This window comes from Sturnus vulgaris, chromosome 4, assembly GCF_052056855.1.
Source record: "Sturnus vulgaris isolate bStuVul1 chromosome 4, bStuVul1.hap1, whole genome shotgun sequence".
NCBI lineage: Eukaryota > Metazoa > Chordata > Aves > Passeriformes > Sturnidae > Sturnus > Sturnus vulgaris.
The window spans coordinates 35,749,599-35,821,687 of record NC_142246.1 but is presented as its reverse complement, the minus strand read 5'-3'; the positions used below and the strand labels follow the sequence as shown (position 1 = coordinate 35,821,687).

At 37.0% G+C, this 72,089-nt stretch overlaps 2 long non-coding RNA genes across 2 annotated transcripts; one reads left to right on the top strand and one right to left on the bottom strand.

The window, feature by feature from the left end:
* Positions 1 to 15,434: 15,434 nt before the first annotated feature.
* LOC106857721 (uncharacterized) lies at positions 15,435 to 19,727 on the bottom strand. The gene is made up of 2 exons (XR_015803150.1): positions 19,514 to 19,727; positions 15,435 to 17,401 (listed from the first exon to the last, which is right to left on the bottom strand). It is a non-coding gene; the product is annotated as an uncharacterized LOC106857721 (long non-coding RNA).
* Positions 19,728 to 19,912: 185 nt separating this feature from the next.
* Positions 19,913 to 52,255, top strand: LOC148223944 (uncharacterized). The gene is made up of 5 exons (XR_015803554.1): positions 19,913 to 20,283; positions 39,269 to 39,345; positions 39,719 to 39,908; positions 51,591 to 51,668; positions 51,789 to 52,255. It is a non-coding gene; the product is annotated as an uncharacterized LOC148223944 (long non-coding RNA).
* Positions 52,256 to 72,089: the final 19,834 nt, after the last annotated feature.

Genomic DNA, 72,089 nt, shown 5'->3' with positions numbered 1-72,089 from the left:
CCCTGGAGAGTTAGTTACGGCTTCTTGGTTTCAGGTTGGAAGAAGCAGCAATTTTTTGGGGGGCAGTGTGATTACTTCTGATCTATGCAAAGGGCACAGAGCAGGGAGGTGGCAAGTCTCTGGTGTGTTTCGTGACAGGCTCCCTGTCAAAGGAGAGATGATTATTTCAAAGTTGCTCTTGATACATTATTGCTGCTTGTCAGACTAGGATAGCACATTATTTTCTCATTGCTCGGTGTCATGCAATGACCAACATAGGCCAATGTAAAGCTGTAGATGCAATTACCACCAGAAAAATGTTAAATGGCTGAATTTGTTGAAATATGGTGTTTCTTATTGTCACAAACGTTTTATCTGCTTTTATTGAGTTTCAATTTCTATCGAGTGAGTGAGAGAGCTAAATAGTTGTGTTATCCTATACAGTGTTTCCATTGCCATGAGGTGGGAAAGCATGAAGGTTAAATATCAAATGTGTTTCTTGAAGCTCTAATTTGAAATCCCATCAGGGTCACTTGTTTACTAGCACTAATAGTTAACTAGTGCACAGCCTTTAAATTACTGCTTATTACAGAGGTGCTGTTCACACCACTGTGCTTAAGGACCTGTCAGCATTTCCAGTGGAAAACTCTGTTAACAAAGGCTTATGACTTTCTCATGAATATTTGCTCTGAAACTTGCCAAATGTCATCTCAAGTTAGAAACAGATTATTTCCTTTATTGGAGACTGCTTGACAGGAGTGGGGAATAAATTAGTTTTAAAATTATTTTGACCTCTAGAAGAACTGAAATGTTTCCCCACTACCATACTCTACTGTATTGAAAATCATGTAATTGAGGAGGATTCTGGGGCACTGGGGTAAGGAAAGCATAATACAATGAAAAGAACAACTTACAAGTTGTTGTAGCTTTGCAATGGATTTGGGGGTGGTAACAAGGCACATTGACAAAATTTTCTAGCTTTTGTAAAATATTGTTGAAGCTTTGACTGTTAGACTTTCAGTGTTTTGATACTTCAATTTACTTCTTTATATTGATCTTTTTAATCTCATTTATTTAACCTAGCAACTGACGTGACTTGTGTTTGATTCTTAGCTGTCCATCAATATTTTTGTAGCCTCAGACCTGTAATATAGACAAACTTGGGTCTCATTGTCCCATCAGAAATGGCTTCCCTCCACTGCCTACCAATATCTAGGGTCTGGTCAGATGCTGAGGATGTGAGAGCCATTCTAAGACCTCAGTTTCAGTGCTGTAAATGACACTCAGAATTCTCAGATTCACTGTTATTTTTGGGGAATTTCCTCTTGCTTTTCAGAAAATAGCTGCTTTCTTATGCTTTTCTATGCCACTGATCTATATCCAAGGAATACTTTATTTCTCAAGAGCACAACTCAGAGCTTTTAATGGTGCACTGTTTTATGAAGGAATGACTTTCATTTTACTGTTGATACACTGGGGGATGTTTCTTTCCTTTATTTTTGCATTTCTTTATAAATTTTCCTTGAACAGTAAATGTACCTAGATTCCAATGTTTTAAACTTGCTTAAATTTTTTTTACTTTTTCGAGTTTGACTTACCTGAATACTTCATTAATCAAATTAGTGTCTTCCTTGATGCCATGTGTTATATTGCACTAAAACTGGGCAGATAACAGTTTCAAACTTTCACAGGTATTTAATTTCTTTTTTCTTTTTCTTTTTCTTTTTCTTTTTCTTTTTCTTTTTCTTTTTCTTTTTCTTTTTCTTTTTCTTTTTCTTTTTCTTTTTCTTTTTCTTTTTCTTTTTCTTTTTCTTTTTCTTTTTCTTTTTCTTTTTCTTTCTTTTCTTTCTCTTTTTTTCTTTCTTTTATATTTTCAGAACTCACATTGTGCTCAAGCATACATAAAAAGATTACTGTTGGAGATTTCAATGCACATTTTTGAGAAATCTGTAAATCTGCATTTTGAGAAATAGTTGAGTATGCAGCAGTTCCATATGGTTATCTTCAGCTCCACATTTTGTGATGCATTTTTTTTTTGCTGGAACATATTCAGGTTTTGAGGTACAATATTTCCATAGCACTATTATTCATGCTTTCTTGCTCACAGCTACACTGTGTCTTATTCAGCAGGCCTATGTCTCTTGCTGTCTGCTTGTAGGTGTTAGCCAGGAAAAAAGATGCACATGCTAATAGATTTTTTTTCCTGGAAGAAAATATACAAGCATAAATTTCACCAAATTATTTTTTCTTTATGGAGGGGGAGCATCTATTACAAGTAAATGTAATTTTATCTCTGTATTTTGCAAAGTATTGAAAGAAATTTATGGAATAAATATGTATGCAAATTCACCAAATAATTACTCAGAAATCTGAGTGAAACATCAGTGTGAAAACAAGGTCCAAAGGAAAGTAAATATGACAGCTTTAAAATTAGATTTGATATCTGATAGGAATTGGTATGTAAGCTGGGGAAAGGCAAGGTCATATTCAAAATTAGGGAGTAAAAAATACTGAACTATCAGGCCCATAGCCCTGCATATATTGGGGGTTTTTGACATTAGAATTATTGCAGGGGCAGGAAGATAAGAAAGAAAATTTCAAGAGTTATTTATTATTTTTTATGTACTAAGATATGCAAGAAAAAGAAAGAAAGTTGGAAAAGCGCAATTATTCCTCCACATTATGCATTTGTTAAACTGAACAGGAATGCTCCATGCTTATAGTAAAACAAGTTGATTGTGGATCAAATGAAGATTATAAAAGCTAAAAAGCAGAATAAAAATGAACTGCAGGATGTTGCAATGGAGGCTTAAAAGGCAATGGAAGACCAATCTAAGGTAAAGATGCTCTGAAACATCAGGGCTCTTGGTGAAGAACCTCATTGTTCATCAATATTATGATCTACAATTAGGGGAATATTATTTTAACCCCTTTCCTTCACCATGCACATCTGTGTAGAATTCCTTCACTGGGCTTCTGAACACATCATGCACACTCATGTTGCCCCTGGTCTGAGTGCAAAGCTAACAATGTTGATTCATTGTTGTGCTGATAATGCTCAATTCAGAAAAAAAAATTAACCTTGAAAACTAGTAAATTTATTTTCCTTCGAAATCTTTGTACCACATGCAGATGTTAATTATTTCCTATACGATTTCTGTCATTTAGGTGAAGAATCCATGTGTGCCTTCCATGACCCCAAGTAAGTTGTTAGCTGCAGCAGAGAAACAGGACTTCAGAGGGAGTTGCTAACCTTCACTGACTGGCCTGTCAGCCAGAGAATGATACAGAGCACCTTCAAAAGGTCCCCTAAGTAATGAGCACTAAGGAGGGTTATAATGGGCCCATCATTAGCTCCAGCTAATATTTTGACCTAATGCCCACATATACTACAGGTGTCATGCAGGGCCACCATAGGATTAATCTGCAGGATATTTTGTGGCTATATGATGACAACACATTTCTTCAGCATGTTTCCTGACTTGTAAACATTTATATATGTATTTTATAAAATGCAGGAAAATTATGACCTCTTGTATATATTTTTTAATTCTTTGCTCAACCATAGTCGCCTACAGTTACCAGCAAAAGCAGGTAAATAGCCATATAAAAACCAAAATAAATGGCAAGACATTAAAAGCTTACCTTCTAACAAGGTTGTAACAAAATATAAATACAGCTACTAGAAAAACTCACCTTTTCTCCTGTCTTGTGTTCTTCGTTTAAACTGTTTTTTTGATTGCTTGTTTTGACTCTTTTTTGTGTGTGTGTTTTGTTTTTTTTCTCTCCCATATCCTCTTACTACTTGCAATTTTGAGGAGGATGAAGATATGTGACGTGAAGATGAAGAGGGTGAAGACGTGAAGACTGCTTCTGCAAGTATTTTTGCTGGTCTCCTTTACACTTATTCCCTGCCTTCCATGGGGAGTTCATTTTCATGATAAATAACTTCTTTTACACCTTTCTAGAATGTATTTGGTTTTTATTTCATCAAACTTATTCACTTGGTCCTTCAAAGTGTTGGATATTCTTGCCTTCTTACTTGGTAGTTAAGGAGCCTACTCATTGTGTTTGCTAAGGATCTACCTTCTCAGAAGTTACAGCTCTGCTCCTTCTGTTTTGGTAGTTTCTTTACATCATTTCCTAAGGAATAGCAGTCACTTTATAAGATGAACTGAGTGAACACTTATATCACTTTTATTCTCAACAGATTTAGGCACAAATTCATCCATTTGCTTGCACTCCTATCAGCATTGCATAGACAGTTACAATTCATTAATCTGTGCAAACTGCTGAGTGAATTTCATGTGGCTGTATTTTGAAAGTCATATTGTAGAATACATATATACATATATACAAATATAAAAAGAGAATTCATAGAGTTTTTGCCCAATACTACCAAAAACACATTGAAATTTTATGAACAGCTCATTTTGTAATAGGAAATTTATTATAAGAAAGGACAATATTTGACTGATAAGTACTTATTTTTAAATTCTTTCCACAAACACCTCCACCCTTTTCCCACCCCCACCCACCCCCCTTTCTCCTGACAGCTCCATAATTTTGTATTCTTGTATCACTTCTATCAAAAACAATCACATACAAAATGCCGGGTGTTATTTAAACTTGATAAAGGAACAAATATTATCAGCATTCATGCTGAAACACCAGTTAATTAAAGCAAAAATGTCAAATAAGATGGCAAAATCATAAGTTCTTTAAAAATGACACAAATTGGTAAAAAATTTAACTTATGTTAGTAAGTGGAAAGCCTATTCCCAGATTCACTGAAATACAGAGTGCAGGCTGTATATTTGTGTGTGTGCCCATACGGATTTTTTTTCTTTAAATTATATAACTGTAGATGAACCCAAGTTCCTTTTTTCTCTGGGCTGGAACTTGTTAAAAGACAACACAGACTTCATTAAGAAATGTAAGATGTCAGTTTAAAATTGAAGATCTAAAGCTTACTGTATTTATTACTATCTTTATAATAATTTAACTATGCACATTTGATGCTGAAATCTTGCTAGAAATGAATTCTACATCATTATGGCAATTTAGATAACTTATTAAAGGCGCTATTATTTTGGGGACTTGGACAATGTTAAACTCTAAAAGGCCATTGCAAATAATTTCATTCATTGAGAAACAGCACTTAGTAGAAAAGGGAAGAGAAAAGAAAGTATTTTGGATGACATTTAACTTGACTTCATTTGGGCATGAGACCTTAAAATTCTCATTTGAGCTTACTGAATACAAATCAATGTTTTGTTAGGGTTTTATTTATTTTTTTCTGTTCTTAATGGGTTCTTTTCAGGGACATTCAAGCAATTCAGTGCAGTCATTTTTTTTTAAAGAAAAAAATGAAAACTTTCCTTGAGACAATGATATTCAGTCCTTAAAATGATAAAGTCTGGTCAATCTATGTTTGTTGTTTCTTTCTCTATTGCCACTAAAAATAAATCCTTCAGAAGAACATTTCTTTAGCTCACTTTTTCATTATTTCCAGAGGCAAGAGCTGGCAAGGCAATTTATAATTCAATTTTTGCTAAATCCACAACACCTAATATATATGTCAGGCATTTCAACGGCAGGGTACTTTGGGGATAGGTGATAAATTGTGCTGATTATAAGTGCAAGCTGTTCCTCTAAAATATCATATCCAAAAGAAGGCAAGTATTATTAGGAGAATGTAATGTATCTTTAGAATGTCCAGAAACATAAGAGATAATCACTTCATGTGAATATATTTTCCCTTGAGTTTTACAGCTCAATATTAAGGTTTTACCATGGTTTTGATAGCACTCATCTGAATGGAGGGACCATCATAGGCTGGTAGTCTTTCAGCAGTCACACAGCTCTTAGGCCTGCAATAATTCATTTCTCCCCCAAAAAAACTTTACTATGAAACCCGAAACATGGTCATAATAATTTTCTGATTATGTTGGGGAATGCGAAAAGTCTAAATATTATTCTTTGGTATAATCTCTCCTGATCTTTTAAACAGCTTTTCAATGTTTCCATGTATTTTCCTGTGGGATACACGTGGTTGTTTATTGATATTGTTTATCAATACTGCTGAGCAAAACCAAAAACATTCTTCACAATAATCTTGGTTGTTAAGACAATCTGAAAAAAAGAAAAAAGATATTATGTCTTGGGAACTTTCCTGTTGGTTTCTGCTTTTTAAACCAAAAATCTGTTAGTATTAGAAAGATGAGATCAACGTATCAGCTACAAACAGTTAGAACAAAAAATAGGTAAATTATTGAGATGTGGGGAGTGATGGAAACCTTTTCAATTTTATGTTGTTGGTCTTAATTTAGCTTGGCTGATTTTGACTTAGCTGCTCAGCAGATGCTCCTTGTTTATCTTGCCAACCATAATTTGTATCCTGATCAGACTCTCCGAGGAACAGACCGATTTTGTGACTTTTTTTTTTTAAATCAATTTAGTACTCATCTATACTATCATCCTGTTTTAGGCATATTTCCTTCTCTTTAATTTTTCAGGAAATTGTTTTCTTGCTTTAAAGGCAGGCACTCTTATATTTATTCCTAAAACAAGAAAACATCTTAAAGGAAAGAAAATAAAATTATAAATTTTATGTGCATCTAAGATTAAATAAAGTGTCAGTAATAAAACCAATAAGACATAGAGTAGAAAAAGACAGCTTAAAAAGCTCCTGTTCTTTCTATTTGTCTGCTACTTTTATTTCTCAGTTTCTTTCAAATTGTGTCCTAAATCTTTTCTAGAAGTTCTCCTTATTTTGTATAATATCAGCAACCTTTTGTAGACTCAAGTGCTTCCTCCTTGCCCTCAAACTCTAGTTTTTGTATCATCCAAACTCATTTAATGAAGAAGATGAACAAAATTGGAAAACAAATGATCACTCATGAACCAGACCAGCTTAGCATGCACACTTGTCTGAAAGACTGATGAGATAATACCTGCAAAAGAATGGTCTGCTCTGACAGGAAAAGGAGAACCAATGTATCCAGAACACCCAATAGCTCATCTGGCAGTAAACGAGAGGTCAAAATGTCACTCTTCCAGGCCTGCCCCTTGTGGTGTTAGAAATCTACGAAAGAAGTCCTAATATCTACTCAACAGTATTATAGACATTCTTATAGCATGGATGGGAAATTAAAAGTGGGGGAAAGTATGGATAGAAAAGATACATTCTCAAAGGAAAAATGAAACATTGGAGGAAGATTGAAAAATACCTTGCCAGGAAGTCAGTAAGAAATGGGTACTCTTTAGCAAGAGGCAGGGAGAGGTGCTTCAAAATATTTGAAGAAATAGCAAAGAATAAAATGAGGAAGATTCATGAAAGTGTTTGCCCTCTTATTTTAGTTTTTCCCTTTGAGATTCAAAAATAATTCCTTAAAAAGGGGGATAAGTGTAATTGAGAATTGATTGCTCATGATTGATGATACCAGGCAGGCGTGGTTTCTGTTTGGCTCCTTTTCTTGGGCAGAGAAGGACACTGTGTTATAATACCCTTCTAGATAAAGACATGCTGAAATTTGTAAGGCTGTTAGTTGAACCTAATCTCACACTGGTAAAAGCTGTTACTACAGCAAGTCAGATTGAATCAGCTATTAATAATGCCAAGATGTCATTACTTCCCAAAAGTGATTCTTAGCACAGCTTGTAGGAGAGAATAATATTTTTCATGTTATTAGAAGCATGCGTAGAAGGGAACATTGTCTACTGTATGAGTAGCAAAGTTTTTGTTTTGTTTCTGAAGAGGGTTTTAAAGGGCAAAGAAAAGATACAGACTAGAGAAGTCATCCATTTTCTCATAATTTTCCATTAGGTAAATTAAAATTTGGGCTTCCATTAGTGTAAAATTCCCATTACAGATGTATTCTTGGCCTTGAAGAGCATGGTATAGAAGAAGGTAGGGGCAATGTTTATTTTTGAACATATTTTCCTATGCCCTGACAACACATGAAAGGACTTGTTAGAGTCCTTATGACTTTAATGGGAAAGAATTGAGGCTGGCCTGTAAATATCCTCAAGCCAGTGTAAAAAGTGTAGCTCTCAACCCTCTGGAATAAGAGCAAACCTTTGCTATAGATGCAGCCTTTTTACTATTTTTCTCATTCTTGGGATTTTTTGTGGGTTTTGTGGTTTTTTTTCCTTTTTTTCTGGTGGGGAAGGACATTAATTAGTTGGTGGATTTTGGGGAATGTTTATCACATCTTTTGTGTATGAATTTAAACACAAAAATTTAGAATTTGAATCACTGATGTAGTATTTCTAAAATTTCTCTTCCTTAGAGGGTTGAAGAAGACAGAAAAGTTGTATGCTTTTGTGAGTTTCAGGGACCTTGAATATAGGTAAAGCATATATTTTGATAATGAAATATAGATAACTATTTTCAAAATAAATACAAATACAGGTCCTCCTGAATATTATACTTGGTAAGTGAAGTGCTAAAATTATTGCCAATTTCTATGTGAGATTAGGAAAGACAATTTCAGACTTCACACAGGGGCCAGACTTCCCTAATTACAAGAGTCTGTTTCTATACACTCCCTAAAATAAGAATAATTGAATAAAGATCCAGTTAATTTCTTTCTTTTTCATAGCAATCCAGATAGTTTAGTTTGACTTTCAAAGGATTTTGCAGAACCATCCTATTGGTGCTCTTTAAGAGATGGTAATATAGTCTAGGAAGCAATGGGTGAAGAAGACAAGACCAGCATCTGAGCAGTGTGATGGAAATGCCAAGGTGCCCCTAAAGTAATCCTTTGGCCTTTACATACTTTTCTGGTAGAAAGGAATGTACATAGAGTCTGGATCCACCTTGTTTTCTCTAAATATGGGCAGATGTAAATCTCATCTCAAAAAATGCAATGAGATTTTTTATGAAAGAAAGGTCTTCAGCTGATGTCATAGGCCTGAAAACATATGGTAGGATCAAAAAAGTACAATTAATGATATCTTAAATTACTTCAAAGTAAATGTGATTTGTTTTTTTTAAATTAGTTTAAAAGCTTCTGTGAGAGATATTCTTCTTGGGTTCCTATTACAACCAAAAATTGAAGAATAAACTGAAATTGTATCTGAACACAGAAAATCAGGAGCTCGCATAGAAGGTGGCGCCCCTATTTTGTTGCTAAACCAAGGTATTTAGGGTTGAGATTTTTGCAAGAAACATTTCAGAGTCTGCTATCATTAAGAGCGTGCAAAGACGGAAAGATAACAAGACAGTACTTAATTTTATAATTCAGAGGAAATTTTAGCAAAGTTAATATAAATAGGGACCTTGGGCAAATGGAAATCCAGCTTTCAATTACTCTAAAATAGATTCAGGCTCATTCGATCTAGCTGACACTTTGATGTGTTTAAATCCTTGCAGACGGTATGTAAGAGCTGAATCCAGGCCAACTACACCTCCTCTGTCCTTGTGAATGCAGAGGCAGTGCTATCTCAACAATAAGAGAACCAGCTCTTTCAAGAAGGAAATTTGTAGATATAACATGAACAGTGGCTGTCATTAAAAGTCAAATGACTACTTTTAGATGTTGGTGAAGGTTATCAGAAGGGAAATACAGCACATTAGATTATGCAACCTACTTTCAGGATTTTGCTGTGTTTTCTTGTTGGAAACAAAATTCATATTGTAAAGGAAGACAAAAGACAATGAACATAGTATTTATTTTACTATATTTCAACAGTAATTTCATAATGAGAGGTATCTTTAAAAGTATAAATATTTCCCATTCCTACAGTTAATATCCTAAAACTGCATATCTTCAATAAGCAACAAAACAAATAGTTTGCATATCAAAGTATTTACAAGATACCAGTAACAATAAAGTTTGTGCTCTCAACAAATTTTTTTGCTGTGAACTGGACACAAAAAAGTCAGGAAACATGAGGAAACCCGAAGACAGTATAATTCTAGCACTTGGTTTTAATTAAAAACTTTTTCTAGACCTTAAGCCACATGTTACTTGTATATATTATCAGGATACCGGAAAGAAGAGAAATTTCACTGTGGCTTGTTAACCCAATATTCAAGGCAGTTCAGTTAAGAGAAGGAGAACAAACAATAAGTGGGGAAGGTTGTGAAATGCAGGTGAAATTCTTTCAGTGAAATCAGAATGATGGCACTTTGTAGCATGGGATTCTGAAAACTGACCAGAGGCTCTGTAAGGAGAAATTAATCATTTTTTAAATTTTCATAACATATTCTCTTAAATGTCTAAAACATCAGAACCAGCTACTTATTAGATCTAAAAAGTGATCAAACAGTTCAAAATTCAATTTTTCCTGAAGAAATAAAGGTAACTCTTTCCCTGATGAATGAAGGTCCTGTGTAATGTGAGGTTTTTTAGCTTTTTGTTTCTACACAGTCAGTGAAGTTCAGTGTTAGTATGTCAAGTTGAATTTGCTGATTGGAAAAAAAGTAAAAAACGATTTAAAAATTCTGTGATTCATTCAGTGTATCACGGCACTGTAACTTATTCTATAAATATTCCAGTATATAATGCAGGACTGTAGCCAAATAAAGTACTCTCTGATCGAGTTGGAAGTACCTTGGAAGGTGGATCAGCTGAAAAAAATGTTATCTGAAAAAGGATTGACTTCCAAGGCTGCTTGTGAAATAGCTTTAGCAATGAAATATGTGTTAGAACAAGAAAGGAAAACCACCAGATGACAAAATGGGATGGATAAAGTGCATGACACAACAAAACAAAAAGCTTTCCTTAAAACTCCATTGTCATAACATATTCCTTCACTGGGTCCATGAACAAAACACTTCCCAGGAAGTGCAGTGCAGGAGCAGGAGGTCGATGAAAGTTATAGATGGGGAAGCAAATGCAGCTGAGAGGTTCAGAACGGGGTATAGAGCACAGAGCTGTGAGTCAGAGCAGCTCTGAGCACCGTGCTGAGCACAGGACGGGAAAGTGCACAGGAACAAGCATATTCTGGGACTGAGCCGAGCTGAGCACAGCTGAAGTGTTCTTACAGACAAGCTACTTTAAGAAAAAAAATGATGTCACTCTTTTTACATTGCAAAAATGTAGGCCAGCATACCCTCCTGATGGGGAGTGCAGATACAGTGATAGGGCCAGGAGGGCTATGCTTGAGGTTAACTGAATGCCTAACATGTGTGTCCAAGTGGGAGGAAACTGTGGTGAGACAAGAAATGAGAGAAATAATTCATTTAGTGTCTGGCATGATGACTGTGAATTTCTTTAAAGAAAATTTCTTTATATTGTGTAGGTTTGTGGGCTTTTGTGTCTTTCTTTACTGCCGCTGGAAAGAAGTACATCTCCTTGCTAGGACTAAATTATGATCACTTCAGTTGTGTGACTATTAATCAAGAGAAGGCATTTGCAAGCCTTTCCCAGCCACATATCCTTTGAGGGTTTTGAAAGCTATAGAATGCAGTTTGTTATCTGTCACTGTGAGGCTGTGCCAAGTTCCATGATGCAGTGAAAGCAAAGTCATACGCTGCAGCTGACACTTTCCCACTGACCTCAGCTCATTGCACTGCATAAACAGAAGCTATTACAAGTCAATATGGCTCTTTCTATGCTGAAAGGAGTGCAAGAAAGCTTTCCACGTTTCTGCAAGGTTCAAAGCGAACAATGTGCTTTTTCTGTCACATCAGCAGACGAGGCTGTCATATCCTCAGTTCACCTCATAAATAATAGGCATAGAGGACAGTTGTATAAGGCTGCAGTTCAAAAGGGTTGTAATCTGACAGCACACTGCCTTTCCTTGACATGCTCACCTTTAGCCATGCTTAATGGTTGGTGTGTTTCAATTTAATACTGCCTGCTTGGTGAATCGACACCCAGGCTTGTAGGCAAGGCCTTGCAAAGAGAAGCCACTGGGCAAAAGATGGAAAAAAAAATTTTGGGCAAAGTCTGGCAGCACTATGGCAGCTTCTGTGAGAAGACACAAATTTGGGAGCAAGTCACCAGGCTTGGGGATCTGCCACAAACCTTTTCTGAATTGGTGGCAGCTGTCAGGGAAGGGGATTGAAAGGAATTGGCTGTGGCCTCCAGGGAGTCACCACCAATCTGGAGGTGGTGGTGGGCAGAGGGGTTGTTTTGTTTCCTGCCCCATCCCCGGAGGTAAATGTGAAGGACTGGAGAAATAAAGCAGGGATTTATTGGGAGGGAGCAGATTTACTAGGAACTGGTGGGCAGGGAAGCATTAACCTTCTGCTCCCTCTCCAAGCTGATCCGATGGTGGTGGGGCACACAGCTCCTGTCCCTGCCTGTCTCTCTCTCTCAGGGTCCTCAAAGCAGGCCATGAGGCCATGGCACCCTGTATGGGGGCATTTCATTTCCTCCCTTTCCCCCGTCATCTGCCAACGTAAACAACTGACTACTTTCACCTAAACTGAAAACCAGATCTGCCTCTAATCATGTTGGGTGACTGTTGACATGTGTAGAGTTTGATATTTTGATAATATGTCTGTGATAATACTTCATTACAGTTATGTCCTTGGCTGTAATTCTTTCAACACAGTCACTTTTGTACTGCCCTTTGAGTTACGGGAAAGCATTGTAAAGCCACATTTTGCTCTGATGGTCACATTACAATTCAGATGATTTAGAATTAATCAGCATTTGATATACCTTTGAGAAAGAGCAAGCAATGCATTTATTTCTGTTGTTTTTCTTCTAAAGGAAATTGTGATGTGTTTAGAAGAAAGGGGAGAAGACTTTTTTCCCCTGCTCAGATTTGCTTGTAATTTGAAACCATTACTGGTGTGTTGTCATATAATATTTTACTCCTCCATTTTACAGAATCTCTACAGTTATTTCCCTGACTGCTTGCTTGCACAGAGGAGATCATTAAACTATGACTTGAGAATTAGCATGCTGATCAGAAGTTTATACTATGGATTCAAGGGGGTTTATTCTTTGCATATAGAAAGAAGGGTATGTTAGATTGTGCTTTTAGTTTAATCTCTACTAAGTTGTCTTGTGATTTGAACAGTAGAAACTTATTCTTATGTTTTGAGTGAATAAGGTAAACCTTTGCTTACCACTTCTTTCACAGATGGTAGATTCTCTGCGTACATTTTACCAATAGTCTGAAATCCCATAAATGCTCTAGTGGAGACAATATAATATTTCATCACCTGCCAAAATGAAAATGTATGCATTGTTTGAAAATGAATTGAGTGACTTGTAAAATTTTTAAAGAATATTTCCGATACTTCCTTGAAGTAAAATTTTCCTTTGGATCGATAAATTAAAACATTTCATTTATATAAACATGTGTTGTTATTAACCAGTTTTTATTAATCATATTAAGTAAGATTAAATTGGTTCTAGAAGTAGAGCAATCTGTCGCTTGAAAATAGTGACACTATTTTTGATACTAAGTAATTGTATTTGTAAAGTTGCTCAATGTTTTCTAGAATTTTTTTCTGAAAATCATGGGGACAGACTGCTAAATATTTGTGTTTTGTTTCCTAAAAAAAGCAAATTAGACCAATACAAATATATTTCTGCAAGGTAGGTAGGAATCGAATGCTTTTAAAGCAGGTTCTACGCCCAGACTAAAAGGGCATTTTTTGTAGTTGGATATAATTTCCACAAAGTATTCAGGAAGAAGCGCCTGACATATCTCTAGCATCCAGAACATTGAAGAGATTTATATTTTGAGTATGCTAAAGCACACACCTAGTGCATCTTCCTGCCTGTAATCCTGCACTCATAAGATTCTGGACAATATGAAAGTGCCTCTTTTCCTGCTGCTGATAATGGAAGATGGAGATGAACAAACCTCTTCAGGAGCAACTGGGAATGTGCTGACTTAATCCTTAATGAGAATGGTAAGAATGTTTTTCTTGTGCAATCTTATCATTAGACTGTCATCAGTAGTCAAGACAACAATATAATCCTGTTAGAGGTAGTCAAGATTATGGCCTTTCTTGGTTCATTTAGATTCACTTCACTACTGATGTTTGGCCTGAAGGAAGGGTTATTTCAGTGTCTCCAGATGGCAGAGTGTCTGCCAACCTGCAGAACACAAGCTCAAACAACTCCTTGTGCATGGAGTTCAGCTTGACTCTTCATTATGCAAAGAGGAGGCCTCTAAATTACAGTTTCATGGTTCACTTTTCCAGCAGAAAGGTGGGAGCTGTTTCCTGACCACGTGTAAATATGTCTCTGGTGAAGGTCTGCATCTGGATTCCCACTGTGGTTGATATGAAGGTATTCATCTCAGATCTAAAGAAGGTCTGAACATGCATGCCCAAACATTACTCACAATTGCACAATATCTCTACAAGATCTCTGTAAAACCCTAAATTCAGATGAGAGGTGTGACTCCCTCTTACAGCATTTACAATTTTCACTGTGAGAAAGTTCCTGCAGGCTTGAGATAAGACTGAAGGCCTCATTTCTTATGATAACCTGATCTGTTTGACCTTTTTATTTTAATTTCTAGTTGTTTTTTGTGTTGTAGGAAAGAGTTATAAAGACAGGCACTGACTCTGCAGATGTAGGAGCAAAAATGAGTGTTTTGGAAGACATGAGGACTGAGAGTGAAACCTGAGAAAAACTTCTGTTGTTCTTTTTGCTGGCCTAGTTGTGTTTAACCAGAGGGGAAAAGAATTGATATAAGAAACAGGCAGGAACTAGCCCCAGCTGCTGTCTGTCTTTCCCATGAATACCCAAAACTCATGAGCTTTTTTGTGAAAGTCTCCCTCACATGTTTATTTTGTCCAGCCTTTTTTTCCCCCAGCAGATGTTAAAACCAGTCTCTTGCTTGCAAGAAGTTTTGCTTTGATGATTCATTGTAGTCTGAAACAAATTTCCAAATCAGCTATTAGATAAGCAAAGAGTAAAGCAGTGTTCAGAGTAAAGCAGTTTCAGAGCATATAACTGACAGAATAATAACCTGGCTTGTAATAACCTTGTAATCTAAGGTTAGGTGCTGGAGTTTCACCTACTAAGCTAAATATTCGCAATCTCTTTCTGACTTAGGTGTCCAAACTGTAGATATATCTTTTCTTTCTCAATGAACTTTTCATCCTTTTACTGACATTAGTTCTTCTTTTTATTCAATTAACCCAGAAACAAAGCTTCTGGCAAGGCGAGTCAGCTGTTGTCTGCTGAAAGGAGACATACAAATCTTGTCACATAGCTTTTATTTCGATGGTCAGGAACCCTCAGGCCTGCTATTAAGGCAACTTAGGCTTGTGTGGAACTTTGCTGTCTCCTGCACACTCTGAAATAAGATTACATGATGGAGAAGATCAATTTACTGAGAACATTTAAGCTCAGAATATTAAGCTTTTTGTGCAATCACATCTCCTCTCTAGCTGTGTGGCAGAAAAGCTAGCCACAAGATCCTTGACAAATTAGATATTACCACATCTAACTGTGTATATTTAAGCTTATCAAACTGAATCGTTGCATTGTGACTGTGCTCTTACAGAGACAAGGACTCCATTTAATAAATGCAGTGCCATTTAATAGTAATTAATCACCCAACTAAAATGTCACATTAAGGTCAAAGAGACCAGGAGACAAAAAGAAGAGAACATAAAATTCAGCTGACAAACATAGGAAAAGAGAATATAGAGCCAAAGAAAGTTCTGGGACATTGGCACTGGTAAAACATTTAATCCAAACTTCTTTACTTTCCATTCAGCTCAGAAATAATCACATTCACTTGGTTCAAAGCAAGGTCATTTTTGTAACTTTTAAATGAAATTTCCTCATTGCGTGTGCAGTGACAGCCCATTCCAAGCTTGGAATTGTTGAAGCATTTTACGGATGTTGTGTTCTCAGTATTTGCTGTTTCCTTCCTCCCTGTTTCTCTCCTTTTTTCTTTGCTAATATGACATTCTTCATTTTTGTGGAATTTTCCTCAACATGTCCTGAACGCAAGCACCCTAGAAAATCTCAAGTTTTTGTAGTTTACAGTGCAGAATTTGATTTTGCATTACGGCTGTGTAGTGCTTTAGCTTTTGTCATAGTTTAATCATTCAGCAGCAATAAGACTAAAAAGAACTTATTCAGTTAAATAAGAGTATTATTTGTGTTCAATGTTCCTATGAACAGAAACTCTACATAGAAGTTCTGTTTCAGAGTAAGCATATTTGCCATCTGCAGAAGCAAATATATATGGAGTTCCTTATACTAAAAGTGAGGTATTGTAGAAAGGGAAAAACTCCATTGTTAATTCCACTTCACAGTTGTGTTAATCAATTTTAATGTAGATGTATGAACAGGTTTATACATGTGGCCTTATGTGTATATGGTTGCATTATTTCTCAGTGTCCTTCTTTTTCTTTTACTTTCTTTTATAAAATATAGAAGCAAGCAATCACTATCCACTTTTAAAACAGGTATTTTGAGAGGCTAAGTATACTGGTTTCTGTGCATGAAGAAATGAACTTGTAAAATTCAGTCAGGGATGAAAATATGTTATTGTCAGTGGACGTTACAAAATTCAGACAAATGGCTTCTAAATAGACTGTTTTTTAAAAGCATCTATCATTTCTCCTTCCTGTTCCAGAATTCTCAGTTTTATGTCCAAGGATTTTTGTATTAGCATTGTGAAAAAGAGTAATTCTTCAAAATTACTCTACATTTGGCAAGATCTGTCTTCAAACTTCTGCGTCAGTCCAAAGAATTTTGGCCTTTCCAAAGGTTAAATATTATCTTTGAAAATTGTGTAATTCTGGCTTCATCAGGAAATGTCTCAATTTTCTATAATAACCTTTTCTTTCCTTACCTTTAATGTCAAAAAGTTCACATCAAACTCATGATATTGAAATATTAGGCACTAATTTCTCATGCTTAGATGCATGATGAATATTAACTTGGTACTGGTCCTGACTCTGACACATCCGGAGACACATTTTCATGTGTGAAGTGACATCATAGTTTGTGGTGCTGGCTATCATACATTGACATACATTTTAGTTTTTAATGAAGGTTTTGATGATGCAAAACTCCAGAGTTCTGGCGTTAACATCTGAATTACCTTTGCAGGTTTTGTAGATGAAAAACTACCATTCTCTTTCAGTTGTCTATGTTTGTGACCATTTCTGGAAGAACACGGTTCACTGTATTATCACTGAGCTTCTGGGACAATCCTATAGACATGACCCCATTTCTTACACAGCCTTGACTGTCCTCCAAGAAAAGCGTGTTTGACAGCATAGGTTAAAATATTATCTTGTTTATTTCGTAAGCCAGTGGTTTCCAGACTGTGGTCTGCATTCCAACCTAGTGGGCTGTCTTTAGTGGTGATTGGTCTGTGGTCTGCAGAAGATCTTGTGGTTAGCTGGGCCTCCATTAGGAAGAAAATTTTCTGGCTAGTAGCACAGCCTCTTCCTGAATGTGTGATCTGTAGCTCCTGGAACACAATATGGTCCTACCTTAGACTTCTTGCATGTATGAATAAGCTGTAGAGGAAAAAAGTGATAGGGACATGTTCTCATGAAACATGTGAATGAGTGAGAGGAATTCAAGTCACCTGGACAATCTGGACACTAGAGATTCATGACATTGGGTGGTCACATCTAAAATATATTTTGACTTCTTTTGCTTTTTTTAAAATTTAAAATAACTTTAAAAACCCATCTTAGAGTCAATTCCATCATGTGGAATGGTGCAAGACACCAACAGATATCATAGGCAGATTGTTTTTCCAAACCTAGTTTGTGCTGTGTTTGAGCAAATTAACAGCTGGCCACATAGCAATTGGTAGCTGTAGTAGTAAGTGATTTCCCTTTCTAAGGCTATTTTCAGCAACTAGAGGAAAGCCAGTCATTTTTACAAGTACAATTCACATCTTATAGGAGAGGTAGTTTGGAAACTTTTAACTAAAGTAGAAAATTCACCAACATTTCCAACTTTCTGTTCTGGTTCTGCTCTGTTTTCATTTCTTCCCTTGGTATCCCTACAATGGCACTCTCCCTCTACCTGCACTTGTATCTTGCATTCATCCTTTCATACACTCTGGCTTTGGCCCTTCTCTTTTTCTTTGATTTCAACTTTGGTTTCTGGCTTTGGTTCCCTTCTCACCCTCTTTCCTGCCCTCTCTCATCTTTGCAACTCCTATAAACTTGCTGCATTTCCAAATATGCCTTCTACTTGTCCTGGCTATGCAGGCCATTTCTTTTACTCCATTGCCTCTCTGCCTGGAGTGCCCTGAGAGTGGAAGGGCTTTGCTCTGATCTCTGTCCTTTCCAGAGACCTCTTTCTTGCTATCTGTTCCTTCAAAAAACTCCTTGTTCAGCTCCTTGTAGCTCTAGATTGCAACATGCTCTTCTGACAGACTTCTTGGGGACTAACTCATACTTGTATGTACACTCCAAGCATGTACATGAGCTTTTGTGAAGACTTTTGGTTAAATATAGGTATAAGTATGTTGCTGTTGCTTTGGTAACCTTGTCAAAGTACACTGCTAAACAAACAAGTACACAAAGAAGATAATATCTTTCTCTATATCCCAGGTATTTGAAACACATTTAGAAATGTTTCTTTGTGAAAAAGAGTTAGCAGTCAAAACTTCCATCATAAAAGATCCTTTTTTTTTTTTCCCCAGAAGGTTTGGCTCCAATACATATAACACTGTTCAGTGTGTACATTTGCATTTTTTTTGCACAACAGTATGGGTGCAACGTTGTGTCTTCATTTTCCACTTGCAATTTGCTTGTGTTCAGCACATGATTTTCCATGGAGTTGTTGCTAGAAGATGGAGTTTTCCAAACCCAAAGAAATATGGAATAGTTTGTTGTCTAAATTAAATGCTATAGCTTGACTCACTATAGCTAAAGGACAGAAAAAAAAATGAATACTTAAAAAATAAATTTAAGTTTAGTTACAAAAAACCCACAAGTCTTGTGCTAATGTCTGTCAAACCTACCTGCATTTGACACTCCTTTGACAGTGACATAAACCCACCACTACAGTTGCCTCACTTTAAACTCCTAAGAAATTACTTGCTGCAGTGTATCTCAAGGGAGAAATAAATCACTGATCTAAATGCTAATTTCATCCTCACCAAGTGTTTGCATGAGGCTGATTATGCCAGTGTAGTCCTATACTACAGAAACTGGGGGCTCCCTTATCCAAACTCATAGTCTCCACAGGAGTGAGGCCCAGTTGAAATGGGTTTTGTTTTATGAGCTGAACTTAATGCAAATGTAACTGTGGCACAATGAATTGGGACAAATACTTTTAAAATCCCTACACATATAGAAACCTATGTGTAAAACAGGGAAAGAAGCCTGCTGGCTTTGGGGGGGTGGGGGGAGAGGAGTGAATATGCCCTTGATACAGTCCTCTCCTGAGCCTTGGGGGATGCTGGTGCCTTTGGAAGGATAGCTCCCATGATGAGGCTCACAAGGTGTCAAAGCAAACACTGTACATTATGTATGCATATATATATATATGTGTGTGTAAAGGCTGTACATTCTGGCAGCAAAATGGAGGAAGCAGGCTGTGCTGATGAAGTCCCTTTTTTCCCAAAATACTTGCCTGCTTCCTGAGCAATGCCATAAGGAGCTTACCTTGTTGAGGATCCCTCACCCCCTCAAGGGGACAGCATTCCCCAGCCTGTGCCTGTGCTGCTACATGCTGGGTGTCTTTTATTTGTTTTCTTTCCTGGTGATACCACCTCTCTTGGGGCAGACGCTTTAGTGAGATGGATCACACTCAGGTAACTGGCAGTTCAAGGAAGTCCTTCCCCGGGTTGTTTACAGCAAGGCGTTTTAGAGCAGCCATTTAGCTCCCACCCTGTCCCACCCCGCTGACCAGCTGTAAGTGTAAAGGCCGCCAGTGGGCCTGCAGGTCGCTGATAATCTAAACCCCCATTTGGCAGGCAAGGAAGCCAGAATGATAAGGATGTTGATTTATGTTTTATCTGTCACTACATTTTCAGTAAAGTTGGGCAGCGAGCCTTAACGAAACGAAGGCTGTTATCACCTCTCCTTAGCCCTTTAAGTGCAGCAGGCTCTTTGGTGTCTCTCGCTGAATGCCGCTTTGTTAATTGCGACGGTAAACAGGACACAGCGCTGACCATCGCCGTGTTTTGCTCAGGCGGCACTTACCACAAAACCACTGGATTTAGGAAAGGAGCCTGAGTCCAGGGGGAGTCACACACCAAAGAGAGTTCGTAGAAGTACTCAGCATTTCCTGGACTTGCTTCTATCGTTTAAAATGTATTGCATACCTTGAAGTGAATGTAATGGCTGGCTTAATTGGAGATAACTTCACTGAAGTGGCCGTAGTTGCCATTTATGTCAGCGGTGAATGTGCCCTTTAACGCTGCGCCCCTCAGGTATGGCTGTTCAACGTAGGAAAAACCTGACAGCATTCATTACCGGTGAAATAAATGTTGGGAATTATATGTGTGATTAGGTACCATTTTCCCCTCATTTTGGATATGTGAGCGTTATTTTTCTGAAAGCATTGTAAGATTTTACACATTATATTTAATGGCAAACACATTTTTAGTTTTGTGAAGCACCACATGCATTTTGGGGCCAGTAGAAGTGCCCACAGAGAAGAGGGTGGAAAGAGCAGGAGAGAAATGCAAGCAGTAAAATATTAAAGTATACTGGCAAAACCAGAACACGGAAAATCTGAAAAAAATCCACCCTTAGCAATTCTTGTTACATCTTATGCAGTGTTAAAAATACAGATTTTTCTTTTCCTTTGTCCCGCTTTGATTTCTTTTTCTTTTTTTCTTCTTTCTCTCCCTCTCCCCAAATATTTCATCTTACCTTTCAAGTCTGTCATGATATTTCTTTCTAAACAAATCTAGAAAGAGAAAAAGGAGTTAGTTCCTGCTCAAGGTCAGTGGGAACTTCGCCATTGACTTTAAATAGGTCCAGAAGCGGGCCCAACAGAGCATTTTATAGCTTCCTTTATTTATCTTAGGTTTTATTTTGAGGAATATGTCTTTTGTATGACTGCATTATTTCCACAGTGAACACCATAATGTTGGCCTCATATACATTATTATATACACACGTACTGAAAAAAACATTATTGATAGTTATGTTCTTTTAAACAAGAGCAAAAGACAGCTATGAAAGTACAGCACAAGGATGCTTTTATGGTGCAGATTCCCTAAGTCTGTCTGTGCTGCTACTCCATACCAATTGTCAAGAAATCTGTTGATTACTGAGAAACAGGTGATTAAAAAGAAGTAATTAATGCTTCAGACTAAGAAGCCAGGCCTGGAGTTCATTAGGTTTTGTAAATGATGTCCATAGCTGATCTGTTCTTCCTGAGAGAAATGGTAGAATGAATCACTGTTTGCCAACTGGAATACAGCAGGAACTGTACTGCAATGCTTGAGCTTAGTATCTCCAGGCTAATGGGCCAAGGATAACAATACAAGGTTTGGCAGAAATCTGGCTGATAACCAGGGATATCAGCTGATACCAGGGATATGGCTGATAATCAGGGATATCGTGGAGCACGGTGGCCATTTGTTACACAAGATTCAGATGAACAAATGATGGAAGGGACTGTTTCTGTTTTTTGTTGATGACAGTTATGAATTCTGAGTTCTTTGCAAGGCTGTCTCCAAGGAATTACCAAAGGGCCATCTCATGCATAGAGATAATTTATCACAATTACAAATGTACTGTATTAAAACCATACCAACAATGTAAGTACAAGAAAGAAACGAAGATGGTTTTGCTGTAAAAGTGGCTGCTGCCATGAATTAGAACCACCAGCCTCTCTCTGTCTTGTCAAAAAATAAGGTAGACTCCCAGCTGGATAAAAGCTTCAGCTCACAGAGATCTGGCAATGAGGATGGATCAAAGGCATATTTTTCTCTCACAGTCATTATGAGAGATCCTCTGGATCAGCTGTACTTAGGACAGGCTAGCCTGAGAGTGCAGCACCTCTTTCACCCAAGCTAAAAAGGCCAGCTGAACTGTGCGGGTGTGCTGCAGGAACCAGAAAATGTCATTGTTGAGTCCATTCCCTTCAGCTAGCTGAAGTTAAAAATCAATTTTCCTTCCAGCTAGTGTAGTTATGTTACTTGAAGGGAAGCTTTGATGCTGCTGGGTTTGTATTCCACAATAAGTGACAGCAGCTGTCTGGAGAACATATAACCTATTTACTTCTGGTTGTCACGGAAAGAAATCTACTGCTAGGCAAAACAGAAGCATTTGTGAAAACTCATGGGTGAGGAGAGGCCACAGAGCTTACAGCAACTGAAGTCCTTTCCTCTGAACAGAGGCACACAGACAGTGCCCAGCACGCAGGGTGAAATACCAGCTCATGCCAACATACACAGTGGGATTGGTGCTTGCACCCAGAAAACATTTCTGAGGATGGAAGAAACCTGTAGCCATTAGTTACCACAAAAATATACTGTTGGACACCAATTGTCACTCTAGCAACCTCAAGAGAAGAAATTGTTTGCTGAATGAGCAGCCCTGGCTGCATCATAACAGTCTAGTGTATTCATTGGACTGGAGCTGAGTAAGAAATTTTATCAATATTATCTATTTTTTAAATTTATAAATTTCCCACAAGCCAACACAGCTGATCTACAGCATATTTGCTTTCCCAGGTATTTGCTGAAAGCTTTCTGCAAACATATCTTCAGTGCTCATAATAAATTTGCCTGCTTGCATAACTTTCCAGTGTTCTTATTATTTATCTGCAGCAGAACAAATAAATCTCTAAGGATTTGGATCTTATAAAAATATATAATGTGGAAATGCCATATGTTCTTGCACCAGCTCTGGTGTCTGTTTTTTCAAGCTTTCCTACCATTAAACAGAATAATCATGGAAAATGGATTGAGAAAGGGTGTCAATAACACAGAAATAAACCCAGTATTTTTTTCAACTTATTATCCAGGAACAGTTTTGGGCCACTTTCCCAATTCTTATTAAAAATAATAAAAAAAAAGAGAGAAAAAGAAGTCCTCTCATCCATTTAGGAGTTATATCACTTTAAAAGTTGCTATATTCCATTACACAGTCCCCCACCCACTTGTTTGCCCAAATAGTTTGCTACTAGATGGATCTAGAGCAGCTGCCTTGCCCCAGAACAGCTGCTGGTGCTCTATATTTGCAGCTTCCTCTTGCTCTCTGATACTCCATAAAACTGTTTATATTCCCTGTAAAAGTATTTTCATTCCATTTGCGTAGTGACCATGCACCACAAATATTCTCTTTACCACTAACAATCACGAAATGAAAATGTTTACAAAACTTTATTTAGTGCCAGTACCTAATAAACTATAGAAATGCTCTGAAGTGAATGTGTGCATGCAATGTGTGTATGTATGTATGAATGAAGTATTTACCTAATTTTTCTGTGCAGCAGAGAGGTGGTGATGTACTTTTACTAGCACTACTCCAAGATTGCATGCATTTGGTGTCTACTGCCTGGTTTTATAACTCTTTGAAGCTTATTTATGGTCTGTGGAAGAACTGACATGTGAACTAAGCTAACTATTTTTGCAGCTTTTTTTTGAGCCTTGGCCATATCTATTTAAGATCATGTGTTTATGCCACATCAATGCAAACTTGTTGTTTTTCCTACCTCAGATTGGGTATTTGAGCTAGTTTGTCCTGCACTGCTTTGATGCTACCTATCATAAACCATTTTCACTTCTCTTCCTGCATTGCTGTAACCTGATGTGTTCTGAAAGAGAAATGGTCCCACAGCTTTTATTAAGGTGACATATTCGAAAATATTTGATTCAATATTAGGAGGGCAATTGTTTGCCTTTGAAGGAACTCTGCCTCATAAGAGCGAATCACAGTGTGTTTTAGTTCATTGAATTAATTGCTGCTACCCCAAGATTCTGAGTTTGCTCTTCTGTTTGCAGCTGGCTTGTCTTTCTCAGATGATACACAGAGTGGCTGAGCAACACTTGGTTGCTTTCATCCATTCCTTTGCTACTTTCATTTGGTATCTCACACACAGTATGTATCTCCAATGCCAAATCCTCTTTATCAAGCTCACAAAAACAGGCTGTGATGTGTTGCCAGCAGGAACAAAGTGCAATGGTGTAAAGTCTTGGAAGGGAAAGCTTTGCTTCTGCACAGAAAGTACTCATACCCAGCAGCAGCAGGATTTGCTCTCTAGCTGATCTGCTTTCAATGCAGGGCAGGATTTAGGCAGAACCACCACAGTACCCTGTCTCTCTGAACTCCAGGGACTGAGAAATGGATACTTTACCTATTGTTTTGGGTATTTTTAAAGCATGTAGCTTTGCTTAGAATATTTAATGCTTTTCTTGTGTTCCTGAAATCCATGACTACTGCCAGCATAGTAGCTGTATTTCTTTTATGCCTAAACTCTTCCCACAGTTTGTGTGTGTTACAGAGATTCTTTGGTTCAGTGCTTTTAACTAACATGTAAGTGAGTAATAATATATAGATGGATTCCATATTCTTATACATTCTGATAGTCTTGTAAAAGGGATTTTTTCTATGATTATTTTTTTCTGCTTAATAATTTGTTTTACACTGCGAACCAAGGACATAACTCAGAAGCCTTCAGCCGGGTGTAGGGTTTCAGTTCCTTTCCTGCCCTCATCAAGTGCAGGGACCAGCACTACGCAGAGACAGACTGGGAAAATTTTATTTCAAAAAATACGTCTCTCTTGCCTCCTGCATTACAAGAGTCTCATACTCAAAAAGTTAGAGATCTTTACCTTTCACAGCAGCTATGGGTCAGTCTACAGAAGAACCAAAAATGTTGCTTCCCACCACTATCATCACTGCCCAAAGCACTGCCAAACCTTATGCTCTCTTAACTGGCTCTCACAACACAGTTAATATATAAACCCATATAATAATAAACTGTGTTCTCACAGATGACTTTGGGCTAAAAGAAAAGAGTTTGTAACAAGACAGCACACAATATACTTTTTTACACTGGAATCTCTGTAGCCGACCTATTCTTAAAATTTACTTTTGTGGTGTGGAGACTTTTGAGCCTTCAAAACAAAATCTTTCAAAATGTTCATGAAACTCGCTTCTATATGTCTTTGATGATAAATACCTTCCATTTAAATCAGTATTTGATTTCAGTATCTCTTGACAGTGAAGAGGTTCTTTTTCTTTGGAGGATTAAAGACATCACACCTGCTCCTCTTCCTCCTTTTATAGTGCATAAACAGATAATATGTAATACTTTTACCTGGTATTCTTGCACAACATTCACGTTACAGCAGGTACCTCCATAATTCAATTTAGATACCACAGATTGGCTTCTGTGCACTGAGAAACAGGGTTTGTGTTTCTGAGAGTTTCTCTTTGTCTTTGGGAAAGTAGCCAGAGCTACCTCATGCACCCTAAATGTCGTGGGGCCTTTGTTTGTCCAAAGCAGTTCAGAATATTTGATACTATAAAATGTGTGGGAGAGGTGGTTTTATCTCTCAAGCATCCTTATCCATAGCTTCAGGAATAACTAACTTTTCCTTTAAATCTGTAGACTGCATATGTTTTAGATTAGTTTCATTTGTGTTTTTGTAGGTTTTATGAGGTTTTTTTAAATAATTTTCCTGTTTTCTGAGTAAATTATATGAAACATCTGCCCTAAATTTAATCTATCAAGCTCATAAAGGGAAAAGGCAGACGTTTTATGAGTGATATTATAAAATTTAGATAATTATCTTGTTTGTTTTAGCAGTTTCTATTTTGGTCTCTGTACTGTATTCTTCCATTAAAAGACAATTTTTATATGATGTATTGGTCAAGGAGAACAGCCAGTGATCACATAAAAAGTATATTTAATAGTGGTCCTGTTAATCAGCAATATTCTGTGTATTTTTAACTGAACTATATTCATTGTGTAAGCATAAACCTAATCTCAAACCTGTTATATGGTTCTCAGATTAAAAAAGGAAAAAAAGTCTCTGTATAGACAGCATATAATTCCTGTAGCCTTCAATAGCTGTGCAACTTATGCAAGTTCAAGTAGGGCAATGAATGCAAGATGGACTGATGGTACCCTTTTCCTCTGCCATCTGCATCAGTTCAGTGAAGTTTTGTATCTACCATATGTACAAATCTTTTTAATGGAAGGTGGAAAATTATTCTGGGGAGTCATCATCATGTGCATGCCCGTTCTTATCTCCTTTACTAGGCATCTGCCACTGTCTGCTGTCAAAGACAGTATCCTGTGCTAGTGTAAACCTCTGGTATGCCCTAATGTGGTTATCCTTGCTGCTCATGTATCTCTTTTTTTGGGTTTTTTGGTGTTTTTTCTTTCATTTTGTTCCAAAGCAGATACTTCCACTAAGTTTGCAAGATAGAACCAAATATAGGATCAAAAACGGATGACAAAAGTATTTTATTTAAGAAAAGATGCTGATGGCTTAGTTTAAAATAAAAAAACAAACAAAAAACAAACACAAAAAAGTGCCACTTCAGCTCTCTTCCTTGTAGTCATCCATAAGAATACTAATCAAACAAAACTTATTGGAGTTGTAAGTGATCTTCCTTCTCTCAGAGCTGGATCACAACCTTTCAAAGCTCATATGGATTCACAATAATGTTTTGACTATGTTGGTGAGACCTCATCTTTCCCGGGCAGTTTTTGGATGACACTTGCTCCATCTCATCTTATGCCTTCTTTAAACTCTTCTAAGTGAGGTATAAATTGGTATTGCTCTTCTAGGTCACATATTTTCTTTCCTTATTTCCATAGTATTTTCCTCAGCCAACACATGCTCAGCTTGCCTCCTGGGACTTTGTGCAGCCCAGGAGGTCCAATGTGTCTAGTTAAGGTACGATCCCTGCTTGCCTAGTGGGAAAGACTGATCCTTTCTGGCTTCAAAAATTTTTGCATGTTCTGTGAAAAATAAAAAAAATGATAGAAAATAAAATGCCCCATAGAAATGTAACAAGGTTTTTTTGGGTTTTTTTGGTTAGTAATGTGAAATCAGTGCATCTTTCTGAAGGCTATTTATGTTGCAGAGGAGCTGAGAGGAGAAGGTAAGAGAAGCATGCATGTTATTTTTCAGTTAAGAGAGTCTGCATTTTTTTCCCCCCACTATATATCAGTGGATAGAGAATTCATTCATTTGGAATTTACTAAGTGGTGCCAGAAGGCAACAGAAAATAATAGCAGTGCTAAAGGCTTAGCTGTATGAATGATACGCAGTTTGTGCTCAGAATCTATTATAATTTGTTGGAACTTCAGGGTTTAAAAGACAGATTTTTCAGAATTTCTGTTAATCCAAAGTCTATGCCAAAAAGGCTCCAGGGTCACTAGTTAAAATTCAAAATCTCCCTTATGGATAGAATATGCTATCGCATGCATTCATAGTCCCTGTTCTCACACTAGTAGGTAGGAGTAACTGAGTTATTCTCTGAAAATATCGGAATATTTTTTCTTGCTTTCTGTTTGAGGATTCTGGATTTCCACAGTCATCCATGACAGAGTTTTACTGAAATATTTTTCAAATTTTTCTGACCACTCATTGCCCGAAATTCAGGGTTTCGTTAACTTATCTTTGTTGTCTTTGCTGCTCTTCCCGCTCCCCGGTTGGTTAAACACAAATTTTTTCCTTCCCGATTAGAAGTTTAAATGGAATCAGCACTACAGACCGAGCAGAGAGATCTGTGACCCCATCTATATTTCAGGCTCTCACTGCGAGCCTGTGTTTAAATTCAGGGGGAATTTAACCCACACGATCCCAGGGTGCCAGTGAGAGGCCCCGCATCTCTCCGGGCTCCGCCGGCTCGGTCCTGGCGCCCGTGCCAAGGCTGGTCCATCCAGCGCTCGGGCTGGTCCTGCTGCCCATCCATCCCCTCGCCTGGCTGCGGGATGGGCAGGAGCAGCGCCGGGTGTCGTGGCCATTCTGTTCTCCCATCCATCAGCAGTGCCAGTCTGCTGTCTTAAGCCGGCCGTGAGACTGTGGGATGAGTATCAGTAACAGGAAAATGTAGCTGCCCGCCTCAGGATGCGGCTACTTGCAATTTTTCTCCATCCCCGTAATTTCTCGTAGCCGGATTTGATATTTACCTTCTCTAGGCAAGTGTCTGTGACCAGTCATCTAAACTAATTTTTAACCAAGCTGTACTGCTGTTTTGGTATGGCCTGCTTCCAAGCATTACCAGAATTCCTGAGAAATCAGTGGGCTTTCCAGTTCTTCCCAGTGAAAGTCATGCTTGCCTGTAATCCCATGCTGGGAGTAAGAGCACTAACTGAAGTGCATATGAGAAATAGCAAGTGGCATTTTTACCTCAGAAGCCAGGGAAGGAAAGGGAGTTTAAGTGACAGGAGACTTTGGGGCTTCTGTTTTGTCGCAGTGTGAGTGGAGCCAGAGGGCAAATTCTTCCCTCCTGCTCAGTCTCATTATTCTGCCCTCTGTATATCCCACCAGCCCACTGACATCCAGAGCAGGGAAGGGAAAAAAAACTTCTGGGACCTAGCAGGAGAGCTAACTGTGTCTCCCCATTCTCCTGTATGTGTGAATCCGGTACAAGCTGAATCAAAATGCAAAATTAAAATATTTTTTCCTTTATATGTTTTCCATAATACCATTTCTTTGAGGATTCAAAGTTCCAGAAGGGATTTCCAATGTTTCATCTGGTTAGCTTACATGCTGATTGATGACTCTGATAATATGTGTAGTTTAATGATATTTACACTGTTTGTCCAGTTAGGTATATTAAAAGAATGTTGAGAAAACAGTAGACGTGCTAAAATCCTATGGTAACAGCTCATACATTAGTGGTGTTTTGTTGTGAACAAAGTCATTTTTCAGCCAAGTCATAAAGTAGCCTAAAAACAAGCGTGGCACTGTTTGCTTCAAATGAGACTGTTGCCATGTGACCACCATTCATCTGACATCATTACTGACATAGCTTTCGTTAGTATGATATCTGATTAAGGCTCCCAGCCGTGGTGGAGCCAGACTAAGTAGTCTGAGTGAGGTGGCTGAGGAAAGTTAATGTGTCAATGTTACTATTGGGTGAGAGTGTCTGCTCAAAGTTTCCTTTGGAGAATGAGCATAGAAATGGTTGACAATCTTTCTAATGGGAATCTTCTGAAAATATTTGAAGATCTGGTAGTAATTAAAGATGTGGTGAACTCCAGAGAGAGATGTAGTCAGGCCAGTGAAAGATAAAGAGACCCTTCCTGTGTGAGGAAATGCAAATATGGAGAAGAACTAAAAAAAAGCAAAAATGCAAAAAAGCTAAGAAATTAAATTAATCACACATTTGCAGAAACCAATTAATTAAATATCTGTGTAGCATGTGAATATATTTCTGGCTTGTACATGTAAATAAACAATCAGTCTTTCTTTAGGTCTAAATTTCTCTTTTATTATAAAAATTAGTTATAAGACTCAAGGTATTCTAGTTACCTTAGTAAAAGACAGTTTTCAACAGGCACAGTGAAAAATTATTTGCAATATCCATCTGAGATGTGATAAATTTCGCTATTTCTGCTTTGGCTTTTGAAACCCACAAAGATTACTACTGTATCTGGTAATCTAGAAAATACACTAACTAGCCTGCTGTTCTTTGAAAGCATCCAGACTAGCCGGAAAAAATATGGCAAAGTAATTTTCTTTATGATGGAATGAATGGAATGATGAAATTTTTTTTTTGTAATTCCATTTAAGTCTGTTGGTAATCTGTGCTCCAATTTTGGTTTTGAATAAGAGACTTCTGCTAATATTGTTCAGTTTTTCCTTTTAAAATTAGAATATGGTAGGTTATTTTCTTTGCACAGATGTCTTAATGCTTGATGTATCTATTATACTTCGAAGTACTGTGGGACTAAGACCCAACTTAGACTGCTATGGGACTCAGATCCACAACTAAGACCTTCAGAGAGCTAGAAGCATCACCTTCTCATACTTGATGCTCAAGTGATTTGAAAACATTTACATTGTCAGGGGTGACAGGGAAGCATAAACCATAAAGTTTTAGTGGGAAGTATGATTCCTAGTGCCTAGATCCTCTTGGGAAAAGGATTTAGGTCAAAGAGAGGAATCAAGGGCTTGACATTGGAAAGAGGTAACATTCACCAAAGAGTAGGTTACATATAACTTTAACAAGCGCTTTTAGGTCATGGAAATCTTTAATTCTGATACTAAATGACAGTCTGACCCACAGTATCTGGGCACTGACTTTGTCTAGATGACCAAAATTCAGCAGTTCAGGAGGTGTACTGCATTTGCATGGCACTTTTTCTTAAAAGCACAGTTGTTGGCATCAAGTGATGCCTGTACCATCAAGTGATACAGGCCATTACAAATTCAAAAAGGGAAAAAAACCAAAGGATATGTCTTCAAGTGAAATTGTTCGGATGAGTCTTATTTTTTCTTGTACCTGAAGGAAAATAAAGCCTATTTCTAAGAAATACTGAAATATTTTTGGTATGGATTACTCACTAATCAAATCCTTAATGGTCTAAACTGTGTATCATTTGGCTTGTTGCCAGTCAATGGGAAATGCTAAGATTTCATGGGGGATTAAATTGTTGCAATTTGAACATAAATTCTCAAGAAAACCAGTGAAATGAACAGATAGACTTATACATTGAGCTGCAGTTTATTTTTGCAAGAAAATGTAGTAGAGTCTGCCCTGTCTTCATATAGTTTGCAAAAATCTAATAACATATATTTTTTTCCGCTCAAAGGAATAATGATAAAATCACTTGGAAATTGCTAGAAAACTACTGGCTATTAATCTACTACAGCCTTTTAAATGACTGATCATATACATTTAATCTTCTTTTCCTTTAATTAGAAAAGGAAATAAATAGATTCATTTGACACTAGACTCAGCAACACATTACTTAGATGAAATCACACTTAAGAGTACTGCAGACTGGATCTGAGTAGCTCAGCTGATAAGGCACTGGTTTGTCATCTACAAGACAACAGTTCAAGACTTCTCTGATTTCTTAAGTCAAATTAATTTAGTTATGTCAACTATGCTGCCATAAGATGATAATCCAAGCTGCATGGATGCCAGGCATACTATTACCTTCTTTGGCTAGATTGAAACTGTGTCAGAAACACTGGGGGTAGACAGAATTCATTGCAGGTGTGATGAGAAAAATGGAACATATGAATTTCAAATATTCTAAAATAACCGTCAATATATAATTGCTCCTTCGATTCAACTGGTCTATGTTTTTTTTATTTCCTATAAGACCAAGAGTGAAACATGTCAAACCCATTTGAACTCTGGTTGGACTTAGGATCTATCTCCTAAGTTTACTTAAAATAACCCCTCAACAACCTCACTGGAACCCCCATGTTGCTGCCTTCTCTGTGCAGGGCTCTAGCATGCATTATTATCATGACTCAGCAGAGGAATTGGTCACTTTGTGTGTTTCTAGGCTCAACCACCACGCTGCAAACCGTTCCTCTGAAGTCACAGTCTCCACTGAAAAACTCTCTCTTCTAGGGTGCCTATTTCCTCTATGAATTTCCACTGTGACAGTAAATCTTTACAGGAGAGATACGAAGATAACAGAGCCTAAATGCTTACAGAGAAAACACAAACATTCTTGGGCAAAAGTGACTCACTCAGTAAGAGATAAAGGGGCTGGAATTTTCCTAAGGAAATGTCTTATTAACTTATGTTTTATGTCCGTATCTCTGTCAGAAAAAACCTGTCATTCCCTCTTACTTCTTCAATAACTTCCAGTTCAGCCAAAATTTTGTAGAGGGAGAAAAGATGAAAATACCCTCCAGTTTTGTCAAAATATGTGGCTGGGTAAGGAAACAAAGTATTTTATCAGTTCCACTGATTAAAAAAAAAAACAAAACAGGATGAATTTTCAGAATATCCACTTATGAAAGTATTGCTATGAAGACTCTGCAACACATAAACATATGTACCCACTGTACTTCTAGTACTGTGCACAGATTTCTATCCCAAAGCAAGTCTGCTGTTTTGTGAATGTCTATGAGAGCATGTTGACAGAAATCAGCATAAAAGAAGAATGAAATAATTCTGATAGCGGAATGAACTGCTCAAATTTATGTAACATTGCAGAAACCTGGAAACACTGATACCATTCAGTAATCTTAAATCTAAAACTAGTGATGCTAAAATAACATCCCTCTCTATTTTAATGCCAAGAGAAGGTATTTAGGCTTGCTGCAAAAGATTAGGATATCAGAGACAGAAAGAGAGGTGTAAAAAAATTTGGAAGTAGTGTTGACTGTAGAGATCCTATCAATTTAGTGTACTTCAAGCAAGGCAACTGATAGCTCAGCTTGAAGATAACACATCTGAAAGTGTGCCACTGTCATGCTATTTCCAAGAGACTTTGTTTGCTGTGGAGGTATGTAATTGAATTTCTTATTCTCTATTAATAAATATGCTTTACATTAGTCTCCTCATGCAACTTCTACATACATATCTCAATTATAGGATTTACTGAGCTGGTAGCATATCTTCAGTTTTGCAACAGCCTCAGTGATGATCAAATTTCTCAGGAATGATTGTCCACAATCCTTCAGAGCTTGTAAAACTTTTACATTTATCATAGAGAAAATAATCTGGTAAGCAGCCAGGCCTTCATTTTCCGTCAAAGAATGCAAAAAAGAATCCAATTCCTGGAATCTGATGCAAATGTGTTTTCCGTGAACTGCTGTGTATCCATGCACAGTTTAGAAGACAGCATCAGAGAAGTTATTTAATGAGTAAAATATTGTTGTTTCTCCCCCTCCCTCCATCAGAATTTTACATATCAAGTTTTCCAAGACACATATGCTCTTTTTAATGACTTGAAATACTTTCCTAATGATTAAATTCTGCTTAGCTCTGGTAGACTCTTCCAGGATTTTTATAAGCCAACATAATGTATGCATCTGATGATAGGGTATAAAGATTCATATTTAGGTCACTAAAAGCAAAGCTTGGAAAACGGAGCTGTCCATAACCAACTTCTTTTAACATCTTGTGTGATAATCATTCCTAAAATTATATCTTATGACTCAATAAAGACATTTGGCATTGCATAAGTGCTGTCCAGCTGTCCAAGATGTCCAGCTACTTGGAACTGCAATGTCTAAATTTTTCAGTTGCATTTCCACAATACTTCTGAGTCACAGAGAGTATTTTTTGCCTTGAAGTTCACTAGGCTACTTGACCTCAAGATGGAATTTCTTGAAGATTTGAAAAGTGGCAATCAGTTATATAATGTGAAAGTAGTGTTTTCATGCTGGTAGGGATTTTTGGTTCCTATACTTTTCAATAACTTCCAGACATAAAAAATGGAGTAATTTTTTTAGTATGAAGCAGAAGGCAACTGTCTGTCACTCTATATCTCAGAAGCTTCAGGAGATAACTGGTATCTATAAATGCAGGTGACTGGATAAAGACCAGCTTGGACAAAAACAATGATGTGGACAAGGTAGCATCTCCAGTGCAGCTTCTGCAGTGAGGCAATCAAATTCATTTTCTCAATCACACAATTATTCATTAGCATGTGACGTTATCAGCTCTGCTATATGTGGAACATGGAATGTGGTGCTGTCCCTGCCAACATCTGTGCTCTTTGGTGTCTCACTTCAAAGTAAGTGCTGAGATGTTGAGCACTGCAAAATTAGGTATCAATCCTTCATGCACAGACTGGCAGAGGTTCAACCTTCCTAAGACATCTTTCCACAGCTGCTGACGAGGAAGACAAATTTGTATGTTGTGTGGAACTCTCTTTCCTGCTCACCTACAACCTTATTTAACAAGCTGAAGCATTTACTATAAAATCACTTTATTAATTGTACAGTTTCCACTTGTTCCTAATGTCAAGAGGGCATGACACAGCACAGTGAAGCATGATCTCTTAGCATGGAGATCGCTGGGCTCTGTATCACCTTCCATCCCTCCCAAAACAATTTACATATTCATCTCTGTAGAGATTAGGAGAACCTTCAGGACTTCATGAGACAAGGATGGCACAGGAATTGTGCATTTATTCTGCAGTCTGAGAAGCCAGCCTTGCCCAGGTTTCCTGCCATTCTTCAGAGTTCACATCTCTGTGCCTAGTACGTGCCCTTCACCAGCTCTTCCTTTCAGAAACTCTTGCATGTATGCCAAGAATCCCATGGATCAATGACACTCCAGCTTCCATCTTTTACAGAAGTAGGATGTTCATCTCCTCCGTTTTTTATTCTGGTAGCCAAGTTGCTAGTTCTTCTGACATCCTGACTCTGGATCCCTTTACTTATAAATTTTTTTCTGTTTTCCATTGAGTCTTCCTGCTCTGTTCTCTGGGTTCTTGCCTTTTTTTCATGTTTCCAAATCCACTTTTTCATTGCTTCCTCTTTACCCCACATCCGCTGTTGCTTTGTTGCCTGCTGTTTCTGTCTTCCTGTATTGAAGCTTTTGTTTCTTCCCACAGGCTGCTCTGGAAAGGTCCTTTTATTTTTTCGGTACACTCTCAGCCATTATCTGCACACACATAAGATTAATTTGCTGCCTTTGAGGTATGCAGGCAGTAGAAAGTAGCAATGGTAGAATTAAACAGTCTGGAGAGAATGGCAGTTCCCCAAGCAAGGTTTTTCTTGTGTTATAAATTGCATGAAAATCAAAGCATCTGTGCCTATGGGTTTCTGGAACACTTTGGCACTTATCAGCTGAACCACTCCCTGATTGTCATCTTATAAAAAGAGCAACTGGGGCTAGGGTTGGATTTTGCTTTACCATGCCACTCAGAAGTTAATGGTATGATTAGGGCGAGACAAAAAAAAATTCACTGCTGTGGTCATTTTGTGGAAGTTTCTTGAATGTTGTATAATTTTCATACATGAGCAGAGGAGGGTTTTTCTCAGACTTTTACTGATATGTGCAGACTCCATTAAAATATGCAGTTTCTCAGACTCCAGATTAGAATAGTTCATAGCCACTTACTGATATTTCAAAGTTCTTTGTTTAAATTTGGTACATTGAACCTCCAAAGGAAAGAACCATGCAAATAAAGGTTTAAAAAATCCCAGCAACAAAGCCCAAAGTGAAAACCTGGATTTAACATTTTGCTTTCAACATTACTACTTGTAGTTCTTTGGAATATCTTGGCATTGTAGCCTGGTTTTCCCTTTCATTCATTTTTCCCTTTTTATTCATGACACCATGAATAAAGAGTTCTGCACAGATCATCTCAACCTCTACTTCATTATACAACTGTTTAAATCCAGCTGACACCTTGAATCTCAAAACCAAATAAAGTAGATCTGGAAAATATTCAGAGGGAGGACAGGATTATATCAGAGCAAAGAAAGACTTGTTTTGAAAAAAAAGTATTTTAGGAGAGGAATAAATTGGGAGAGGCAGAGCACAAAAGAGACCAATAAACTTGAGACTAGCATGGAGAAGTTAAAAAGACATTAATTGTTTGTTATTTCTCTGAATATTGCAACTAAGGATCACCAAAGCAAACAGAAGAGGTTCTTAGTGCAGAAGAGGGATAGATCAGCTGAGAACTCTTTGACAAAGAATGTAACAAATGTTAAAAAAGTATGTGGTTTGTGGAGAAGTTTGACATATTCATGAAGGAGCTATTTGGTGTGACCATATACACAGAAATAATTTCTTAACTAATCCCTAAATTAAAAAAAAATGAGCAGATTCTGAATTTATCTTAATTTTCAGAAGATTTTAAGGTCTCCACTCTTGGAGACCAGGTGTCCCATATGGACTATAATAGTTTATGTAGTACTATTTTCTTGTAATTGCTCACTTTGCAGAATCATCTGACAGGTTATTTTTACTTGTTCAACAACCACATATCTACTTACCAATTAAAAAAAATATTGTATTGCAAATATTGTTAATGTGGAAGCTGAAGGCAGGAAAAAAAGGGGAACAAGAACACTACACTTTGTATGGATTTATTATTATGCTTGAATTGATATTTCAAAATATCTTGTTTTCCACTAACTGTCCTTTCTTGGCTGTCATATTTTAATAGCTTGGTTGAAATTCTCCACTTTATTGGCTCTTTTGAATGACAGATATTTAACATCCATTGGCAGAGTCATGTATTTGAGAACTTTTTGAATAGAAGCAAAACTGTGACCATGCCCCAGAAATGCAGAATACTGCTTGGGAGTAAAAGCCCAAGTTAAGAAATCTACAGATACAACTGCTGGGAGGGTATTTCCTGTTCTAGTTCTCAAGGCAGATTTGGCAAGACACAACAGTGGGACTCTGGTAAGGAAAATAGATTGCAGGCTTTTAATCTCTGCAAGCTCTTGAAGAACTCAATCACTCAGAAAAATTGGCCCTAGAACTTAGTGTGTAGTTATTATCTATTTTACTGCTCTGTTCAATTTTGTTTTAATGAGTCCTGTTAGATAACATGAAGTCTAGTAGCAATGTTGGATTTCTTTTGAAGCAAGTTTAATTTTCATCTTGATCTTTTACATTTTTCCTGATCTTGGCTTTAGAGTATTTTGCCCTTTTTTTGTGTCTACTTTCTTAACAGTTTTTTAAGATATGGAGAAAATTGAGAAGAAAGCTACTGAAAAAAAAATTAACAGCATAATACAGAAAGATTTACTGGGATCAAGGGAGATACCTTTCTTAACCTATCAAATTTAATACTCATATAGGTAACAAACTCAACCGTACTAATTTTTGCTTTACTAAAAGGTGTTTAACTGATTAGGTTTTTAACTGATTAGCCGTTCTTAATTTAGTTTTTTAATAGCAAGCTAACATAGAACAAAAATCCAAATGAGCTCAAGACAGCTTTATTTCTTGCAATGCTTTTCCTTACACCTGGGGGAAAAGAAACCAAAAACTGAACAAAACCACAAACAAATAAAAAACCCCAAACGAACCAACAAAAAAAACAACAAAAAGGCTATGTGTGTCCTTTCCTCTCTTGCAACCTATTTTGAACTTGGGCCAATATGGGCTTGGAATTTGGAAGTTTTGTTAACTGTAGACCCCGTTACTAATCTGTCCTGTGTAATTTGTCACAATTCTGACTGTGTGTAGATTAGGAAAATGAAGCTGGCAGAAAATTTAGGTGAAGGGATGGCAAAAAGCACTGGTGATTGTCTCCAGTGGTGACGAACAGCACTGAGGAGAAAGTTGCAGTGACAAGGCCAGCAGGCCCTCACCGGGTGAACAAAGTCTCCAAATGCCTGTAAGTTTTGGGAGGCAAAGGTCATAGGAACAATATTGGGCCACTCCAAACCTATGCCATAAACTGTCAATAAAGAGCTCTTGTGCAGGGCAGGCCTCATGTTTTCTCTGCCTATGTTTGTTTTTCCCCAGCACCCCATCAATTCACAGCGCAGGGTTAATAAAAATCCACACAAGTCTCAAGGTGTTTCCTTTAAACTTCTTTGGAGGTTGTGTGGATAGACAATAACACACATCTGACTTCATGCTCAGACCTCTAGTGTTCAATACTCTTTTTGCAGTGCTTTTTAGCACACATTGCACGTATCTGGCATGATCAAACTGTAGGGCTGCATTTTTAAATGACTTTTATCTGGACCAAAATTTTGCATGTAACTTAAATTGTAGGAATCTGTCACAAGAAGAAGACCTGAATCATCTTGGCCACACTGCCAGCATATCTAATCAAATTTATCACTGCATTACATGGACCAAACCCCAGGTCTGGTAAAAGAGAAGATGGAGCTCTTTTGTCTGATCTTCCTGGACCTTAATTCATTTTTATTCAACTTTTTAAAAGGATATCTATGACCTATAATCTCATTCTTAAACATCTTCTGGCTGTCTTCGGATTCCACAACATTTCACAAAATTATATTTGGGTTGAAAATTCATATTAATAGCAAGGCTGAAAGAAGAAAAGACTAATACCTTGGAATCACAGCAGCTATTCATCAAGTTTAATTGCCATCAGGTCTACTTAAAAGATAGCTGATTTACTTACATTGCATTGCAGAGTGAAGGAGTGTTATATGGAAAATACCAGAAAGAGACAACTTTTTTAGCAGGTGCACACTGATTTATGGTTGAGCTAATTTCCAACGTAATGAGATAAGTTCCCATCTTTTGTTTGATTTTTTTTTCATAACAATCTGGAAAAATATACTCTTTTACAGGTCGGTTTTACCAATGATTTCTGTGACCATAAAAAAATCTGCACATAAATGACAGAAAGCCAGATTGATGCTGTTCAAATGTGGCTAGATTTTGCTACCCACTACATTAAGATACAGATAGAGCAACTGAAAATTATTTGATCAGTTGTCTGTCATCTCCAAAGGCTCTGTGATGTTTTATCTCCAGTTCTAGTAATTTAAAAGGTCAAATGATTATTTTAAAGAAAAAGCAGCTAAAGCAGAGTGTCAGGAAATGAGATAAAGAAAATCCTTTTATGTTTGAAAATATAGCCTTATCTTAAAGTTCACTTTTCATGTAAAAATAAGGCCAACTCTGAAAAGGACAAACAATATTTTATTTTGTAAAGGAAGCAAATACAAAGGGTGCATTTTTTTCAGTAGAGTCCAAGCATATTTTTTTCTACAGTTTTCAGTCCTGCACCTAACATAACTGCTATGGGTTTATATATATATATATACACTTTTTTAAAAAAAATAATTATTTTCCCCTATGAATAGACTTATTTTGTGTGATGAAAATATTGTTAATGAAAGAGAATTAGATCTGGAGTTCCAGCATAGACTTTACTACAGACAAGCCATTTCATCACAGGATTCAGAAATTATCCTGGAGAAGGGGAAGCTTTAATAAATCAGAACTAATAAGATAATGACTGAGAAAATTATCTAGAGTTTTTTATGAATAAGAATATCTATTTCTCACAACAGATCACAACGTATTTATTTTACAGGAAAGTATTTTCCCTCTTTATGTTTTAACTTTATTACAACCTGACCTTAAGAACCTAGCACTATGTCACCAACCTAAGCATCAGAGTTTATTACTGATGTTTCTGGAAAAAGCAGAAAAATTATGAGATAACATTAATATTATGGGTAGTGAAACCAAATGCAGCCTACTGAACATAATCCCAAACCTCACATCCTGACTAATCAGGAATTACCACAGCAGCACAAAGTGTTGGCTGAAAAAGCCAAAGAAACACTTTGATACTTTCATGGTTCGGAATTTATCATAGATTTGAAATACACACCTGGCCAACTGAAAAGTTAAATACATATGTACAGATTTTTTACTGTAGGTTTATTGTATTTAAGCTACCTTAAAGCTATTTAGTTTACTATATTTAAAAAATCTTATATTTTTTTATTTATTTAGGGTATTTATTGGCTGCAGAGGTCTTTTTATATGTTTCTGTGTACTAATTGCTGAAACCTCCTCTTCACCTCCTTACGAACTTAGTTTCACAGAACTTCTGCAAGAGAGGAATTGGAGTCCTGGCAGAGTGACCAGAAGTGTGACATTCAGGAGAAGAAAAGGTATTTCTGTTGACCTCCTCCATGAGGCATTAATAGTAATCTCCCTTAAAAAGTTTGAGAAGATCTACCTAGGCTGCTTAACAGATAAAAAAATACATTAATGCATGAATAAATACAAATAAATACAAATTAATTAATACAAAATACATTAATAAATGTGAGTCAATTAACATGCAAACAGAACCCTTAAAAACACCTTGCTAGATGAAGACTGACTCATCAATAGGATTCATTTCTGATTTATTTCAAGACAACATGCTATCTTACTTGTTTTTTAACATATATCCTCATCTGAAAGAAAGGTGGCTCTTGGAGATGTAATGTCTAGTCTTACAGCCCTTCAGTCTTTTCTGATTTAGCTTCATGTATTCAGTCACAACAGCTCCATGCAGCTCTGCAGACTTGGGGAGAGTGCCTGGGAAGCTGCCCAGTGGAAGAGGACCTGGGGCAGCTGATTGACAGCAGCTGAACATGAACCCATGTGTGCCAGTGGTGGGGCCACACCTCGAATCCTGTGTCCAGTTCTGGGCCCCTCACTGCAACAAGGACATTGAGGGGCTGGGGTGAGTCCAGAGAGGGGCAGTGAAGCTGGGGAAGGGTCTTGTGAGGAGCAGCTGAGAGATGTGTGGTTGTTTAGCCTGGAGAGGAGGCTCAGAGGAGCCTTATCACTCTCTACAACACCAGAAAGGAGGCTGTAACCAGGTGGGTGTTGGATCCTCCTCCCAGGTGACAAGTGACAGGATGAGGGGATATAGCCTCAAACTGCACCAGAAGAGGTTCAGATTGGACATCAAGTAGAATTTCTTCATGGAAAGGGTTATTAAACATTGGAACAAACTTTCCAGGGAGGTGGTGAGGCACCATCCTTGGAAGAGTTGAAGAAATGGGTGAAAATTACACTTAGTGCCACGGTGTAGTTAACAGGGTGGTGGTCAGTCAGAGGTTGGACACAATGATCTTGGAGGTGTTTTCCAACCTATATAATTGTGTGATTCCATCATATTTCACATTTTTTCAGCATCAATGTACTGAATAATGAAATATATAATATAGTATATCTGTCAAATGAGAAGAGTCTACAGAGTTCTTGTTTATTTATACAGTCTGAAAGGTGGTAGCATCAATATTTTTGAGAACTTGTGCAGCAAAATAAGGGTTATCCTGCAATATCTGTTTATGCCCTACTGTAAAGATACGAAAGTAGTCAAAAGTACAGAGAACTGTGGAATTCCTATTTGCACATTTATATTGTGCAAATTTCCAGATTGTTTTCTTCTAATGATTCTTTATATCAGTAGAAATCATTGTATTTTTACATATCCCAATCAAGACAATTGATTAATTGGCAATGGTTTCAGTTTCATTACTTCCATTCTACAACAATATTCTGGAAGTATTTGGTACATATGAATAAGTAATTCTGTGAATTATAATATTTTTTCTGTGAAATTCTCACATATTTTTAACAAATATATCTTCCATCAGACAAACTTTACTTACAAGAAAAATAAGTCACAGTAAAAATGCTGGAGTTTTAAAATAAGTTACTGAATAATTAATGATAAAACAGTATCATCAAAGATTACCACCACAGAATTATAAATAACCAATAAGTTGAGAGAATTACTTTGACGAATTTCATTGACTTGAAAACAATTTTCTATTAGCCTTGATAGAAAGTTTCATCACCAATTTTTCCTTCCTTTGTAGGAATAATTTTAGATAAAGAAATAAGCCATACCTATTTAGTGAATTATCTATTAGTAATTATTCCCTCAAATCCAGACATCAGGTCAAACTTTTATTATTGCCTGTCAAGAGCTTTAAAACATTTAACATGTGAAAGAGAAAAATTATGTTTAGGGGAAAAACCAACCCAAAAACATTTCTGCAGCAAACAGCATCCAACTTTCCAAACTGCTCAAGTCCATCAAATACTTAACTGCTTCTCATTTTAGCTTAGTTCGTTTTCTGTAGCAGAAAAGTGAGGCATTTTACTGAAATCTCTCAAATTACAAATATAATGTGTTTTCACAAAGAAATGAAAAAGTGACTTTTGAACCACTGGTATTGGTAGCAATATCTTATTTCTCCCATTGAAACAAATGGGTAAGTAAAAGCCTTATTTCTATACAGAGTTTATGCTTTTTGCATTAGATATACTTTGTAAGATGCATGGGTCAAAGCTTTCTTTTTTAAATTCAAAATAAAGGGAAAATTTTCACCTAGGTTAAATTGAATGCAATTGATTCACAAGGTTTTAAACTAGGGACTAGGAAAACAATTTGGCTAAAATAAAACCGACCTGAAGCCTTATGAAAGAATTAAACAAAACTTTGTAGTTTGCAAAAATCTGACTTAAAATAATCTACAAATTTAAAAAGTCATCATTGCAGGGAAATAATATAATTTTTGTCTATTCTATAAGGCCTATACCCTTATTTTGGGGATCTTGATTTGGTTCAGATAATCATCCAGATTTTTAGATGCTTATTTAATTGAACCTCTAAACCTATTGACTTTGCCCATCTCCAATTTAAAAATCCTCTCTGGGAAAGTTATCCAGATGTAAGTTCTACAAAAGCACACCTGGCAAAACAACATCTGCCTGACAATGACTTAGTGAGCCTCAGTAAAGGCTGACATATGTGCACATGCAATTGGACCTTATACCAACAAAGTGTTTTACATATTAGTGTACACTAGGGAGTCCTGAATCCTGACAGAAAAATATGATGGCTTTTACACTTTAAATTACAGTGAAGCTGTATCCACAGAGGGTGCAGGTACAACATGTGCTCTTACACAGCTGGCAGGTAAGGGTAGGTCATTTCCCTTACAGCCTCTTCCTGATTTCTAGTGTTTGCTTCGATGCAGTTGCAATTTGAGATCAGCATTCTGAATGGAGTTAGTCCCAGCTGCTGATATAATGCTGACTGAAAGCTCCAGCATCAATGAAGAGACTTCTGTTGGTGCTTATAGATGACAAAATATAATTCCCTCTCCGTTATTACAGCATCTCTTTCATAAGGTATAGGGGCACAGTTTGTTGTGGTTTGGTCAGACACAGGCCTTGAGTAAGTTAACAGAGTTTCTTTGAGATTAGTCAGCTGGAGAACTCGCAGAGCCATTCCTGTGCCAAATGGTCATGCTTTGAAGATAGGAAAAGTAAATCTTATGTGGTCAGGTTCTTGCAAACTAACAAAGGAGCTTTAATTCTGAAGGGAAAAGGATTGATACATAGTCTGTTCTCTTATGCTGACCTTTGTCTTAAAACTATAACAAAAATTCCAGGAAATATTTATACTTGGCCAAATTCTGAGAACAGGACATGGCCCAGCTGACCACCAGCATCTGAGTGTGGAATAGCAGGACACTTATGTTCACAAGACAGAACAGCAGTGCTGCACTTCTTGCTTCAGAGCTGTAGAAACCATCTAAGGCAGGATTTACTAAATTTTTTACAATGAAAACTGCAGTGCATTCCTCTGGATGCCTTGCCTGACTCACAGTCCTTCGCTTTCTCTACCTGCCCAAGAACTTTCTGCTTTTGCGAGAGTTGTACATTATAGAGTTCAGTCCTAGAGGACCAAACCAGCACCACTTTTAGAAGGGCAGGCCTGAAATTTTATCAAGGTGTCTTCAGAAGATAAATGGCCAGGGATAAAAGTTGTCTGTGAGAGTCAGGAAAATTCTCTGCCTACTTCTAGTAGGCCTAATCTAAGCCCAGAGTGTGCTCACCCATTTTTAAAGTAACCCTTTCCTGCCTCTTGTTTTGGCATCTGCAGCTCATGGAAATGTTCTTTCGTTTCCAGACAGCAAGGAGTGGCTGTGCCATAGCATAGGATTAACTGGAAATAGTTCCACGAGCAAAATTGTATAGCCTAGGGTCTAGGGAAAAATGACCCAGAAATTTAAGTTTGCAGAATCTGCAGTAGAAGGACACTAGGTTCTGCTGAGAGAACATCATGAAAATAATTTCCCTTTTTCCAAGCTGGTTGTTTATATATCGTCTTTAGTCTCTTTTACTTGGGCATTAATCTCTTCATGTTCAAAGCCCACACTATGCAGCTGCCTCTTCCAAACCATTTCCACCATTTCCTTGTGTCTGGGCACCTTGCTGCCTCTCAGCTCACTTCTGTACTATAGACTTTTCCAAAAGCTTGGTCAGGTGTATGATAACGTGTGACTCAAGTTTTGGACAGTGGAGTCAGCAGAGATAAGGGCTGTCAAGGTGTACAGCTGTCTCCTGAACAAAGGCACTGCTCCTAATACTGTGCATCAACTCACCACCCTCTTTGCTGTATTCATGGATGCATTCTTTTTAGATGTTGAAAATTCTGAAATCAGATTTCTTTTCCTGGAAAGGGGTATAAGTAGTAAGTAGATGCAGATTAGACTACATCTGCATCTGGAATTATATAACCTCTTGGGACCTGACCTTAGAGACCAAGGCCAAATCTTTTAATGAGAACTTAGGCAGTGTCTTATAGCAACACAATTGACTTGTTGGGAGGTTTGTATAACACCTACCAAAGTAAATTTTCATCAAGTTGTGGTTTTTACACACTTCAGCAGCACACCTTTTATTTTTTCCTTTTTCTTTGAATGGGTAATTAATTTTTGTTTCTCTAATAGGACAAAAGTTCTGTAAATTTTTATAGGTACTAGAAATAACTGGATAACTTCAGAATAATATCCCATTGTCAAAGTTCGAATATAAATTTGACACACGCATAGAGGAAGGACCCAATCAAAAGTAGAGCTACTTCATTTTAACAGAAATCTCCAAGTCTAACTGAATGGTCTGAATAGACTGAAATATTGGTCTATTCTTTCATGGACAATGAAATGATTGTCAACAATGATTGTCAACACAGCTTCTGAGGAAATCTAATAATTTTTAAATCATCAGCTTAAGTGAAATAATGAAAAAGCAGTAAAAATTGAGGAGAAGGTAAGGCTAATGAACTGAGGTTGATCATGTAATTCATAGGATTTATCCTGAATTTATTCAACCCAGAGAAGCAAAAGTAGAGAATGAGAATTTCAGATGTAAACTACAAATTCTGAGTTTCTGTGCTGCAGAAGTGCAGGACAGTGTATCTTAAGCTGGCTGAAAATCACAGAGAAGTTGGATAGAACAATTGCTGAACATAGTGTAAAAGGTTATTGAGACCACAGCAAAGGATATTTGCCCAGCAGAAAATACCTCAGTATTTTGGGCACGTGAGTTAATTATAGTAAGGATATCATGCCTGCAAATATAGGTGGACAGAGCCATCAGCTTTCTCACCTATCATTGTACCAGGAGGCTCTGCTGAACAAGGCTTAAAGAAGTATCTTGTAGCACTGATAGCACTGATACTGCTGGGGCTACAAAGGTTTGGTCTCACTGGCCAGTGACACAGCTGTTAGCACATGGGCTGAAATAATGCTGGCTTTGGTGGTCTCAGCACTTCTGTGTCAAATGGGATCAGAAGAATTTGTAAAGGACTGAGAAGCTGCTGGGTTTTTTCCAAGCTTGGAAGAAAACAGATGATGCATGCTATGATTGCCCATGAGAACTGGAAAATGAGAAACCTGAAATTGGACAGGATGATGCCAATTAATCATATGGGAGTGTATTTGTTGTGCTCAACTGTGCATTTAAATTTAGATAATTGAACGTCAGTACTGCATTTTGAAGAATGGATACTAGCAAATCTAGTCTCCAGAATGTTCTAATTAAAGTTATTTTAAATAGGACTTACAAAGTTTATATATTAAAATGTTTCCTGTGTTGACTGCAAGATCTTTTTCCAGAGGTTTCTTTATGGTAAACTTGAGGTTTAATCCTGTAGTTTACTTTTAAACAATGGATCCCCAGACTCTGTTTCATCGAGAAATTAAGGTGAGGTGCAGAAAAAAAGAGCTGTAATAATTGTGCATAATATAACCTCATGACTCCTCCACAATATCTGTCATACCACAGATATTTCTGGATACTGATTTCCAGCATATGTGGAACCATATTCCAGCTGTTCTCAGACTTTCCCATTTCTGGAAACCTGCCCCTCCTTCAGCTCCAACCACATATGTCCACACAATAGAAATCCAGTCGTTGTCCAAAGGGTCAGTCAAAGACTAGCCAAAGATTACACCAGAATGTCTCTGTTGTTTTTTCGCTCCCATCTAAGGACCTTTAGAATCACAAAGTCAGACATGAATTCATTACCTCAAAGCAAGACAACTTTTTTGTGAACCAGCCCTGATAGACTTGTATGTAATGGTCTTTCCCAAAGTTATTAAGGTCTTTAGCACAGACATGTCTAAGCTGCAAGTCAGGGTGTCAAAATATGCAAGACTCCACATTTTAATAAGTCACAAGCCCCCCCAAATAAAAGAGTGAACAGGTTTTCTGTTCTCTTTAAAATTTAGGCAACTTGCTTGATGACAATCAGCAGTCCTGTCACTTTCAGACGTCACCAGCTATCTCTTGCTGCTGCTTTACTTCAGGTTTGAAGTTCCATCTGCTCTTTGCTCTTTTTTGGTTTGAAAAAAACCTTCCCACCATGGTGTCTAAATAATTGGGAAAGCATTTTCAGAAGACCCAAAAATGTATGCAGGATACTTCAGTTTTTGTTCAAAAAGAAAGAGAAAGGAATAAACCTTCAGAGTCCTTCAGAGTTGAAAATATGTATATCTGTAGATATTTGATTCCTCATGTCTTTAACCTCAACACTAGTACCCAGAACTCCACTGTATCCTAATTTTCAATAACTTTTGGTAAGTTAATATCCTAGTCAATTTTTACAATATTACATGTGACGCTTACCCTTATCTAGTTAATCACTAGAACACATGCAACGTTTATCAAATAAGTACATGTAGAATGTTTGTGTGTGGACTCACAAATTAAAAAAAAAGGATAAAAAAATTAATCAGTTAAACTCAAACTGTATTCAAACAAATAACTTACCCTACTCCCTAGTCTACCCTAGTCTAGTTTTTTTTTAGTTGCTTTTTTATGGTAATAAATCTACTTTTGCTGCAGAATTTTTAAAAATTTTGCTACAAGAGTGCAGGATTTAACTAATTAATGCATAATAACAAAAAACCCCAATGCAACCCAAACCAAAACCCAAAAACCCCAAACTGGTTCCTGGAAACATTAATATGCACTTGTTACACACTAGATTTTAGGCTTGTCTGAAGCAGGGAGCATTTTAGCTTGTCCATCTCACTTCTGGACTATGCCTTTCAAGAAAATGCCTAAATTTCCTTGTTTTTGAAACTTTTCTTATGGTTCAAATTGTTTTGATTCTTATTCATGTAAGTTGCTTTCCTGATTCTCTTCTGAAGGATGGCTGTTATCCATCTGAAAATATTTCAAAATCTGTTAAACTCATCATTATATTCAATTGGATAAAATAGAGGGATTGTCACAAGGGTTTAAAGCAAATTATTATCATTATCATGACACATAAAGATAAAAACTAGGTAGTCTTCATTATGGAAGGCACAGAAAATCAATCACTTTCTCCATTATCATGCTACTGAGAAGCATACTAAATGAAGCTTATTAGGAAGTGTCATTCTCATCCCTAAACCAAAAAGACAAGAACAGAACCAAAAGGAGATACTGATAAGGAGAATTATTGTCCTCTGCAATTAACAGTGTTCTTCCCATTTGCAAGGTGACTTTGTAGCCAGGAGTTCAAGAGTTTTTTCCCTAAGAGATTTTTTGGCTATATAAAACATCCTGTGTAGTCAGTGCTAAAATAACAAGAGATTTGCAACTCTTTCACTGCTGATCTTTAGTTTACTTCTGAAAAGTAACATAAATTTAAAAATCCCTTTTCTTCTAGATGTTTTATTCTACACCAGGCTTTCTGCATCAAATTTTTTTCCTTTTTCTTCCAGAACATCAATACTGACTTTTAAAAGAAAAATATTTCTAAACTAGCTAATCTAGGGGAGAGAGATTCAACATGACAAGCTCTTTACATATGATCAATAGCTTTGTGTAGAAAAAGGGAAGACTACGTAAGCAAAGTCTAGGATAAGAAGTAACATTACTAGGAGGATTACAAAAATTATCATGATATTTAGAGCTTTCATTTTTCTGCTTTTGGGGCCAAAAATTAATCTTTGTCCAAAGAGCTTGGCAAATGATACCGGGGTGACGAACAGACAAGCAGATATGCGAGCAATTATTGTTGCTTGCAGAAAGTGCTTTGATTTTTAAATTGCTGTGGCAGTGTTTTGCTTTATTTTCATGACAATAAAAAAGAAGATAGTATCTAAAAACTTGCTTTAAATTTTTTTCATTTTTTTTTCTTAACTTGTACTACATAGGCAATGAAATAGAGTAATGGTTATTTTCCACATGGATAATCCAGGATTAGAAAAGGTGTAGGAATACTGACTTATTTTCATCCATTTCAAATAAATTAATTTTCTATATAATTCCGTATTTATTTTCATGTCTCAACTGTTTGTTACATTTAACTGCTAAAATGAAATCAGTACAAGGTGTTTGTGACAAAGTGCATTTGGCAGTGTCTCAATATCTAGAGAGGGATGAACACAACTCCAGTCTGAATAGATGTAGGAGAGTCCACATGCTCAAGAGTGAGTTGCAAAAAGGATGAGCTGAATCATACAGCACTGATAGGGAAGGAACTCTCTTAATAAAAAGTGTGGGAAAGCAGTGCCTAATTTATATAAAAATAAATGTAAGGTGGGATATAGGTGACAGTGAGCTGTGTTGAAGTCTCTCCTCACAAACCCTTCTCGCCTTGGTAGCATGTAAGCCAGCCCATTTGTTCCAGTGCACACTGAAGGTTTTGGAGTATGAGAGCTTCCTGATTTGTCTCCCAGGCTGGCCCTTATAAGAGGCAGCTCCTGTGAGGTCATAAAATCCTTGGGATGTGGGGCTTTAAAATCATTGCCAAAGTTACGTTTAGGTGAGTCAAAATAAAGAACCTGCTCCAAACCCACCCTTGTGGACTGGGAAAATTGCCACACTGCTCATGGTGTTAGATGGACTGTCTTGAAAGAAAAGACATAGAATACAGAATCATGTGTTGCTTTCATCAGCAAGCAACCTTTGATGCACATTTCTTCTACATCCAGCCCTTAGGTAACAGATAATTGTAGAATGTATTTAATTTTGGACACATTCCATATTTACTTGCAATAACTGCCCTGTGAGACTCATTAATGCTTTAAAGCTTCCTATTAAATAGAAACCTCACAGTACTTTCTTTCTAATAAAATAAACTGAAAGGTGAAAATATTTTCTGTTTGTTTTTTAATAATGAATGTGTCTCAAAAAATTACTCCTAATTTGTTGGATTATTTTAGTTTTATGTCCTTTCAGAGGCATGTTAATGAATAATGAAAAAAAGTGCAATAAAAGCAAACAATAATTATTCATGCTGACCTGAGGCATTTAAAGAAATAGAAGAAAGTCTAAAGAAACAGATTTCCTATAGCGCTACTTTCTTAAGTATACTAAGGTAATTAGCTTTAAGAGGAGATAATTTCAGTTCACTGAGGGTGCTCTTTTAAGTCTTTCTGGGAAATTTGGATTTTCCATTGATAGTAGTTTTAACATGTCACACTGGAGCCAGAGTGAATTAAAGTGAAGAGCTGCACAGTCTAAACAAATAGTCCTTCCCATGATCAGAAGCCTGACAACATAACAGCATAAATTATGTCACATGCCCACAAGTAATGCAGGAACAATTAAAAAAATAATAGCAAAACCTCACTGCAATCCATAAACAATACATGATGTTTTATTGAGCTAACATTTTAAGCTGTCTAATTTTCCAATTTATCATGTTGCATTTTTACTGGTCTTAAGGAAATAAACAACAAACGTTGCCTGTTCAGCAAGCTATTCTTTCTTCTGATTAAATGGTGACATAGCAATTCTCCATGAAAATAACTGGCTAAGTCCTCAAAACCATCAATGAGAAACAGAAGATCAGTTCTTATCTCACTTTGAAGCATAGTTAGGATAGATACAATATATTTGTTTGTGGGTAGGAATATTTGAGTAACTTATTTTACATATTTAAAATTTCTATTTCAATCTCATTTGGGCTTCCTCTTCATCTCTCCTCTACAACCATTTTTAAATTTTTTTTCATGCCACTTTTTAGCTAAATATGAAATTAAAGTCTCTTATTAGTGCTTGCAGTAAGGATCTCTCCTTCTTTGGCATGGTTGTTCTCATGTTTGAATGTCCTGGATATGGGGAATCATAGATGAAGAATTAAAGCATAAACTGATTGAAGGTTCTGACTCATCAAACTGACAGTGTTTTGGGCATTGTTACCTTCCTCACTCTACAGAGGTGTATGCTGCTGTCCTTCTGTGAGATGCTTGTGCTCCACTAGAAAGGTTACACTTGACCTCTTTTAGTTCAAAGTCTTCCTTGGCACCTTGGGATAAGATCTGGGAGGTGAGGCTTAGGTGCAGGTAATATGTGGCAGCACAGCCCAGCTGATATCCCTGCAAGCAGATGCCATTCCTGCCGCTATGATTTTGTTAGCCCAACAGCAGCGACTTCTACTCAACTTCAGTTACAACAGGAATGGAAAAAAAAGATTTCACATTTTTTTCTTTTTTTCCTTTCAAGTGCATGTCACTACACATTTTTCTTATTTAAGATGTGTTCTTTTATTGCACTTTTGTCCAAGTGCGAGTTAAATGGTAAAGTTGGTGGCAGTGCCCCTCATCTTCTGTCCTGTTCTTTGTACCTACAGAAAAGAGGCATTTGATAAAGCAGTACCTTCGTGACTGCCCTCACTGGATGGTAAGAAGAAGGATAGATTTTCCCCTACCTGAGTAGCATTTAAATACTACTGTGTAGCACATGTGCTTCTCAACATGAAATCCTTCAGCTGGATGATCCAGATAAGAAAGGAAATTAGATATTTTCACATATCACTTTGTCCTTTCCCAGTCTCAGTTTACAGATACTGTTTTCATAGATATTGTTTGTTCATCACATATGCATGGTCAACTACAGCTCTGGAAAGTGCATTGAGAATTTGGACCAAAGGCTGCAGAAGCATCATTAGAAACTACATAAAGAAAGAGAAATCACAGCATATGAATTTATCATTGAGGATGTAGACACTGTTCTCAAAAGTGCCTGGCCTGCTACACAGCTGAAAAGCTTTGGTAGCCAGGTTTTCCAAAGTACCAGTACTTCAGTGGCAAAGTTTAGTCTTCTATCCATCTCTTTTTTATCATTATTTTTAATATATAAATATTAATGATGTATTTCACTGTTTTTCTGACTCAGACTTCTTTTATTTTTCTTATTACACTGCAAGAAATTATTATTAATCTCTTCTAATAAAAATTGCATTTGGAAAGGATAAATGAGAGGTGAAGATTCTTGCAATACCTAAAGAAACAGTAAATTCTTCATGTTGTTTTCCCTCTCTACAAAAATTATTGTAAGCAACATTAGGCAATAAGTTAGTTGCATGTTGGTATGGCTCCATACCAATCATGGCAGGCATTTTTCAAAGATGGAACTAAAATATTAAAAGTCTAAGTGAATTAGGTGCCCATCCCATTTTAGAATGACCTGAGCTTTAGGAGCAAACATTTTCCCCGGACTCCTAAAATCAAGACCAGATGCTTTTCTAAACACTATGCTGTAATTCAACCATATTTTTATTGGACACAGTACAAGAATTACAGGGTGAAATTCCATGGTTTCTGTTATGTAAGAAGTCAGACTACATGATGGCACGATCCCTTATGTCACTAAAATCTCTGAATAACTGAAGATGAAATCACATCTGATTTGCTCAAATTTTACTTCCTGGGTTCTTGCATTGTCATAATTTCACTCAATCTCCAGCCACTGGAGAAAGTTCTGGGGTAAACAATGTAGGCAAGGTTTGTATTTTTAATGTAACAAACAAGGAAAACCCTCAAAACTTTGGGAAAACCTTCCTGTGAAATTTCCACCATCTTTAATGTGCTTATTCCATGTCAGGATTGAGCTGAAGGGAATGTACATTTATGTTTTTGCATTCACTCTAATGCTTTTATCACCAGGCAATAAATCAGGGAATTTATGATGGATTGGTATCTTAAGCATCAGATTTATCAGCAAAATCAGAATGCTGATAAAAAGAAATAAAATCTATTTCTGAAATAGGACTTCTATGAATATACCACTGAAAATGCCTACTGAAAAACAGAGGTCTTTCTCTTATTTTTAGGTTCAGTTATGATGGAATTCGCAAATTTTCTTTTGAATTTGGAAAATATCTTCACATTTTCGGCACTCTAAAAGGCAAGTATTTAAAATAGTCCAAGTGTGTTGAAACTTTTGATGAACTCTAATGTCAAGAAAACCTCTGCATGTTAAACCATGCTCAACCATAAAATGAGTTTTAAATGTCTTTTCTGTTAGGCAGGATCACTCGAATGAAAGAAAAAACTGGAGATCAGTCCTGTCTAATGTAAGATTCAAGAACCAAAAAACTCCCACCACCTTACCAAAAAACAGCCCAGAGCAATTAGCTTCGGTGGGAAATGGAAGGAAACAATAGGAATGCTTTGACCTCAGGACTGTTTTTTCCTTCGGGTCTGTGAAGTCATTAGAAAACTCTGGTACCCTCTGCTGGCCAAGCAATAAATCTGTGGCCCCCGAGCCAAGATGACATTCCCACGGATGCTGACATGGAAGCACGTGAGCAGCTTGGAAGCAAGAGCCACGTTGACCTGAATCCTCTTAAAGAGCAAAACAAAAACCCATGAAACAACATATGAGAAAGCATTAGTCAGGCAAAAGTTTCAGGCTACCAAGAGAGTGCTACCAAAAAAAAGATCTTGCTAAGATATTTAACACTAGGTTTTTATTAAAGTATTTTAAAACCATTAAGCCTCTACCTAAGGATGTTTTTTTAGATTTTCAGAGTAAATTGTGGCAGCGCTGTATAATGACTTCAAGCATGCTTGTGTTGTGTTCCTCTTGTCTTTTAGATCGTGGCACATCTAGTACACTGCTTAAACATCTGAAATGCGCATATGCATATTTCTTTGAAATGGAGTGATACCCTCTGTTACACGAGCTCACTTTTAAGCTGATATCAGTGAAGTTAGAACTTTGTTTTATCCATTTAAAATAATGTGTGTTTGGTGCCTTGCAGTTCAGGAGGTTAAAAAGGTAAATGGTTTCATGTATACCATAGGCCTCTGCTAAAAAGAGGACAATAATGATGAGCCAGACACTTTTTCAGAGGTGGAAAGTAACTAGTTAGAATAGTTAATCTTTTGAGATGCATCCCTGGCATTAAGTGGATTCTTCTCATTCAGCTGAAGGCGCAACAGCTGGATTCTGTCATCCCTGACTGGGGCGGTCTTGTTAGTGTAGGATGACCTCTGGAGCACTAACACAGATAATACTGGCACCTCTCTCCACTCTAATCAACTACCAGTCTGAGCAATTCTACAGGAGATGGGGGCATTAAGGCCATATTATTCTAAACAAAATTCATTGATGGTAGCAGAGTATTGTGACAGCAAAAGACAGATTTTACCTTTCTCACCAAAGGATTTTAGGGCTAAATTTGTGGAATGGTCTGTAAAAACAGCACAGCTCCATATTTTCTCCCTTTTCTTAAAGTCGTATTTTGCAAAACTAGACTGTGTCAAGTATGTCTAAGCTAAGACTCTCACAGTTTTACTGCCATATATAAAACTGTTCATTGCAACCACACATAGTTAATGTGCTCTCTCTTCGTCTCTCTCCACATAGATTAGAGCTGGCAGGAAATTTTTGGGCATTTAGCTGGAATGTGAAAGGCTCAGGTTCAAATTACTGCTCTGCCCTGCCCTGTTTCAGAGCAAGGCATTGAAAAAGGATCTTCTACATCCGAACTGACTACTTTTGTGGCTGGACCAATGCTGTTTTGGTGAGGGAGCTCTTGTATTTTGACCATTTTAAAAAAAGCTTCATTAAAAACTGACCTCCTCTCATGACATTCATTCACGTTCACTTAAAAGATTTCCTTCTGTAAAGTTTTCAGTCATAGCACAGCCAGCTATACATGGGGAAAAAAAAAGGCAACAAGGCTATTAGTAGTTATGAAAAAGCAAAATGAAGGTAGCTAACTTTGTTGAAAGGGATTCATTTGCCAGGCAGGCATTTGGTGTGCTTCATCACACTACTTGCAGAGCACAGGCATGCTGTTGATAAAAATGCACCAGTGCACCACATGCAAAGTACAATATGTTGATGTTATAGGAAGCAACAATTCTGTTTATCTGTAACATTTATTAGAAAATTACCAATACCCACACTGTCAACTAAGTTGAGCCTTCTGCTACACTTGTGCTTTTACAGTTATAACATTTTCCCTCTGAATCCTTGGGATAATGGAATGCTGCTGCCTTGTGCCTGGGCCATATAGAGGCATTGGATTTGATTAAGAGCGGCTTCAGTTGTGCTTGGGAGTATTCACCTCTGGAATTCGGATCCTACTGCTAAAAGCACAACAGAAATGAATGTCCGCATCTGAATGAAGAGTGTTTGCATTTACTTTACTGTCAGTGGAGAGAAATAGGGTGTCATTTACCTCTCAAAATAAATATTAATTACTTGACAAATCCTGCCTTTGATTTTTCCTGTCAAACGAGAAAAGAACAGTGATCAGCTGCGAACAATTTGGGGTGCTTACTTGTCCACAGTCCTTCATGTCACAAATGGGAATAAGACTCAAATCTCCAGGGTAGATTTGCTTAATTGAAGTAAACATTGTGTTGCACTCTCTGTTGACAATTTTACTGCAACAACACCAGGCTTTATCTGTCATACAGATGCAGATCTCTGTCGGGAGGCAAATGAATTACTCAGTGTTTGAGACAGGAGTACAAAGCGTCCACGCAATTGAGGATTATGCCACCACAAATACAGCCATGGAGGTCAAATGCAGTGTTTCTTTGGTGTGGGTGGAATATCGCAGGAGAAGTGGTAATGTTGCATAATTTCCTAAGCTTTTAAAAGATCATGGAAAATGAAAGCCTGATCCTTTAGAAATTCATCAATACTACTGGACTTCTTTAGCAACATAGCATAGTCCTTCATCCTTTGAACTAATGATAGCAGATGAAGTGGACGTGTCATCCTGTTTGTGAATCACTAAAGAAGGAATCTTAAAATCTTAATTGTCATAGGTTTTGGTAGAAAGTAAAAGAATTTTAAAGTTCAAGAACTCATCTAGTCTTAGAGTGAAACTTTGTTGGGAGGTGGGAGGGGACTGAAGAGAGGAAGAGCGCGTGATTTTGACACAACTTTCAGCAGAGAACACAAATGCTAACAGAATCTAAGAGGCTTTTATTTAAATTTAATTTTTTTTTAAACGGAAAGAAATACAATCATCATGGAAATTATCACTAACTTGGTCCTTGGGACACTTATTGGGCTCTCAGTTTCAGTTCCCTTATCTGCCTGATGCATACCTGGCCTGTAATCCCGATGTCCCATATCCCATATGAGTTTGTCTGCTGCAAAGAAATTCTCGCTCCTCTTGTAAATTCTTTCAAACCTATCACACCTTTTTGCAGCCTTCCCACTCTGCTGCTTAGAAAGATCATGTTTTGATTGCAGATTTCTCAGAGCATGTAGATGATTTGGTGATTTTGTATTTTTGGCCCAAAGAAGATTTTACCCCTTTCCTTTGTGTCTGATTTTGCCCATCTCCTTCTCTCTGTGATTTCCTCTACTGTTTATATTTCTTGTATTAACTCCATCCAAGTGGTTTGTTCTTCCCACTGTTCCCTGAAACCCCTGCAATGCATTTTCCTGATTGAATGCTGTCAGCAGGGGGAGCATCAACAGCACAGGAGACTCCACCAGGGCTACTGGGTCTTCATGGAGGAATGGAGTCAGACTCGCAGAATCCTAAAGACAGAAGTTTGGCCATCAACATGTACATCAAAGACATGTTGACTCATATGTAAAAGATAGTGAGCTCTTTGTATTTAAATGGAAATAAGAAATGCCATCCCACATACATGTCAGAGTTGCCATAAAATAAAAAGGACAACATGGGAAAAATAAGATTGCGTTTGAGGTTTTTCTCCAATTATTTAAAATTTTTTATTTTAGATATTCACTTTTTTGTTGCATTCCTTTTCCAGTGTCTCTCTAGAGAGTGAGTTAGTTCCTTGCTGGTGAATTTCAAGGCTAATAAATTATGTTGATATTGACCAAATGAAAAATGAACCAATTTTGATTACACTGGCATTGAAAGAAAACAACTCGGGCAATCTTTACTGTCTGGACATGCTGTACACTTGGCTGATTCTTTCCTTTCGTGAGTCATTGTTTTCTGGTAAATGCTGATTACCACTCCATGTGCATTTGTGAAAATCTCATCAGGCTAGGCTGCTGTAATTAGTGAAAACATCAATATCAACATATGCCAAAATAAAAATGGTGCATCCTAGATCCTATATTGAGAATCCAGAGTTAAACTATGTAACAAAATGTATGAATACTTGTATAAAAATAGCGTAAAATATTTTAGCACAAAAAATAACGGTAGCTAGAGATTAGATAATTCACTGTAAGGATGCTACAAGGAGACATATGTTTGAACAACTCGTGTACACTGAGAGTGGAATGAAAAACTAAGTTTTAAGACTATGTTAACTCTGACTATTCACTAAACAGAAGATGAAAATAAACTTTTAAGACTCTCCAACCACAGTGGAGTAGACAAACTTCAATTTTTCTGGAGTGATGCTACTTGGGTGTATAAGATTGAGGTAGGATTTGCCCCTCTGTTGTCTGAAGTGTGCAATTTGTCTTTCACTTCAAGTCTATAGCTAATTTTGAGCTATTTATAGGCAACTCAAAAGTCCCTGTTACTGCATTCTCTAGGAAGCCTGATGAGGTAGGGATCTTTTGAATGTATTTAACTCATACCAGTTATACTGCATTCAGCCATAGCAATTTTTTTCAAAGTAGATATAGTGTTGGCATAAATGGTTATGGTGTTTGTGTACATTTTTTTATTGCCTACTGGGTGGAATGTTCTTCTACATTTAATTTCTCCCTAAACTTGTGGGACTTTCAGTTTATCACCCCCAGAAGAGGGTCTATCCTGGCTAAGGAAACTCAGTGGTGCTTGTGTCAGACCAGCAGTGAATGTTCAGGACCAAGACCAGGGACAGATGAGGAGAAAACTGGTGTTAAGTCTTACAGCTGGTGCTAGCCCCGTTGCTTCTCAGAAGAGATGGGCAGATCCTTTTTTCTTCACCACAATTCTTTTCTGATCCCCGAACCACACAGGGCTTCCAGAACTTTGGCATTGGAAAAGCAGCCTGTGGGACTGTGATTCTTTTGGTATAAGAAAAGGATGCAGGTAGGTGCCAGCCGACTGATGTAAGTAGAGACCTTCTTTGCCTATGTTTGGATCCCACCTTAAGTGCTTCTTGTAGCACAACATTGGAACATGCCACAATTTTTAAAAATACTTATCCATTTGGGGTATAAATACAGAAGTACTGTTCTTTCCTACAGAAGAACAGAAGCAGATTAAATAGTATATGATCACATAGGAAGACTCCAGTATTGCAAAGTCTTGAACTTTTGTCATCTAAGTCCTATGGCAGACCCTAAACAAATGGATCCTCTTTCTTCTTTGCATGTGCTTGATGTTTCACTAGCAAGCACTGTGATTTTCTTTTCTCCTGGGCTGTTTTCTACAACATATGTATGTCTTTAGTTCTGCAAGTTAAGTAGGTACAGTTTTTCATGCAGTAAACCAATTGGTATATATAGTATTCCTGTGTTTAAAATGCCTTTGAAGACTCGTCCAAAGCTCACTGAAGCCAATGACATCTTTGTTTAATTTCAATGGAATATGAATCAGGATGTGGATTGAAAGAGAAAATGTGGTCCTGCTTCTGCACCGAGAATTAATGCAGGCTTCCTTGAAAGTATAGGACGCTATTTGGTTGTAGAAATAATGAGAACATATGGGATCATGGACTTAAGAGAAATGACTGTTTCACACTTTCTAAAATGTGCACTATAGTCTGAAGCAGTACCTGTCTGAACAAAACTTCAGCATACAGATGCCTTCTCTGAGAAAAGAGATTTTTTCACCAAATTTCCTTCTATCTTGAATTCAGCGAAACTGAAGAGAAAATATATCTATTTAAAATAGATGTAGAAGAACATAGTAATCTACAAACATTGTAAATCAAATTAAAATAACAGCTTGAGTTTTGCTTAGCAATGTTTTCATTTGTCCAAGAGCTGTTATTCAAGGAATCATAGGATAATTTGGGTTGAAAGACACATTTCAAGGTCTTCTAATCCAGTCCCCCTGCAAATAAGCAGGGACATTTTCAACCAGATCAGGCTGCTCAGAGCCCCATCCAACCAGACCTTGAATGTTTGCAGAGATAGAGCATCCACCACCTCTCTGGACAACATGTTCCTTTTAATTTAAAACCACTATCCCCTGTCCTATTTCAACAGGCTTTGCTAAAAGGTTTTTTAATTACTGAAAAGCCGTAATAAGTTCTCCTTGGATACTTCTCTTCTCCAGGTAAGGAGCTCAGTTGATTGGAGCATGGTGCTAATAATGACAAGGTTGTGGGTTTGATCCTCATAGGGGATACCCACTCAAGAGCTGGACTCAGTGGTCCTTGTGAGTCCCTTCCAACTCAGAATATTTTGTGATCCTCAAGTTTGTCCAGGCCCCTCCAAATTGTATCGCATTAATTTTTTAAGAGTTGTTTTCAAGTTTAACAAAGCTACAGCAAACTGAAAATTCTGTTGAGAGCACACAGTCAAAAACATTTGGAAGTCCCCTGGACAGATTTGCTACTAGTTGTAGCAACACTGTGTACTTTTAATTAAACAGAATGATTCAATAATTAGCAAGTTCTCGTGGGTCAATTTTTGGTCTGATTTTAGAACAAAAATGGAGGAAAAATGTCATGTGCTTTAGAGTAAGAGGGGCATGAAAAATCTCCACAATTTGTCAATGTGTCATTATTGACAGGATTGTTTATTTTTTTAAAAAAACCCACTTTTCAGAGATGGTTATTTCTTTTTTCTTTTTTTTTCCTTTTTTAAAATCTGTTAAAATGTGTTGTTTGTGAAAAAGATTTTTTAAGTGAAAAGAAAAATTATAGCTTTCATTTCAACTTCATCATAATCTTTGGGGATTTAAATTTGAAATATCTCATTTTTCAAAATTTATTTACTGTAAACTGTAATACAGGAAATCAGATTTGACACAAATTGTTTTGTTTTGACCTTAGACAATTTTTCTAGAGAAGGAAAGAAAATGTTCACCACTCTGGAGAGTGAATACATGATGGGCTACATTGAATTGCACTCACTAAAACCACAAACCTTTCAGTTGCTGGCAGCAGTTCACTCCTGATAAATACAAGATGAGTCCATTGCACTGTGAGTGCAATAGTGCTGCGAGACTGAAGAACCAGCTTTGAATTGAAAAGAACTAGAATCTGAGTGAGACATTTTCTGATGAGATGGGATCAGACAGAACTAATATTTTCCTTGTAAGCCTTCAGTATCATCTGAAGCCAGTACTGTTGCAGATTTACCTCTGGTTGAATGGCACTCTACTTTCACTGTACATTTGCTCATGGAGACAACAAAAATTGCTACAAACAGAAGGAAAATGTATTTCTGGTAAACTATAGCCTTCTCTCAAACATTTCCTGTTGTCTTCAGAGAAAACCCAAAATTTCATAATTTTTCTTGACCAGTCAGTCTTTTGAACACTTTTCAGCTTTGTCAATTATCCATCTATCTCAGCAATCATCCTATTGTTACTGAGGAAATACCCTTCAAAAAGCATATTAGGAACATAATTTCAGTGATTATTTTCTATGGAATAATGACCATTTTGTTTCATTAGTGGCTTTCTGGTTCTAATCAGACGTTTATTTTTCACATTCCCCAAACAAGGTTGCCCAGCATATGTAAAGGGAGCTGGTGTGTACCATATGGCTAAGAATAATAAATGCTGTATAAAATGGGGAGAGTGAAAGGGGAAGAGTAATGTAATATAACAGATAATGAATTCAGCTACATTATATGATTTTAGCATTGTGAGGTTGCAAAGATGAAGGAGCACACATAGACTTTAAACCCCAGCGATTTTCACTTTCAGTATTCTAAAGTGAAATTTCCCCTCATCTTGATCAGATGTCTCTGCAGTCATGAAATGACAAAGAAGGAAGGCTTAATTCTTGTACAGAATTGTACTGTTTAACTTCAGTTTAAAGAGAGGTAAAGCACATTAAGTCCAAATATGTGGAACTGGAATCAGCATGGAGACAGGTCTATGATGTGTGGGCATTGGGGTACATTTTCTGTATTGCAAGACAGCATTCTGGTAATTTCTAAGTAGCAAGACCACAAACTTTGACTTATGCTAAAAAAAAATGTAGGCTCCAAGAAGAACCTCAAACATTCCTTTTAGAACTTGGCTGTACTTCAGGAAGTGAATTTTCACATTGCTCTAATCATCTGCTATTAAGGCTTGAAGTCCATAAGAACCTTCAGCTCAAATCACTAGATTGAAGAACTGAAATAAAAATGTTTTGATTTCTTAACCAATATCCACAGCTATTAAAATGTCTTCTGGAAAATAAAATGCTTGTTGGATGACAGCATGAGATATAAAAGGGGCATTTCAAGCCATCATTTAACACAAATTGTTATCTGATGTTAGACCTATTATTTGGAGTTTGGCTGATTCTGTGATCAAAATCTCACGTAGTACTGAAGTTTTCAGGCTACATATTAATAGTGAAATGTGCATTTGGCTGGGAAGCTCTCTGATTTGCTATCGATAAAAATCTGAATGGAAGCTGGCTCAGAGCTAACTACCTTGATTCACACACAGCCCTTATCCTAATAGTGGCACATTTCATAGGTGTGTTAATGCTGAAAGTTAAACACCCTGAATGCTCACACTGCTCCTTCTGGCACGTGTATTATAGTCAGGGCTGTACATCACGTACTGTCTGTAACCTTGCTTACAAGGATTATAACTTATGATTGTTACAGCTGCAAGTTATTTAATACCAATACCTAAAAGCTGTGCTCATTAGGCTCCTAACCCATGTCTCTCCCTGAAAAGTGTATTATCATAGTTGGCAATATCAATAATTTTACTTAAAGTAAGTCATACAACCCTGCCTCGATTTTATGATTTAAAGGTAGTTACTGAGAACACTTGAATTCTTAACATATAATTTAAGATCAGCTAAATGTACACAAGACCTCACTTATTGGAGAATCAGAGGTGTATAAATACATATTAGTTTTTCTTTCCAACTTTTGTTTCAAGTGTACCTGGTAGATTTATTGCTTGACTGTGCTTCAGTAGTCTGACTCCCTGTGGTGATTTCCAAAGGGCTGCAGGCAGGAATATACCCTTACTGTTGCAAAAGATTATGACATCATGGATGTTAAAAAGAGAATGAATGATGTGGTTAGTCATGCATTCAATATATTACTGGAGAGGGGGTTATATGGAAACATGGCCTTTCTGTCAGGTAGAATAAATGACATATATAATTTGTTTTGTCCTTCTCTTTAAAGAACAAGGGAAAGGAGATAATCTGTCTTAATAAGGGCATGCTTAGAGTATCAACCAACAAGAAAGTAATATATTCTTAAACATCCATATGTGATCTCCTTATTAAATTAGGATGTTGAGCTAAATTTAAAGTATCAATATATAAATCAGTCAGTCAGTTAAATTATCCAGTTTTATACTGATAAATGGGAGTTAATAAAGCAATTACTTCTTTCTGAACCATAAGGCTCTGGTTTCCAAATCAGTTGTATGAGTTATGGATTACTGACATAATTTACAAGTTTTCATTTACATGACTTATACCCTCGATTTCTGAGGAATTAGTCCTTTATTATATTAAAGGCACAACAAAATAGCATTTGCGTAACATTACGGTTGGAGCAAAGCAACAAAACTCTCTGACTTCTCAATTTCTGGTGACAGTGTTCCTTAGTCTAGCTGCTGTTGTTCATAACACATAGAGAGTTAAGGATAGAATTGTTGCCTTAATATTGAAGGTCATGACTTCTCAATGTGTGTGTCGTGACCTATGTTCTATACCTGTTGAGTTTTGCCTTTTCTTTCCCTCAATTCCATAAGTACACACCACTAGCAGGCAGTTCTGCACCTATGCTGGCCACTTGCTATGAAAGACGTGGTATTAAAACTTGTCAGTGTATTGCCACATAACCTTCACGTTTTCTATTTTTATGAGGCTCAGCTTTGTACAGGTTGACGTCATTGAAGGATTGGAAATGATTACAATGTGAGCAAGGTCAAGCTTATATAAGGTGTGCCTTAAATAAATTTTCATTTTAATTTTTCACACGCTTTTCTCCTTTTAATGCTTACTGCCTGGTATTTATCTTATTATACTATTCAGATAGAAGCAGCCTGTCACGTGGGCCACACAAGTCTTGAAGAGTTGCACAAACTAACCAGAGTCAGGTAGAATTTTGCTGGAGTCCAATCAGTTCTTAACAAAAAATATTCTAAAATTCAAGAAAGGTAACAGTTTGCAGATTAAACCATTTACTATCCTCTGCCATGTTACTCATGGAGGGTACAGTAATGGCAATGGCAATAGCTGTTATGAGATAGAGCAATAAGAACAGTTAAGGAAGGCTTCATGATGCATGCTGGTGGTGTTTGTGTAGCTCAGTTCCTTCAGCGTTTCAAAAAAAGAAGCCCCAAAAACGAATCAACCAAATGAAAAAGAGCAAACCCAAAAAACCCCAAACCAAGTCCTAAACCATCAAAATCATATTCTGATTGAAAATATAATTTTTCTCGTTAAAAAGTTGGTGGTGTTGCAACAAGCTGAGAAATCAAACCTGGGTATGTAGTGGCTGAGACATCCTAGGTATACGTAAGGAAAGAATAAGAAGGTAGACAAAAAAGTCAGGTAGAAACAAAGGAACCAATAGGCTATTGTACCAGAAATCTCAGAAGAAAAAAAACCTGGACAATACAAGAATTATATGACCAAGAGTAGGATTGCCCTGAGACCTGGCCTAAATGGCAGACTCCATTTTGCAGACTAGAGGAATTAACAAGGGTCTGGTAAAGAGTAATTCTAGTCTTCTTATTTACTTTGTTATATTTACCTTGCAGGCAATCCAGAAACAGGATTAACACTAAGTATTGGAAGAACAATTTAAGAGATTGTCTTTCATCCCTCCAGCATATCTCCATTCAAATATCAACAGCTAATAGACAGGCAAGGCTCACAGCTTGTCTTTCTTAATGGCATGATCAGTGCTGCTGTGTGATGTGGAGCCAGCAAACTTACTCACTCACTATAAAAGAGCTATTTTAATTAATAAAAGGAATCTTCCTATGACAAGAATTTTGTTTTTTCCTCACTGAAATGTATTGAAACAGAGAAATATTTACTCCCATAATTATGATATACCATTATCTGCCATATAATTTAAAGCTCAGAGTCCAAGCTCCAAACATTAATGATCCAAACAAAAACTCATGACAGAGGCAGTCAGGTGGTCATCTCCTTGGTATGTGTTGGAGACTAAGTCTTGTTTTCAGATGTCAGACTGTATAAAAATGCTTCTAAGGAAATATCATAAAGGGTTTCTTCAATTTTACCAACATTTATCCTCAAGCCTTATGTAATTGGCTAATACCTATCATGTTAAACAGCTTCAACCAGAGCAATTTGCCCTGCACTTCTGCAGTAATATTATTGCAAGGCATCAATAGGCATTCTAGTTATAGGCAAATACGTGTTACCTATCACATGCCTGGCTAACAGAAAGATAAACTGATTTATGTTAAATAGGATATATTAATATATAATAAAATATCAATTATTAATATATAATAAACCTAATTAAAAAGACCAATTTTTGATAGACTCAACAGAAAGTGGTTAGACTGACTAAACTATTCCACTGTTGACTCCAGAGCAGCCAAACTGCTTCCATTTATACACCTTTTTGGCCTCAATGAAAATGAAAGTTATTTAATTATTTAAAAGAAGTGGCATTTTGGCAGAACTTCACATTTCCCTTCAGTCATCTATAAATTTATGAGATTTTAGATAACAGAACTTCCCTTAATATACCTTCCAGGATGTTAAAGAAAAGCTATTTGTTTATGGTATACGGAGTGATGCCAGATCTGGCTAGTCTGGAGGCAAGATTTTTCAAGCTTTTGATCTGCAGGCTCTGGTTTCCAGAATGTTGAGATCCATGTTAAAAAGGAATCTGGTGTACAGAGTCTGTTCATTGCATTGCCACAATTATAAAACAGGACCAGATAAAGACTGATGAGGGTGGATTAAAAGCATGGAACAACGACTGCAAGAATGCTGACCAAAAGGACAATGGTCTATATAGAGAAGGTAATACCAAATCAAGAAGTATGTGGAAGATGTGAATATAAGACCTTTGTTTACTTTTTCTTCACATAAGAACTCTTCACATGAAAAAAGTGTCAAGAGAAGGCCTCACATAATTAAATGGTGGTCATGGAGTACTGTGGTACAGAGTTGTTATCCACAGAGTGCAAATGGAAAGTAAAATATAAACGTATTTGGAATCAAACAGCACTAAAGTAATTCCTGGAAGATGGATCCATCAGTAACTTTCAAACATGTAGGAAACTGTTCCATGATAGCTAAAAGTGGAGAGATTTGATCAGATTTTTCTGTACTTGTTTTTCATTTCCCTACATGACCGCTGTTGGTCCTGGGACACTGGACTATACAAATCATTGTGTCCATGACACTTTTGTCATGCTTAGTTTTCAAGGATTTAAGGAAAGGAAAATTCTCCTTTGTTATTATTGATTATTACCTTATCTCCCTGTCCTCCAGACCAGCTCTCCTTCTTGCTCTTCTGGGCTTCCTTTCTTTTCTACATTTTCTTCTTGTCACATATACTCTTTTTAGCATTCTTATTAGGAGGACATTGCAGATGGAAAGAATCTAATTCATATATTGAATATTGATATTTTGAACAGCCACGCCTTCAGCATAACTATTGAGTATGATTACATTGCTGCCATTTCAATTTTTTTCACCAGATAAGAACTAGAATTTTCATACGTGATTGCTCTGAGCTAGATTGTTTGTATGTAACTTTTGGCTCTACTTAGCATAGAGGATAATGGTTCCAAATAACCACATTACCATGACAGTTAATGTAATCAAAACCAAAAATACTTTTGGTTTTGAAAAACAAAGAAAGGCAGATAAAATTCAGTCTGCATGTAATCAATATTCTCTAAAATGTTGCAGATTGAACAGAAGACTGATCTTAATAAATGGTTCCAGCTCTGAAGCCTTGATGTAATACTGTAAATTCCTTTGAGATGATTAGACTGGCAGTTTAGCATCTATCATTCAAGATAGACTAGCATAATAATGATCACAAAAAACTCATCACACTTTACTGCTATAGCTCTTTGTACAGTATGCTTCATATTGCTGCTCTTCAGCTCCTACAGGTGAATTTGATTAATTAAATCTCAGGGAATAAGTATTTAATTCTCTTATACATGTTAAAGAACACAGTCTGATGGATTTCATTCTTGTTGAGTGTTTTCAGTTTGTATTTCTGCCTCTGCCTCTGAGGTTTCATTCTTAGACTTCATGCATGAAACTGGAGAAACTACAAAAAAACTTTCTAGGCTGTAAAGATGTAATGTAAAATAAACTTATACACTTATTCTTTGTTTGGATTATCATGAGACATTTTGTCATGGCACAACAAATGTAAAACGTTTTGGATGATTTCAGCCACCTGGACTAGAGCAAGTCACCCCTGCCCATGAGAGAAGGGATGTACCCAGATGATCATTAAGGTCTGTTCCACCCCAAGCCATTCTAATATTCTGTGATTCACTTCCCTTTCCCTGGGGAAGCCTGAGTGCTTCTCTTTTTGGCTGTGCCGCATTTTTGCCTCCATGGAGCTGATCGGCAGTGCAGGCAGACACCCTTTCCTCTGCAGGTAGCACTTTGTGGCATGGCTGTACAGGCCACACAGGTGCCAGGAAGGTGCAGGATCCCAGTGGGATTTTCCTTCTGCATGTGTATAGTGGACCTTCAGGTCCCGTTCTTGTCACCTTTGCTGAACATCCACTCTCCAGGGAAGATTTATATTCTTTTGACATTGAAGAGTTAAACAAGGGGAAAAAAAGACTTTTACACTGCCCTGTAAAAGTCATGTTTTGCTGGCAAACAGCAGCAAACTTGCTAGGCTTTCTTCATTAGAGCCTTGCCATTTAAGCCATCAGCGTCATTTTGTGAGGACATCAAACATGTGTACACCAGATGCCGGCAACACAGAGCAGCTCTAAGGACCTGACTCAACTTAACAATAATCTGCGGACAGCGGGTGTGAACCTGAGCTGGGCCAACACCTCATCAGACTGCATGGCTAATTGATTTCAAAATTAGAGTTGGTATTTCTGAACAATAATCTTAAAAGGCAGCAATAAAATACATCAGAATCCTTTGAGCTAGCCAAGCTTTCATCCAAATGGCTTATTACAAAGAGCTGGCACACCTGAACTTTGGCATAGACAAATAAATCCCAAAACAGTAAATGGAAACCACATTTGGCACTGGAGGTTTGTCAAGAGAAGTTTGTAGTCATCAGGAAACAAGATTTTGGATTTTTTTTTTCCTTAGTGGCAGGAAGTCATTCACTGGATGTATTTTATTCCAACTGCTGTGATTTATGCAATGAAAATATAGGTAGTGTTGAGGAGAACGCTATTTTTTTTTTAAACATTTCACAATCTTCAGGATCTCAGAAGCTCTAAAGCACAGGAAGGGTTACAGTTATCCCAACAGTGATAACTTAATTGCATCTGTCGGCCTCCCTCTTTGAACTTTGAACTGCTGTTTTGTGGCATCATGATCCAAAAGGATTTAGATCTGACTTTTGTGTGGCTACAATAAATTATACTCAAGTATCTGAGCAATGCCTGGAATCTTATCTTCAAGGCAGGATGAGGCATCTCACTTAAGGAATGGTATAAATTTGAAATACAAATCTTTTTTTGGGTACTAGCATTTCATATCAGGTAGAAAAGATTGTCTTTTCTTTTGCAATAAATTGAATTATAAGAAAATCAAGAATATATAAATAAAACTGTTGATTTCCTCAAACAATTCCTGAAAAAATGGCTCCTCAGAACTGCTTCAAAATTGGACTAAACCAATCTGTGCAGTCAGAGGCTGATCTGTGCAGTACCTGAAATCCATTTGCATTCAACACCTCCATTGTTTATAAACAATTTTATACATTTGAATTTTATGGCTAAAGATGTAGAAGTCTAGAACCATTTGCAGCTTTCATCATTAATTGGTCTAGGTAAAATGTTACTTACTGCTTGATTACTACCTTTGTGTTTAAATATTAATGGTTAAGTTTTATCATTCTGACAGTCTCAGGCTGAGTTTGTGATAACTGAGATAGTTCTCTTTGTGGTTTTGAGTAATTCTGTTCTGTACCATTAATATTAATGTTAGCATGCTCTCAAACTTAGCTCAAAATACGAGTCTTGGTGGTATGCATTACGTCTTCATAAACAAATTCTTAAGACAAGTGCGACTACAGAGTTATTATACATTACTATGCCAAGGGATATAAGCGCACTCTTTTCACTCTGCATCTGACAGATGCAGCAAGCTCAGCTTAGTCGGTTCTAAATATCATCTTTTCTTTTGGTTTACATCTAATTTTCAGGCATGGCCTGATTCTCATCTCACTTACAATGTGGGTTTCCAGATGTATCCCTGGATTTTCACAGAGTTATTAATAACGAAGAAATTGGTCTGTGATATGCCAACTTTCTGATTATCCAGGGCCCAATTCAGTTATACATGTTTAAAACGAGCCTAATTCTATTAGCTGCCAATCTGTAGTGCTGTGAGAGGATAATCAGACCTTGTAGATTCACCCTTATGAAAAATTTTGCTATGCACATTATTTTCAATATTGCCAATATATAATTGTGTCTCCTGTGGGCTAGGCATGTGAGAACACCTTTTAGTCATGTACTATACTTTAGCCATGATTAATTTTAGAAATGGTTTCAGTTGCAGAGGTTTGGGGTATGCGGGGAAATTCACATTTTTACCCATTAAATAACTGCAAAAGTTATTCTTTTCCCTATTTCAGTCTAGTAAAGTGAGCTGAAATAATGGATTTTTTAATAAAAAACCTCATATTATGGGCATCTTGGCCTTCTCACATCCATACACATATTGACTTAGCATCCAATTACTTAGTCATTAATGCTCATTTAATTGCTTGGTGTTGAAATAAAGTACAAATTAAACTAAATGTCTTACATGCAAATAAATACTAATGGGAGACATTCAGACCTCTCTTACTTCTGCTCAGTCTCACTTCAGCAAGGGGTGCAGAGGTGCAAATGAGGGCAGATTTACCTCTAAATTTTTGCATTGCTCATAATAATATTTCCCTTTGCATGCACAGCATAAAATCAGGGACTCGTTTTTGTAAAGTTGAATAAGGGATTGACATCTGTAACTTAACTCCAGCACATGGCTCTTCATGTTTTCCTCCTACTTCTACAAGTATTCATATGTAAAGCAAAAGAATACATCAAAGTGACACAAACAGCATAACAAGAGTCTGTCTGCAAAGTCCTGCGCCAGCTGGGACTCTTACATGGTTTAGATTAGAGTCCAGAGAGTACTAAGGCTGGACCACCACAGGAGAAAGAGCTAGGGGACACTGCAAGTGTTCCCGTGCACAGTAATAGACAAACACCTGGGTCAAATTAATCTAGGCTTATCCACTGTGAAAATTCACAGGGTTTAATGGCTTTCCTTACCTGTGAAGGGGTGGTCTACTCATAGGACTTCTGTACAAAGCCCGATGCAGAGGGGCAGATTGCAGATTTTTGTGTGTTAAAGGTCAAAATTTATAGTAAGAGGCAAACAGGTGGGAGTTACCACACAGCAAACAGAAAAATACAGCAAATATATAAATTCCTCAGTTTTTATTAATTTTTTTAGTTTTGAAAAGCAACTCAGATGCTATTAAATCAAGTTCCAAGACAAAACTATATTTATTGGTTATGAGGAAAAATAGTAAACTATATTCCTGCTATATGCTTCAGGATTATTTTATTCTAGAGAAAGATAATGGAACATGTGTGATGTTTGTATTTCTGTGGAATTACTTTAAAGGCTTTCCTCCTGTTTATCTCTTAGGCTTCTGTATGCAGACACTTCACTACAAGAAATTCATCTATTTTCTCAAAGTCTGCTCGCTCTCTATCTTCCTTTCATGTCAAAATATGGAGTAGGATTTTGCTGTACTTAAATCTTCTTCAACTACATCTTGACAGAACCAATGCAGAGGGGATATGGACCCACTTATTTGCAAAAAGAAGCTTGGCTGTAATCACATAGTTTTAAGAATATGCTTCAAATATATCATTAATCTCATTAGCTGTCATGCATAAGAAGAGGTAATCACCAGGTTTCCTAGCTCTAATGCTGCAGTTAAAATAGCTTTGGATTAGGGTTTGTTTGTTTGCTTTATCCATGCATTACTCTTTGATAACAATGCTGCAAACACAACTGTGCTTGTCTTCTATATGGAGATGGATGAACTGGCTTTCTCCGAAACAAGGCCAGGAATTCAGCACGATAACATGAGGGAAATCAAAAAGTAAATGGAATTTTTACAGGGCATTTTCTACACTGTAAGTATCTCCTAAGGGTTTTGTACGGTTTGCTGGAGCAGCTTCCTGGCTTGGTGCTTACATTGCTGAAAGACCAGAGGGTATCCCTGGCTCAGCTGGCTCCCCCAACAATATAAAATATTTTAATGTGGCCCACCACAGCTACCAGAAAGCTGTGTTTTCGTGTAGTGCTATTGCTTTAACTCTAGTGATAAAGCCACAGTCTTGCTGCTTATCATTATAGGTAAAGCAAAAGCCTTTCCAGAAAGCTTTAGTGTCTATGAAATATATATTTACTCTGACATTGGAAGACCTATTTCTCTGTGAGTAATTAAGACATAAGATTTGCTTCTTGTTTTTAGTTTTAAATAAGCTCATCAACCTATCAATACAAAAAGTAAAGAAATGAGGCAAAGGGACAGAGCAGTTCTAAAAACAGTAATCTCCACTGTCAACCTGGAGGATAGGCATAAATGGCTAAACAAATGTGTTATGCTTTGGAAGAATAAAGATTTGTGGATTGCAAAATATTATAACTTACCAAACTTAAACCCCAATTTGAATATTTAAATCTTTAATTGCATATAGAAGCACAAAATGTCCATAATGATTTATGAATGTATGTTTGCCCAGAAACTGACTCCTAAGGAGAGCACTAAAGGACCATGATGCCATTGCCATTGTATAGGAAATTTGGGAGGAAGGACAATTTTACGATTCCTAGTCAGGGGAGAAGAGAAAACCTAGGAAACCCCACAACGTGACAAGCACTGCAGACCAATATTAACTCCTTGCACTCTGGCAGTCAGCTGAGGTGATGTGATGGTGATGGCCCTCTGGGAAGAGAATGGAAGAGCCCTGCAGATGTATACCTAAAAACATCAGTATGTTGATTTTTTTCTTGATTTCTAGGCCTTGACCTTTACAAAGTTACAAATAAAAATCCCAAAGGAATAGGATGAAGCAGACATGACAACAGTTGTGGAGAAAATAATTTGTAATACTTGAAAGAACATTAAGGAATATGATATATGGGTAGACCACATGAATAAAACATTACATTGGCCTGGAGTCCTTTCCTTTTTTTTACCAGATGTTGCTTTGCTAAATCATATGGGTATTTTCAGAATACATAACACACAAGGCACAGACTGTTAAAGACATCATTATATGATGATATAATATTAATCCTTCTGGTACTTCTCCACTGTGTCTGTTTGTCTCTACTTGCCTTGAGCTCACTCTGATGGGAGTCTGAGAAACATCGAGGAAAGTGAAATTTGCATCTCTGCCCATCAACAACTACCTGTGGCACAGTGTGGCCTGACCTCTCAAAACAATGTCAGCAAACTGCTGGTCCAAGGGAAAGCATCTCACAGAATGACAGTGCATTAACAAGTGTGCTAGCGACTTTTTATTCAGATCAGAAGGGCAAAATTGCAATTTAGATACCTAAAAATTAATTGTTTGTGTTCTACCAAATATTTCTAGCTACAGTAAAATGTCTGTGCAAATTTAAGACATCTGAAGATCCTGATGGCAGTGATGAAACGAGACAAAGAAAAATAGAGTTTGAAAGTGGAGTAATGTAGAAAGACACAATAATAAGGACACCAACTTATCTGATGTGCAGTATGAGGAAAATAACATCAAGAATAAACATGCTGATTAATATGCCTAATTCTAAGCATATTATTTTAGGAATTGATTTAACTTTTTTGGTTACCACTTTATCTCTCTTGCTGTAAAGATCAATCCATGACATTTTTCTCCTTTTATAGCTTTATTTTTCCTTCTTTGTCCAGCATTATCAAACTATGACACAAATTAAATTATGATGTTGTGATGCCAAACCTGTGGTCCTGGAAAAGTGTATCATGCAGCATATCTAGGTAAATGAATTAAAAAAGCATCTGAGCAGGTATCTGGTGTGTGTCACTGCTCATTCTTCCATAATAAACTATGTTCTTCTTCTCATTCATTTGTCAATCACAGTAACTAAAGATTATTATATGCTGTATGTACGTGACACCAGCAATTTGCAAAGTCTGTTGGAAAGAAAATCAGGTTAGGATGACAGAGTGAGAAATTAAGCAGAAGTCTGATGTAATTAGCTATAACAATCAGTGCTCTAATTTCTGATTTATTGTTTCCTGTTTTCCTGCTGCTTTCAGTCCATGCATACTGTATGTGTTTCATATAGGTCAAACAATTGTCTTATCAGTCCTGGCAAACGGAGAGGTCAGAGTTAACAATATTTATTTAAACATGCAGGATGCTTCCCACTGCAATTAGGAAATAACTATTACTAATAGATCTTTGGTGCTATTTCCTCATTTATAAGACTTTGTAGAGACATAAAGGCAATAGGGAATTCAGATTCAGGCTTCTTCATAAATATTTCTTGCAGATAGATTTACTTGACTAGTAGCATTTTGGTTTGTTAAACTGACCACACAGAATTCCACTAAGTGACAATCTGACAAAAAAATATCAATACGAAATGTTTGCAATAACAATGGGCGTGTGGCTTTATGTAATGCCAGATCTTAAAAAAAGGCTACCCAAGCCTTGGTTCCTCTGAAATCAATGAGAGCTTTTCTGCTGACTGTGATGGGATTGCAGCTTGGCCCTATAAATTTGTTCTGGCTGCCTTTTTCACATTGTACAGAATTCAAGGTCTTTGGATGAGCAATCCCTTTTCATAATCCAGGACTGAGCATAATTTACTCTTACACGGTTCTTGCATGTCCAGTGGGAATTCACATGACTGCTTGTTTTGGTTGGAAATATGCATAGTAAATTGTGCATCTCGCATATTTACTACACGTATTGAACTCTTTAGTTAACAGACACATTTTAATAAAAAGTGAGTCTAGGAGAGATGTTTAGAGGTCATGTAGCCTGGTGTCCAAAGTATTTCTAAAAATAAACTAAAAC